We start from the raw sequence: 62947 nt of genomic DNA, 5'->3' as shown, positions 1-62947 counted from the left end.
TCTGATTCCTCTCTCCATTTATTCTTGTTGTCCATGTGTATCGGCGTCTCTTGTAGGCTTGGAATAGCGTATTACCAATTACCAAAGAATTCTCCTTACAGAAATCCTTCTTGCATTTCTTATACCTAACCCAAAGTCTCCCACAACATTTCCCTCTGATCCTTTCCCTACCACCACATCTCAATTTCCCATCACTATAATGCAAACTCCTCTCCTTTCCCCATCAATCAATTTTTGAATCTTATAGCATTGTTCAATCTCCTCATCTTGATGTTGGCTTATTGGCATATACACTTGTATTATCACTACATCTTTTCCTTTGCCCTTCCATTTCAATAACAATATTCTTTCTATACTATCTCCCATCTGTGGGCTCAGCAAAATTCCTACTACATATTCACCACTCTTTTCTCCGCTTGAATACAAGATTTTATACCCTCCACTCTGTAACTCCCCCTTCATTCCCACCTCACCTTACTCAAACCCAGTACATCTAACCTAATCTTTTTTTGCATTCTCTAGCTTTCCTGCTTTAAGTAACGTCAAAACATTCCAAGTTCCAATTCTTATTTTATCTGCATGTGACCTCAATGTTTTCCCCTCCCAGAGAACTGATTGAGCAGAAGCTTTAACTCTGACTTTAACATTTAGGATCATCATGTGTGTTCCTGGGGAATAATATAAGGTGGTAGTTTCCTGTTGCTTTCCACCTAGGTATATGGTTGCCCAACCATATTAATAGGCTGCCCCTAATTTGGAGAACAGACACTGCCTTATCAGTGAGCAAATAGCAATCACTGGAGACTCTCACTATGTTTAGCTCACGGACCAACATGGTTTACCAGGGTGTGGCCAGTTACAATCCTTTAGTCTTCTTGGAGCCAAAAGTGAGAGTTGGCTGTATGTGCGAACCAGTCTTGCATGACCATCTTGAGATGTGGTCATCATGCATTGGAAAGGTGCTATCCCTCTATGCAACCCAGGCACCCCTTTAGCATATTTGGTAGTTGTTAATATACAAAATTTTAAATAAGCTTCATTTACAATGAGAGTTGCCTGTAAACTCTTGTTAAAAAATAAAATTACGTAGAAAATTATAATGTACCATATTTATAGGCACTAAGTCATCAATATTCTAAAATTGTTGGTTTTGAATAAAATGAACGGTCAAGAAGATCTACAAGACTAAACTGTATGAATAGGGTACAGAAGGTAATCTCCCTACATTTATCAGGGGTTTCCTCGGTAGTTCGTCCTTTCGAATTTGAGGTGGAAAGACGATATCCAAAGGTTTTACATTAGAAAACGGAGTACTCAGGGAATTGTTCTAAGTGTTACCTTGTTTATCATAGCCATGAATAATATAACAAACTGCGTGCGAAAACCGGTTATGTGTTCTTTATTTGTAGATGATTTTTTTATTTACGTAGCATATAGAACTTTAGCTACAGGCTGTTTCAAAACACAATAACCCGCTTAGGATCGTGGTGTAAATCTACTGGACATCTTGAATTTTTATGAACTAGTAAAATAAAATTTTTCTTTATTTATAATGCCAGATGTTCTGATATTTGATGGTGAAATAGACAGATAATACTACTCATACTACAATACTACTAATAGACAGATAATAGATAATACTACTCATGGATATCAGTTCTGTTTCATACGGTAAATTTAAAATAAATTTTAATAAAAATAAATTTCACAAAATTTATTTTAACCTTCATTAAGTACCCATGATACCAGAAAAAAGTATTTTAAAGATTCTATCAATTTTGATTAATTAAAAGTACTATTGTAGTTTAAAAATTTATATGAAGTTCTGACCATAAAACTCTGAAATCTTTAAATAAAGTACAGGCCAGTCTATGAAAATCCTGAAAGTAAAAATGATTAAATTAACATTACTACTACTACTACTACTACTTAAATGACTTCCTGGGCACTCTTCATTAAATTTTAAGCTTAACTGATAAATGAAACTATTTTCCTTTCTTTTAAAAGGTTAAAAAAGTAGCTTTTATTGAATACATTTTTATGTTAATACGTATTTTTTAAATTACATGATAAAGCAAATATTTTTAAATAAAATGAATTATAATTTTATTTATTATATAACCGATATATTGTATAACTGAGCATCTAAAAATGGCTACCTTAACATTAACAAACATTTATCATGGGATTTTTATTTTTAATGTTCTGTATAGCTCATATTAGAAAATATTTTTATCATAATAAAAAGTTTAATTTTTTCATTCAGTGTTTTTATTTTTTCATTAACTTTACAAAGATGAGTAAAAATTTAGTTTTCTTATTAAAAATGTTTTACCACATTTTTCCACTCATTTTGCATTAGTGTGGTTGACAATATTTACTCAACCGCATCAATACACAAATTTAGAATTTTTTTCACAGTTTATTGAAAATTTGTTAAATGAGATCATTCTATGTAGAACAGCTATTGTCTGAGCAATGAATTACAAATTACTTTCTTACATGTGTTTAGAATATGTATTTGTTTATAAATATCTTGGGGTTTTTAAAAACTGTGTAATTCACTACTGATGTTTTTCATATCAATATGAGTTGATTTTAAATTCTAATTTAAATTTGTTTTAAATACAATTTCCTTATTTTGATACTATAAAATTTATTTTATCCTACAATATCTAATAAAAGATTTGTATTATTAAAACATAATATTTTTTAACAACCTGTGGACATGATGTTTTTGTGTTTGTGATGACTGATACATTTCGTAATGTTTCAAACACAGTTATTTCTCGTTCAGCAAATAGTTGACTTTGTATGTTACCTAAGAAAAATACATTTTTTTTGTGTTACTAGTTGCCTAAAACAGTCAGACACTACAAGCAATTTGCATTACAGGTAATATAAACAATTTTATTACTTTGATAATAGGAAAATTTTGTTTTTATGTGGTGGTTGACAAATTATAATTCATTAATACTGTGGATTGTTCTTATGTGTACATCTTGTTTTTGTTTGAAGCTGCATTCTGTTTATTAGGTGTAGAATTCTGTGCTGTCAGAATGATTTGGTTTATGTATTTCTGTTGGGTTATCTTTTTTGGCAAGCATACTTTGTATGCGAGTTAATTTTTGTTGAATCTTTTTTTATATTATTTATTATATGTCTGTGTGATTTTTGTTTTGTGCAGGCCAGAGTCAATAATTGTGGTGATTTCTTTATCTTCAAGCAATTTTTAAGTGGCATTGACTGATATGTACATATATTAGCCAATGATAAATGTTAACAGAATGGAGTAAAACTCCACCTAATATTGTTTAACTTATGATTTGGGAGGCCAATTTACTACAGCTGGCTTTGGCCATCAGAATTATAATCTTACTTTGCATCTTTCAGTTACTAGGATATTAGTCTCTAAGATGTTTGGATGATAAGAACCATGAGGTTGTAAGGGGACATTTTTTACTGTAATTCTCTGGACTGTAAGATGTGTTATAGCCACTTGATGAAAATAAAAATGTGTTTAGCCTTTACATCAGTAATATTTGTCATTCTGAAAAACAAACTCAATTACAACAGAACACCAAAAAGACATTTTCAGAGGTAGTAAACATGTTAAAAATAATCACAAAACAAAAATGACTTATATTCCAAAATAAATATTAGTCATGTAACTTTTCTGTGGCTCCTGTATTTACAGCTTCCTATGAGGATGATCCTTGAACTGATACTCATACTTAACAAGTCTATGAAAAAATAAAGTATTAAAATGGATACGATGGCAATGACACCATCTTAGTGTGTTAAAATAATTCATGTCACTGTAAATAATCTTTGAAGTACTCAAAGTGCACTACAAATAGAAATTTCACAGCTGAATATGAACAAACAAAGAAATTTTCTTGACTTTACCATTGCAACAAAACAAGAAGAATTTTAAAATATACAAAAAATAAACAATCGTAGACTTCCTTTTTTCCTAGGTGAATAACCCTAGGGTTATTATTATCTACAATTGAAAGTAATAAAAAATAAATAATACAAAAAACACAATATATAAACATGTATAACACACAAAAGATAGGATTTAAAAACTAAACCCTACTAAATAGAGTGTATAAAACCTGATTTAATTAAAGCTGACTGTTAGAAACAAATACATGTCTTCTGAAGATTTCATTGAACAATCTAACACTGTAAAATTTTGTGATACATAAGTGAATATAACAATTCACTCACTGACTCACTCATCTGAGTATATGGAAAATAAAAAGATCACAAAAACAAGAATTCTTTTTTATTAAGATATATAACAAAGATTATTTAAAACTTTTAAAATGACAAACTGAATCAAATGTAAATGTGTGAAGATGCATGCTAAACCAAATTTGTTTTAGTTTTAAAAGTTTGTAGTTTTAAATTTTCATTAACTGTTATGGGGAAAAAATAACAAACATTAAAAAAATAGTTTGAAAGTTAAAAAAAGCTGGTTACAATGCTGGTTACAAAAAGCTACAATGTTGTCTTGCAGGACAGAAATCAAAATAAAACAAAACCCAGTTTGTTCATACCCAGAACAAACTCACTAACAAAAAATGTATATTACATAATTGGAGTATATAAATTATATGCAATAAAAATAATTATGTCCTCAATGTATAAACAAAACTGCTCTGGCAACTCTGCACTTGATAAACAAAATGCAGCTTCAGCCCACTTGCAGCATGTAGCTGATATTTGCCAACCATGTCATAGAAAAAAATTTCAAATACACTAACATTAACAATTACTTACTTTTTTAAATATAATGGAGGTAGAACCATGTTATGCAAAATTTGAACATACATAAATAAATATTTATGTATGTCAATAAATATTTAACACTGTCAATAAATATTTCAGAATAATTGAAAAATAAATAAATTAATCAAATTAATTCAGGAAAATTAAACAAAATTAAATAGAGAAATCAAAATAGAATTTAAAAAGAAAATCTATTCAAATTACAATCCATCACTGTTAAATATCTGATGGCATTAAAAAATATTTATTCTAAAAATTGTTCAGGTCTAAGTCATCCCTGACAAATTGGGATATAAGAAAGTTTAAAGTACCACCATAGCTAGGCTTACCATATTTTTTTGGGTTCAACCCAGGACATATTTTTGAATTACTTAAGTCTAGTAATAGTTTACTGAAACATTAAACATTTTTTATTCAGTTGTATTTTTCACTAGACATGACTTTTTTCAGAAATGGTTTGTTTGTTTTAATTAAATCATAAAATTTACAACAAGAAAGTTCTGAATTAATTTTAACATTTAACAGATGTTTAAAAGTAGATACTGAAAGCCCACCCCTTTCTGCAGACCAAATGTTCCCCGTAATTGAAAAAATTCTCTCAACTGGAGCAGATGTCCCAGGCAAACTCAACCATTTTAGAAATATTGCAACATGAAATATCAGTCTTTTGAAACACCTTAAAAATTACTTTCCACTTCTCTTCAATAGTATCTGGTACTTTTTCAGAAGTTGAACCACTACCTATGCTTTGGTTTTGAATTACCTGGTTCAACAATGTACATTCATCAAATAGGAATTCACCAATATTTAAAATAATATTTACAATATTTAAAATAGGACATTCATCAATATTTATGGAATCTTTTGTAATTTCATTAACAACTTGTGCACTCTGATCTAAATCAGACCAGGCAATTTCAGTTAGTAAATTTATCCACTGAAACTTACTAAATTTATCAAAACTGGTTCTCCACAACTCCAACAAAGTATTGGATTCTAGAAATAAAAATTGTCTACGCTTGAGAGAAGAATTTTTTGTTGCTGAACATCATTATTTTTTTTTAGAGTGCATAGCAATTCTTTGGTAGAAGATGGTATAAATTTGTGGGTTTTTGTTTCCTGAAGTTGTCAGATTAATTCAGAATATGTCTGAAATGCTTCTGTTGTTGTGATTGAATTAGCTTCCAATTTCAAAACCACATTATTAAATAACTGTAGAGTACCATATAAAAATGTCAAAAACAGTTCACTTTCTAGAATTTCAAAAAATCAAATAATAATTTTGGACATTTGTCAAAAGATAAGAAGTATGATTTTAGGCCATCAAAAATGGAAAGAATTCTTTCCATTGCAGGTAACAAAATAAGGACCTTGTGCTGCTATGAGATAATACTTTTTTGTAATCTGTTTCCACAAATTTACAGAACTCTTTAAGTTTTGTTACTCTTACTATCTATATGTGAAAATATTTATAAATCTTTATAACAATAACTTCTATGTTCAGGGGTAGAGATTGCATGCTGTTTGTACTGAATTGTGTACAATGTGGGCTGAACAACCAATTCCTAAAACAGGTCTATCTAAATCACTTTGAACTTTCTCAACATATTTCATTTCCCTTTCTCTTCACACCACCAAAATTACTGTTAATGTTATCAACAGTATAACGAACTTAATTTTTTCTTCAGGTTTGTATTTTTTCACATACTGCAAAAAAAACTGAGTCAAAATTTGAGCAATTTCATCAACACTTCATCAAAATTTAAAAGTTTAACTTGAATTCCCTCCTCCAGTCTGAAATATCTTATAACAATCGGAACGAGTTTTACTTGACTTCTGTTTGAACTAACCATCATTACTGTTATATAATTAATGTTTTCCAAAGAACGCAACGTGTTAGCAAATATAAATGGTGAAATAATGTTAACAAAAATTGCCTCGGCTTTGGTTCTAGCAGATGAAAATTTTGGGTCATATAACTTCATAACCAGTTTAGATGTGCAATCTGATGTTTTGAAACTGAGTTAGGGTCTAGCAGTGTGGTATGAAAATGTAGCTTCTTTAGCAGTACACTCCATCCACGTCACTGTTATTGTTATTACCATCTTTGGCTTTAAAAAAATCTTTTATGTTTGCTGAAGCAGTAGCATTAATAGCACTCCTATGTTTAACTGTTTTCATGTGGTCTTCAATATTACTCTTTTCTTTATGTGCAACAGAAAATTCTCCAGTATGTAGTGTGCAATAAACACATTCATTGTTACTGTCATTACACAAATTCAAAAATTTGTATTCCTGTTGCAGGCTAATATTAAACACACATTTTCTCTTGTCCATTGCTAAACAATGAGACAAAAAATGAATAGAGATAAAATGATCAAAAACATGTAGACGAGTTACTTCACACACGAAAACAACATAAACATATTGCTTCTATTGTGTTGACAAACGACTTAATAATTGTGGTAAGACAGGTAGCCACACCTCTGTCAAAATTGACATCAGCGCTTGCTCCAAGGTAGGCTGAGAGATGTACAGCCGTAAGAGAATGTTTAAAAACGCGATGTTAAACATATAGGTCTAAAATTAAAATCAATTCTTGCTAGTCATAAAATTCTCAAATCCTGGACTTTTTTGCAACCCCGAACAGCATTAAAAATCCAGGACTGTCCAGGTTAATCCTGGACATATGGTAAGCCTACCAATAGTTTTTGATGCCAGTAATTTGGCAGAGATGGTAGGATTATATTGAAGGAGCTCATTAAAATGATTAAAGTCTTAGTTACTAAAGATGACATATCAACTCTACAAGTCTAATGGTACTGAGGTCTTTCCTATTACTTCTTGTCTGAATTAGCTTCATGTACTTTAAAATACTTACACAACAGAATGAAAATATAAAGTATAAAAAATAAGGGGATAATTATCATACTGGTACCACCATACTAATGATAACACATTCAAATAAAATAGAGAAATTTTGTGAACATGTCACTTTTAGGTTCTCTGTATATTATGGAAGTATGTTTACTATCTGTTTTGGATATGATATGAAGCTTTGAGTACTGAGTAATTTGAAATGATTATTGTGAAATTTAAGTTAAGATGTTCTTTGATCAGTATGATGAATGGGATATTGTTTTGAGTAGCCTTATGATGTTTTGATTTAATTAATTTTTTCCTGATTGGTATAATATAAATTCTAACTCTTATTCTTTAGAATTCTGAAATTCTACTTAAATTAAAAAAAAGTCATGTGTGAAAACTAAAAATTGATATTTACATTATATATTAGATGTTCAACCCAAAGTAAGTCAGAATTAACTTAAGATAATTTAGCTAAAATTAATTTTAAAAACTATTGAAAGTATATATATTAAATTATTGACTGTATATTAATAAAATAACATTAACTTACCTATAAAAGAGTGTAAAGTGAATAACAAAAATAACAAAAATATTCCTAACATAGTGTAATTAACAGTTATGTTCCAAAAAACTTGTTACAATGTTATGAAAAATGTTTCAAATTATTTCTTGATAGAAAAGGATTTAATCTTATCTAATGATCATTTTATGTTGAGTGATTAAATATTTTTTTTTTGTATATCAATTATTTAATTAATTACCAAACTGGGTTTTTTATTTTAAACAGTAAAAATTCATTTAAAAAAAAAAAAATTATACTCCTATTCAACTACAAAATCTTTTTCATGTATCTTGATTTAATTTTTGATCAAACTAATTTTTGAATGTTGAATTCAAAATTGCTATTAGAATTACTATCATGTCACTTTTGTTAGATTCAAAGCTTACCATCTGTTTGTCAGTAATGCATAATATAAATAATATCAAAAAGATTAATTAATTAATATTATAAAACTGATGTTTGTATGTATTGATTTTAAATTTGGCTTAAATCACTAAATTTATATTTATTAAAAATAGACCAATTAAACTATTTAAATACAATTTTAAAAATAAGAGTCTTTGCAGCATAATTCATGGAGAATGTTTTATCTGTATCTGCTGAAAAAAGTCAACTGATTTTTTCACTTGTAAGGAGGTGTTTGATCACTTACTCCAAAAAAAACCAGCAGAAGTCAGTCAACACATCAGGATTCCATTTTCCTTGCATTTAATATGCTGCATGTACAGAATATCTTGATGAAAGCATGCGATTTGCCTATCGTCGAGAGTTAACATTTTTTAGAAAAAAGTCTCAAAGTGTAGGAAAGGAATTTTTAATGTTATCTTACATCCTAAATATTTAAAATCTTTTTAACATTTATTTACCAATTAAACATAATTTTTATGTTTTCTATTGCCTAGAAAACCACTACTAATGTCTTTTTTTTGGTTTACCAGTGTTAAGACACTGGTAGTTAAGTTCCGTACACTAATTCATATTTTGGCAAGTTTATAGTTGAAAATTATCTCAGCAGTGGTTTTTTTTCTATTCCTCCTACTCCTTGAGACAATCTGATGTTTTGACAATTAAGAAAGTGCTAAACTAAGGGTACAATACCCAGTCCCCAAACACAAATCTATTCTATCTATCAGTGAACCAATATCTTGCTGAGAACGATTAGTCAATCTAGCACTTGGTTAAGTGCAAGCCTCTTGTAGGTTAAAAGTGTTGGGACTTTGAGAGAAGCTGAGAATGTTCTTTTATATAAACTCTTATTTTGTATAATACAGGTAGCATCAGTATATATCATCTTGTCTTTTTCTATTTAGCCTCCAGAACCACTGGAGGATATTACTTCAGAGGATGAATGAGGATTATATGTATGAATGCAAATAAATGTAGTCTTGTACAGTCTCAGGTCAACCATTTCTGAGATGTGTAGTTAATTGAAAGCGAATCACCAAAGAACACTGGTATCCATGATCTAGTGTTCAAATCCTATATATCATCTGCTTAGAGCAATTGAGCCTTTTGTGTGAAATCACCAGAGCCAAAGAAAGGTCTCCCTGTGTAAGTTCCTAGGCTCCAGATGTAAAGCTGAGTTAGCCTGTATATATACATATATATCCAATATTAACTGAAAATTTAACCACCAAAACACAGAAACAGATAAGTAAACTTAAAAAACTAACACCAATAATCAAATTTTACAGGATCCTGCAGGATTCCCTGAGATAAGTACACTTTTTTTAGCTTTCAAATTAGAAATCAATAAATAATTTTTTTTATATGGCTACATGGCTACACTGTTAATACTGTCTTTGCTTGTAGTATTTTTTTTTTTTGGTGTAATTATATAAAAAGAATCAGTAGAAGGAGCTTATGTTCTGATACTCCTTCCTCACTGACATTCCTCTTAATTGTTTTAAATGTAGTAAATTACTATAAATATTCTTTATTATAATGTAAAATTTTTTATATAATATACAAAGAAAGTATGTAACTAAAAAAAATAAATCAATTGTAATTTCAAAAACATTTAATTTTATTATTAAAAGCTAGACATTTCTTATTTTAAAAGTATTAAACCATGAAAACAAAATATATACATATTTAACTTTATTGTTTAGTTTTTAATCTCAATCATTTTAAATCCCATAATTTAATAATAAAAATAAAAGCATTAAATTTAACTCAGTATATTTATAAAAATTGTATAAATCAGTTAATTTAGAAAGTAATTATTGTGTATTAATACAAAACAATTAATTTATTATGCATACTAATTGATTCATGTAAAATTTAAAGTTCCTCTTTAAGATCAGCATCACTTAATTTAGGAAGTTGTTTTTAAATGATTAAATACTGCTCCATCTCTAATGACTACAAATTTTTTCATGAGATCAAATTTTATGTAAAGCAATGACAGTATGATTAGTAAGTAGACTTAGTTGATAGTAAATGCTTTACATTTTTCCTTTTAACAGCCACCAGTATAATAACAATATAATATTTTATACATATATATACTAGCAGACCCAACAGACGTTGTTCTGTTCAAACGTTGTAAATCCAAAAATTGAAAATTTTTTCAAATAAGCTATAATTATTTGGACCATTTTGATGAAAAAATATGTAAAAGAAAAAATTATTTTTAAAATACCTGACGCGACCACGCGTATAGTTACCACAACTTGACTTGACATTGAGACATCTATTGTCTCTTAGCAACTGTGGATAATGAGACACTAATTGATGTCTTAGAATTTTTTACATATTTTAATTGAATTATATCTTTTACTTACTAATAACTGATGCTATTTATTTTTAATTTTATAACTCCAGAATTGCTTGAATAGCGTTGTGTTTTGACTATTGCCCAAACATTTTCAATTGAGTGTAAGTGTGGTTAGTTTCTTGAATACAATTTACTTAGATTTTATATTTAATTCTTCAAAAACATTTTCCACTTTTTGGCAGTATGACATGGTGCCAAATCTTGGTGGAACACTTCATTGCCTTGTGGGAATTTGTTTTGAAGCTGTCACAATTCTTTCCTTCAGAATCATTCATCACGTTTCAACATACATTTACTGGAACAAGGTCCTTCAAATGTAACATAATCCTAAAACATTTTTTTTGGGAATGGTTAAGTGGTTGCTGGATATGAGCTGGTGAAGTATTTTCATCTGATGTTTTTCTAACGTATGGAACCCTTTGCCTCTGAACAAAAAAATATGACCCATCAGAAAACATAACATTTTTACAGTCTTCTTTGGTCGAGTTAGTATGTACTTTGACTCGCAAGAGTCTTTTTTTGCACATTGCTGGTGTAAAAAGCTGCTGTTTAGCTGGCCTAAGCATTCTGTCCAGCTCCAAGAAGTCTGCATTTAACAGTTAACATGTGTAAATCTGTTCCACTGAACAGATTTAAATTTTCAATTTAAGTCCACACCACATAATTTTGGATAAAGTTTACGTTTTACCACTAATAACCTATCTGTGTTGGAGTAGTTTTTCTTTTACAACTATATTTGCCTTTCCTTTTCCTGGGTATAAGGTGAAAAGGAACCAGTTTCTTTAAATTGTGTTAATATAGTGTTCACTATCCCTAGTCCAATATCACCCTCAGAAACTATTTGTCATTGAGTCATACTGGTATGCTCAGAAAGAGAAATAATTTTTGAATTCTTTTTTAGAAATAGAGTTATAGTAATACAGATATAGTAATAGAAATAGTAATAGCGTTATCTCTATTACTATACATATTATTGTATCATATTATTATATATTCAAAACAACACAGAACAAAAAATATGAAAATATGATTTTGTAATAAAAATTAAATAGGCTTCTACAAAATACTATTGACAAATGAAAATGACTGAATAACGTAATAATAATATCCTTACATTACGTAGACAACTTAAAGAATGTGTGTGGTCAAGTAGTGTAGCCACAACATAGAAATAAAAAGTTCATTATGTTAGGATTAATTTGCATACTACTGTATATATATATATATATATAAACAAGCATGAGTTATATATCAAAGCAATCACAGATCACTGTATGAAGATTGAATGATGAAAGGGTTGTGGAGAATTGAAAACTGGGAAAAATGTAAAGTAAAATTACTTTAGGAGTATAAAGACAAATAATGAAAATGGTTAATTATTATACCCATTATTAGTGATGATAGCAAGGTTCTGTTTCTGCAGTTTATTGATCAAATCCTCAATGGAGCTGGTATGTTTATTTCTATGGACAAAAGAGACTAACTAATCTGTGATCAAATTCTAAAAGTATTGGAAGTTGGTACAACTTCTGAATTAATATAGGTTAAAGAAAATCACTTAACAGTTGTGTGGAATAGAATAACAAAATTTGCTAACTGGGTATAGGGTAAAACTCACTGAATAATCAATGTAGAATAAAAAACAATTTTTTTTTTTTACATATTTATACATAATAATTTGAATCACATAAGATTTAATGAACACATTAAATGTCAGAACATTCCTTTTCTGAGTTTATTTCAGTAAAAACATTCCCAAACATAGTTAAAAGTTTATATAAAGAATTGTTTTTATGATTTCGGTTAAAAATCATTGAAAACAGATTTATTTTTATGATATAGTAAGTAAGACGTGCATGCACTTTTCTCTCTTTGAAATGTTACAGTATTTACTTGTATATTGCATAAATGTTTTTTCCTGTCAGTTTTTCATATAAAAATATTTATGAATTCATGATGCTATTAAGCCAACATTTTCAACATTGCAATTAAGAAATAATTATTTTTTTAAATTCATTTTATGTAATGTAAATATTCTATTTTAATTTCTTTTTAGACATTTATGTTAAATAAAAATTAGTAATGGACCTGCATGCCTTTTTTTACATTAAGTTTATATGAGTTTATTTTTTTTTAATGTATTGTATAAATTTACACTTCTGAATTCATGAATATGTAGTTGTGGATATAACAATTCTTCTTGTAAGTACCTGAAATTTTGGAAAAATAAATTTATTTCCATTAACGATAAAATTAATTATTGATTATACATCAGTTAGACTAATAATTTACTTCTGTTCATAATTTTTTATATTGCCCAATTAACTATACTTTACTATTCATAACAAAAAAAAGAAAGAAAAAAATTAGCAATATGAAATTTATTTTGGTTATTATCCTTTGTTTATTTAATTAATTACTCCTTTGCAAGAACTTCTGTTTAGTTGTTTACAACATTGGTAAATGCAAATTGTTGCATAAACCAAATGCAAAGCCTAAACCAAAAAAATTTCTCATTTGTTTACAATGATTGTAGACAGCAGTAAACACATTGCTGTATTTAGACAATGTGTGTGATTTTTGAACAATAGTCTGGGTGTACTAATGCTGTAGTTGACTTCTATGAACAGCTAGCCATGTATCGGTTCTTATTAGACCTTTTTTAATGTAATATTAATGTTAATTGAGGTTTTTTCTACTTTTATCTGAGTAATTCATTTTTCCTTTTACTTTTAACTGTAAGGTGATTCATAATTTTTAATTTTTTTAGTACTTCTTGTTCTATTTACTTTTAAGTTGTTTTAAAGCTTATTGTGATTAAACTTCAAGATCCATCTAAACTCTTACATTTTAATGTTATATATCCTTAATTCTTTCTCCTAGTCACCATTCTGTTATAGAGTTGTCAAAAACACGTCTTGGCTTAGTCATCCAGGGATGTAACAAGTTACAAGTACACTGAAATACTTGTTCAAGAGATGCAGCTTCTAATGTTTGCAACAATTTATTAGGGCTACTTGTACTAATACAATAGAATACTATACAGATTATTGATTTATTATGCAGCCTTACTCCTTCAGTTTTATTATTAGGTTATAATATTGAATGAATAGCTTTTTTATTATTTAAATGTTAATAGTTATTATTTTAGTATAAAAAGAATTTAACATTCTCTTTCACATTTTTTCTTGGTTTATAAGTTTGAAATATTTTTTTAAATTACTTCCTATTTAATTTGGATAGTAATAAAACTACGGTAGTTTATTCAGGATAAAATTTAACAAATGAAGATTATTTATTATAATGGTTGGTTTTTCAAAGTATTATGATTGGAAAGGTGCTGCAGTGTTATTGTATTTTTATTGATATTAAATAGTTGATCTGAATGTATGATTATTATTTAATAATAATTATATATAAATTTGAAATTGCATGTTTCTTAGAAAATAAATAAATAAATAAAAGAGAGTAGAGTATTTCAAAACACATAGCAATAGAATCATTGTAATAAGGATAAAATCAAAACCTAAACCGACAACGATTGTTAACGTCTATATGCCTACAAGCGCCCATGATGATGATGAGGTAGAGTGTGTATACGAAGAGATTGATGAAGCAATTAAACACGTAAAAGGAGATGAAAATTTAATAATAGTTGGAGATTGGAATGCAAGCATTGGAAAAGGCAAAGAAAGAAATATAGTGGGCTAACACGGGCTGGGCAAAAGGAATGAAAGAGGGGACCGACTTATAGAGTTTTGCACGAAGTATAATTTAGTAATTGCCAACACCCAATTTTTTTTTTTTTTTTGTCTTCAGTCATTTGACTGGTTTGATGCAGCTCTCCAAGATTCCCTATCTAGTGCTAGTCGTTTCATTTCAGTATACCCTCTACATCCTACATCCCCAACAATTTGTTTTACATACTCCAAACGTGGCCTGCCTACACAATTTTTCCCTTCTACCTGTCCTTCCAATATTAAAGCGACTATTCCAGGATGCCTTAGTATGTGGCCTATAAGTCTGTCTCTTCTTTTAACTATATTCTTCCAAATGCTTCTTTCTTCATCTATTTGCCGCAATACCTCTTCATTTGTCACTTTATCCACCCATCTGATTTTTAACATTCTCCTATAGCACCACATTTCAAAAGCTTCTAATCTTTTCTTCTCAGATACTCCGATTGTCCAAGTTTCACTTCCATATAAAGCGACACTCCAAACATACACTTTCAAAAATCTTTTCCTGAGATTTAAATTAATTTTTGATGTAAACAAATTATATTTCTTACTGAAGGCTCGTTTAGCTTGTGCTATTCGGCATTTTATATCGCTCCTGCTTCGTCCATCTTTAGTAATTTTACTTCCCAAATAACAAAATTCTTCTACCTCCATAATCTTTTCTCCTCCTATTTTCACATTCAGTGGTCCATCTTTGTTATTTCTACTACATTTCATTACTTTTGTTTTGTTCTTGTTTATTTTCATGCGATAGTTCTTGCGTAGGACTTCATCTATGCCGTTCATTGTTTCTTCTAAATCCTTTTTACTCTCGGCTAGAATTACTATATCATCAGCAAATCGTAGCATCTTTATCTTTTCACCTTGTACTGTTACTCCGAATCTAAATTGTTCTTTAACATCATTAACTGCTAGTTCCATGTAAAGATTAAAAAGTAACGGAGATAGGGAACATCCTTGTCGGACTCCCTTTCTTATTAGGGCTTCTTTCTTATGTTCTTCAATTGTTATTGTTGCTGTTTGGTTCCTGTACATGTTAGCAATTGTTCTTCTATCTCTGTATTTGAACCCTAATTTTTTTAAAATGCTGAACATTTTATTCCAATCTACGTTATCGAAAGCCTTTTCTAGGTCTATAAACGCCAAGTATGTTGGTTTGTTTTTCTTTAATCTTCCTTCTACTATTAATCTGAGGCCTAAAATTGCTTCCCTTGTCCCTATACTTTTCCTGAAACCAAATTGGTCTTCTCCTAACACTTCTTCCACTCTCCTCTCAATTCTTCTGTATAAAATTCTAGTTAAGATTTTTGATGCATGACTAGTTAAACTAATTGTTCTGTATTCTTCACATTTATCTGCCCCTGCTTTCTTTGGTATCATAACTATAACACTTTTTTTGAAGTCTGACGGAAATTCCCCTTTTTCATAAATATTACACACCAGTTTGTATAATCTATCAATCGCTTCCTCACCTGCACTGCGCAGTAATTCTACAGGTATTCCGTCTATTCCAGGAGCCTTTCTGCCATTTAAATCTTTTAATGCTCTCTTAAATTCAGATCTCAGTATTGTTTCTCCCATTTCATCCTCCTCAACTTCCTCTTCTTCCTCTATAACACCATTTTCTAATTCATTTCCTCCGTATAACTCTTCAATATATTCCACCCATCTATCGACTTTACCTTTCGTATTATATATTGGTGTACCATCTTTGTTTAACACATTATTAGATTTTAATTTATTTACCCCAAAATTTTCCTTAACTTTCCTGTATGCTCCGTCAATTTTACCAATGTTCATTTCTCTTTCCACTTCTGAACACTTTTCTTTAATCCACTCTTCTTTCGCCAGTTTGCATTTCCTATTTATAGCATTTCTTAATTGCCGATAGTTCCTTTTACTTTCTTCATCATTAGCATTCTTATATTTTCTACGTTCATCCATCAGCTGCAATATATCGTCTGAAACCCAAGGTTTTCTACCAGTTCTCTTTATTCCGCCTAAGTTTGCTTCTGCTGATTTAAGAATTTCCTTTTTAACATTCTCCCATTCTTCTTCTACATTTTCTACCATATCTTTTTTACTCAGACCTCTTGCGATGTCCTCCTCAAAAATCTTCTTTACCTCCTCTTCCTCAAGCTTCTCTAAATTCCACCGATTCATCTGACAACTTTTCTTCAGGTTTTTAAACCCCAATCTACATTTCATTATCACCAAATTATGGTCGCTATCAATGTCTGCTCCAGGGTAAGTTTTGCAGTCAACGAGTTGATTTCTAAATCTTTGCTTAACCATGATATAATCTATCTGATACCTTCCAGTATCGCCTGGCTTTTTCCAAGTGTATATTCTTCTATTATGATTTTTAAATTGGGTGTTGGCAATTACTAAATTATACTTCGTGCAAAACTCTATAAGTCGGTCCCCTCTTTCATTCCTTTTGCCCAGCCCGTATTCACCCACTATATTTCCTTCCTTGCCTTTTCCAATGCTTGCATTCCAATCTCCAACTATTATTAAATTTTCATCTCCCTTTACGTGTTTAATTGCTTCATCAATCTCTTCGTATACACACTCTACCTCATCATCATCATGGGCGCTTGTAGGCATATAAACGTTAACAATCGTTGTCGGTTTAGGTTTTGATTTTATCCTTATTACAATGATTCTATCGCTATGCGTTTTGAAATACTCCACTCTCCTCCCTATCTTCTTGTTCATCACGAAACCTACTCCTGCCTGCCCATTATTTGACGCTGAGTTAATTACTCTAAAATCACCTGACCAAAAGTCGCCTTCCTCTTCCCACCGAACCTCACTAATTCCTACTATATCCACATTCACCCTATCCATTTCCCTTTTTAAATTTTCTAGCCTACCAACCTTTTTTAAGCTTCTAACATTCCACGCTCCGACTCGTAGAATGTTATTTTTTAATTTTCTGGTGACCCCTTCCTTAGTAGTCCCCACCCGGAGATCCGAACGGGGGACTATTTTACCTCCGGAATATTTTACCAAGGAAGGCGCCTCCATTGTTGCTATGTGAAAATGCAGAGAGCCACATTTTCTTGGAAAAAAAGCAGCTGTAGTTTTCCATTGCTTTCAGCTGCGCAGTACTCAGAGGACTGAGTGATGTTGATACGGCCGTTTAAGTCATTGTGACTCACGCCCCTAACAACTACTGAAAGAGCTGCTGCCCTCTTTCAGGAATCATTCCTTAGTCTGGCTCTCAACAGATACCTCTCCGATATGGTTGCACCTTCGGTCCAGCTACTCTGTATCCCTAAGCACTCAAGCCCCCTCACCAACGGCAAGGTCTCATGATTCATAGAGGAGGACACCCAATTTAAAAATCATAATAGAAGAATATACACTTGGAAAAAGCCAGGTGATACTGCAAGGTATCAGATAGATTATATCATGGTTAAGCAAAGATTTAGAAATCAACTCGTTGACTGCAAAACTTACCCTGGAGCAGATATTGATAGCAACCATAATTTGGTGATAATGAAATGTAGATTGGGGTTTAAAAACCTGAAGAAAAGGTGTCAGATAAATCAGTGGAATTTAGAGAAGCTTGAGGAAGAGGAGGTAAAAAGATTTTTGAGGAGGACATCACAAGAGGTCTGAGTAAAAAAGAAAAGGTAGAAAATGTAGAAGAAGAATGGGAGATTGTTAAAAAGGAAATTCTTAAATCAGCAGAAGCAAACTTAGGCGGAATAAAGAGAACTGGTAGAAAAACTTGGGTTTCAGATGATATATTGCAGCTGATGGATGAACGTAGAAAATATAAGAATGCTAGTGATGAAGAAAGTAAAAGGAACTATTGGCAATTAAGAAATGCTATAAACAGGAAGTGCAAACTAGCAAAAGAAGAGTGGATTAAAGAAAAGTGTTCAGAAGTGGAAAGAGAAATGAACATTGGTAAAATAGACGGAGCATACAGGAAAGTTAAGGGTACATAAAGTAAAATCTAATAATGTGTTAAAGAAAGATGGTACACCAATATATAATACGAAAGGTAAAGTCGATAGATGGGTGGAATATATTGAAGAGTTATACGGAGGAAATGAATTAGAAAATGGTGTTATAGAGGAAGAAGAGGAAGTTGAGGAGGATGAAATGGGAGAAACAATACTGAGATCTGAATTTAAGAGAGCATTAAAAGATCTGAATGGCAGAAAGGCTCCTGGAATAGACGGAATACCTGTAGAATTACTGCGCAGTGCAGGTGAGGAAGCGATTGATAGATTATACAAACTGGTGTGTAATATTTATGAAAAAGAGGAATTTGCGTCAGACTTCAAAAAAAGTGTTATAGTAATGATACCAAAGAAAGCAGGGGCAGATAAATGTGAATAATACGGAACAATTAGCTTAACTAGTCATGCATAAAAAATCTTAACTAGAATTCTGTACAGAAGAATTGAGAGGAGAGTAGAAGAAGTGTTAGAAGACCAATTTGGTTTCAGGAAAAGTATAGGGACAATGGAAGCAATTTTAGGCCTCAGATTAATAGTGGAAGGAAGATTAAAGAAAAACAAACAAACCAACATACTTGGCATTTATAGACCTAGAAAAGGCATTCGATAACGTAGACTGGAATAAAATGTGCAGCATTTTAAAAAATTAGGGTTCAAATACAGAGATAGAAGAACAATTGCTAACATGTACAGGAACCAAACAACAACAGTAACAATTGAAGAACATAAGAAAGAAGCCGTAATAAGAAAGGGAGTCTGACAAGGATGTTCCCTATCTCCGTTACTTTTTAATTTTTACATGGAACTAGCAGTTAATGATGTTAAATAACAATTTATATTCGGAGTAACAGTACAGGGTGAAAAGATAAAGACGCTACGATTTGCTGATGATATAGTAATTCTAGCCGAGAGTAAAAAGGATTTAGAAGAAACAATGAATGGCATAGATGAAGTCCTACGCACGAACTATCGCATGAAAATAAACAAGAACAAAACAAAAGTAATGAAATGTAGTAGAAATAACAAAGATGGACCGCTGAATGTGAAAATAGGAGGAGAAAAGATTATGGAGGTAGAAGAATTTTGTTATTTGGGAAGTAGAATTACTAAAGATGGACGAAGCAGGAGCGATATAAAATGCCGAATAGCACAAGCTAAACGAACCTTCAGTAAGAAATATAATTTGTTTACATCAAAAATTAATTTAAATGTCAGGAAAAGATTTTTGAAAGTGTATGTTTGGAGTGTCGCTTTATATGGAAGTGAAACTTGGACGATCGGAGTATCTGAGAAGAAAAGATTAGAAGCTTTTGAAATGCGGTGCTATAGGAGAATATTAAAAATCAGATGGGTGGATAAAGTGACAAATGAAGAGGTATTGCGGGAAATAGATGAAGAAAGAAACATTTGGAAAAATATAGTTAAAAGAAGAGACAGACTTATAGGCCACATACTAAGGCATCCTGGAATAGTCGCTTTAATATTGGAAGGACAGGTAGAAGGAAAAAATTGTGTAGACAGGCCACGTTTGGAATATGTAAAACAAATTGTTAGGGATGTAGGATGTAGAGGCTATACTGAAATGAAACGACTATACTAGATAAGGAATCTTTGAGAGCTGCATCAAACCAGTCAAATGACTGAAGGCAAAAAAAAAAATGTTTCTTAGAAACTAATAATTTTATTAATTTGTAAGTGAATAATAAGATGGATTAAATATTATTATTGATATTCATGTACAGAAAGGAGTGTTCATCTGTTTTTTTAAAGATTTCTTTCTCTTGGTTAATTGGCATCATGAAATGTACTCAACATAATCACATTTTCTTAAAAACCTTTTTCCTTTCCTCTCTAAAAATCATGTTTAGGTCCTTATAATTTGTGTTTCCAATCAATCTTAGTTCCTCTCCCATTGTTTTATCACACATCAATTATATGCTAAGGGGTATATTTCTGTTTGATTCAGATTACTAAGTAAAGGTAATCTGCCTTTTATATTTAAGTAATTTATTAGTTTGCTTTGGCTTAAATTTTTTTAATAATCATTAGTTTGTAATTTTTCCTATCTATTTATTTATAAACACAATAAATTTTCTATATATTTATTCATGTACATTGCTAAATGAAAGTTAATTGTATGTATCCTCTACATAACCACACAAAATCTCTAATAATGCAATGGTCATTCAGATAGCTAATCTATATTTGTATTTATGACGCAAAAATGTTCAAATCACCTATTTTAAGTTTTCATATATTTGACCTTATAACATATTTATGCTTATTATACCTATATGTAGTGTTTGAGATATAATCATATCTTTATTTTTTTTACTGAAAGAATTAAAATCTTGCTGTTAACTAATTGAATGATTTACTCACCTTTCAACTTTTTTTGTGAATTTAGAGTAGCCACAGATACCACAGTAATGTGTTTTAGTAATATTATTGTCATACTCTGGAATAAAGGTCTTTATTATACGACGTGATACTGTTCCTCTTAGGCCTCTCCAGAAAACTGTTGGCCGAGCTACAAATTGTCTCACTGTTAGTCTAAAAAAAAAAAAAATAATGATATAATTATTATACTTTATTATAAGATTTGTTATCATGATTTAGTCATATCAGTCATAAGGTATTTCTGTGTTAAAGTGTATAAAATATCAGTTAATGAAAATTTTTAATTATTTAAAATTCATAATTGCCATTTAACACAAAAGATACATGACAATAACAAGAATTTAAATCAAAGTTAAAGTAAGATAAATAATTTCTGTGTAATTACGTTTGTCATAAAAAAAAAATGAAATTTCTTTTGTTAAAAATACATTAATTCTTTTATTAGTTTTGTCAAATACTGAAAATGTTAAGTTGAGGGAGTTTAATAATCTGATTAATTGAAAGTATGTGGATTTCATTGTTTTTTATTCTAAGAAACTATATATTTTATCAAAACATAGCAAGAGAATTGATTTTAGAGCTTATAGAAATTGTGTTTTTAGTGAGTTGCTTTGCAATGAAAATTGAAAAAAGTAAAAATATTTCACTAGAATTATTTCTCCCCCTGGAATTGGTGGTCACTGGGTATACTGAGTTATATCAATTTTCCAAATTACGAATTGACTTATAACAAAATCTGCGATAAAATAAATTATTGGATTTTTTTTGTATCACTGGTTTCTTTCTATATAAATGAGATGAGGCCATTGTAGTTCCTGTATTATATTGTGGTAAACACAAGTTGTACAACTCCAGATATGGCATTACATTGCTTACTACTGCTTTGTACAAGATTCTAGAGGGTATGCTTAAGCTGCATACTGGTGAAATATCTTCCGCAATCTTATAATTTTAGAAGAGAGTGGATTTTAACAAGGCAGATCTTACATTGATCACTTAATCTATCTTAAAACTGGTGTGCCAGTGACTTTTGGTTCTTTTCTTTGACGTGGGGAAGACACAAATTGGTCAAACATGACAAGATTTGACATGTATTAGTAAAGGATTACTTTAATAATAAGATGGTGTGCGATGTAGAGAGTCATATGTTGGTTTTGTAGCAGAATTTTCAAATCACTGAAATTTTTGTATTTAAGTTGAAAATAAGTTTCTGAACTACATTCATTCAACATGCTGCCCTTCAAGAGACTATTTGAAATATTGTGTTAGTAAACAAGTTACTAAATGTGCTTGTAATTTTATAATATCCATCAGTTGTTATATTAAATCCTTTTTTTTCTACATTTAGTTGTCTATCTTCTAACTTTTTGGTCCGCCACCAGTTACCACTAGATGCCATTGAATTTTTGGAACTGGCTTACTTAATCATTTTAGATATACAAGGGTGATAAGTTTCCAGCCTCATAAAGAAAATAACATTTTTCGGGATTTGGTTTTTTTGGTTTTGGAAAAACCAAAAAAAAATCCAAAAATTTAATTCTTGGGATTTAATTTAAACTCCAAAATTTAATTTTTGGGGTTAAATTTAATTATGTTTTTAACATAATCTTCTTAAATTCTTTTAATCAAGATTCGTTGAACTCCTCAAAATACCCATTTACTGCATCAATAACTTCCTCGTTGCTCTTAAATCATTGTCCACTAAGCCATTTTTAGTGATTAGGAAATAGGTGATAGTCATTCAGTACTAAATCTGGTGAATAATGCAGATGAGCAAGCAATTCAAAATTTAGTTCATTGATTTTAGCCATAGATTTTTTTTTCATTGTTGAATATGATGAAGAGTCTTTCAAACAATGTTAAAACTTTCAGATGAAAGTATTTTATAACTGCACATTTTTTCAATTTTTCCATTTTCATGAGAATAACAAAGGCATCTTGCTCAAAATGTTGTCAAACATGTACTAACCAAGCTATTGACCTGAAATTATATATATAAGATAGTAAAGGATAGTGTTATAGAATGCCAGTAAGATATTAGAACTGTTGGCACCTACTCTATGTCAGGCCAGACATATCAGCCCACTCTCCTATTCTGATCAAAGCTGTCCCATGTAATATTTAAGTCCACAACTAAGAACTATATTGTTTTTTGTTGTGGACCTCTGCTGGGGAACTTCCTCTTTCTCAACTTTGGGTTGTTTCAAGTTCTGAAGAATTAATACTCGTATGTTTCTTTTAAGTCAGCCTTGATAAATTAATTTCTTATGACTCTTCTCTTTCTCTTTTGTTTTAATCAAATACGTAGAATGTGTTATTCCTAGTTACAAACACCTTGTTGGCAGTCCGATAATCTCTAATATAATAAATCACATTGACACCTCAGTTCCTAAAAATTTAATAAAATTATTATTATTATTATTTACAAACATTTTACAGTCAAGATTATACTAATCCTTATAAAATATTTCACTGATTCCTCACACTCAAAAAAAGAATGTAAAACTACATGACTTCCACATTAATATTAATCCTAAGAAAATAAACTGAAGGGTTAAAATATTTATTTTCAGTGAGTTTACATGTTTTGAGAACATTGGATAATTGTCAAAAAATTTATTTCAGGACTATTATAAAGCTGCAAGTTACAATAGTATATTTTCAGAAAAATAATTTTGAGCTTGCGTCAAATATCTCCGTTCATGAACTCTGTTTGTCCACGTCAAAGGAATCCCCACTCTTTGCCACTCACCAATACAGTATAGTTCATTGACCCTATTAATAACATAATTATGATGACTTATTTATTAGAAAAAAAACAAAAAAAAACTGTGGTTTTCATTATCCTTACAAATTTATTATTTTTTCATTAGTATGTAGTTTATTAATTTGTGATTATCTACCTAATCCCCATACCTATTTATTTATGGTTTTTTCTTTTACTGTTCTAATAGTAGTTCTTTTGTGGAGCACATGTGTGCATATCTCATGTTCATTTATTATTTTATTAAGTTTTATGAAAACATACTGCTAAATTATTGAATGATTTTTTAAAAATTTAATGCCTTAATTATTATCATTATTATTACTATTTGATAGTGTATCGCCTAGGGTAGTGCTCAGAAATTAAAAAATTATTTTGTAGGTAGATCATAAGAATTTGCTTAATATGTAATTCACAGATGTTTAACTATAATTTTTACAAATGAATGAGCAGGCATTTGACAGAAACAATAGAAGTGATTAATTTTAAGATTGAAATTTCTGATAGATTCCAAAAAGTATCTTAGTGTGAGTTTCTTAAACCACAAAAATGTGTGTTAGCACATTCAAAATAATTAAAAATGCTATGAAAAAACACAATTTCTTTCAGTTACCCTTGCAAAAATACTTAATTTGCCCATAAATTTTACATGTACAGATGTCTAGGCCAGGCTATTAGGCAGATACTTTTCAATTTTTACATCACTTCTTCATATCAGTTCCTACACTCTTGAAACGGGAGGAAAATTTATTTTTAGCAGAAAAATATAAATTAAGTTACATTTTAAAATCAATGGGATTTAAGAAGAAAAAACTCAAACAAACAAGTCGGTTCTATTAGAAGACTCCAACATATACATACAGTTATGATAGAAGAGCATACAGTACAAAAGATTTTAATTTCTTTGACAAATTGAAAAATTAAGGTGCTATCATACTTAAAGGGGGTAATCCAGTTGGCCAAGGAAGCTTCATAGGAACTACACTTACAGTAAAGGTTGGTCACAAAAAATAAGAAGTTGGGAGAAATGAAAGTTTTTTATTCAAAAGAACAGATTTTAACTTCATGCAGGAGGTTACAGTTTTTATTCCATCTTGATTCATGAAACAAAATTATTTGAAATGGAATCAAAAAAACTAATACCCAATTTTTCAGATAAAAGTATATTTGTAATATACAGTGCACCAATCACAACATGCATGTAGGTAAAGCACCAACTTCATCTTCTAAAGATAGATATCCAAGATTGATAAAGAAATCACAACCTTTCTTTCAGAGACGAGTAGTCAAAACTTGAATTTTATGAATTAATAAAACAGAATAAAGCCTAATATGTTCTCTGTGCTATTGATAAAATATTAGCTGTGAAAGAACATACATTTATCTGTCTTCCTCAGTATTTAACAATTAAACTACTCTTACTTTGAGCTGAACCGAAAAGCTGGATAGCATCTCAAAATATGATGAGCATCTTGAAATCTGGAAGATGTCATGCATCTGTGTGAGCATAAAATATCAAAACTTGAATAAAGGTGAGTCAAAAGAGAATGCAGCACACCAAAAGAAAATACAGAAATGATGTGGAGGAACAATAAAGGAACGATTGAAGTTGTCATTGAATCCTTTATCATTAATGTTGCTGCTAGTGATTTCAGAAAATTTGTCTGACTGTACAGAAAACAGCAATGTAGAACTGGTAACTGTCTGATGCTAAATTTACACTAATTATAAGCGTATAATAATAATAAAAACTTAAGAATTTGCTAAGTATGTACTTTACAACTTCTGCAATTGCGGATGTAATATGTTGATCTTCCCATTTTAATAGACATTATTAAAAATAATGTAAATAATATTTTTATTTTTTTAAGTAATATAAAATTAATTAAAATTTTAGAATATTAAAAAATGTGAACCCAAAAAATTACATTCACATACTTAATAAAGAATGTAAGAATATATATGTTTTTATAATGAGTATTTTTCATTATGGAAAACCATCATTGTTACACTTGACAGACAACTCAAGGTAATATCATTTTTATTATCTGGATATATTTCTTACAAGTTCTTTAAGAGAGGCCTTTTACATTGTTTAAATGGAGACATTGTGTTCTAGATATTTCTGTTTAAACAAATAAGTTTCATATTCAAGATTCTCGTAATCTGGTAATTAAAGCTTGCCTGAAACTGCTTTTATTTCAATATTACTTCTAGGCAAGGCCTTTTTGGTAATTTCAGCTTTTTAAAGATATAATAGTGTTCATTTGCTTGGATTATGTTTTAATTTTACAAGTACTGCTTTAATTCTATCAAAATAATAATCTTCTTTAGGCTTAGAAAGTGTGTAATATCTTGTACAAGTGTTACTAGAATTAGGACCTGTTTGGTTTGAAGCAAGCTCTAACAAGTACTTTAATGTATTTTATCTACCCTTAATTTGCATTTTGGAATACATAACAGTTAATTCAACATAGGCTAATGCACTATTGAAAATTCAAATAATCACAACTCCAGTCACAGGGATATTACAAATTACAGTATAATCTCAAAACATATAAAAATTATTAATATTACAGTATTGTGTATCAGCTATTTTTTTCTGTTAAATATAATTTGACTGCATTTCACTAAGAAAGAGTACGGTATATCCGGTCACTACTGCAGTTTTACCAATTCAGTACACTTAACGGCATTTATGCTCATCAATTAAGTTTTCAATGTATGTATGGAAACTACATCTGTAATAAGTTAATAACATTACATAATTATGTAGCTTTCTTACCTAGTCCAATAAATTCCATAAAGTTGAAAATTCCAGATTTACTATAAGCTGAAAATATGCTTTTTTGCAGATATGCCACTTTTCCTCACCCAAGCAGAATAATTCTTACTACAACTAGCCCTAACCTATTCATTCCTTATTTCAAATTATCTAACTTACCACTATTCAATTTTTAAAATTAATTTTATCTTCCTATTTAAAGATGCTGTATTTCTTCTGGTGACCTTTTTATCCCCACCTAGTTGATTGGGATATTATCCCAAGAGGATGCTATCATATTTTATCAAAAGCAGGTAGAATGAAGAAAACGTTTCCTTCAGAAATATTTTCTTCATGTTTAAAACACAATGTCATCATTTTTAAACCACTGTTGTTTGCAGCATTGCATTTAGTCATTCCATTTTTTAGTATTTAAAGCTTAAAGTCTCACGACTGAATAATGAAAAGAGTAAAATAAATGACTAAAACAAGCTTAGATTGTTTTAGAATAAATTTTCTTTCTTAAGACCAGATCAACAGCCAACTAGTCAGTGCTGTCAACAGCTACTGAAAGGAGGGGGGCCTTATTCCTTAGTCTCAACATATAATTATCACTTAATTAGGATAGCACTTTTCTATGGCTAGCAGTTTCTTAGCCACTCAAGCTCCCTAACCATTAACAGAAAGTCATATTCCTAGATTGAATTAAATAATCTACTCTAGGTGCTAAATAATCTACTCTGCTCTCCTTTACGTATGATTCAGTAAATATAGAATTTTAACTGGAATGCAATTAATGAAATTAATCAGTCAGTATGTAGATTTAAATAACTGACTATGAAGATGTATCTTGCAGAGCTGAAAAATCTCTCTTGTTTGGAACTATAACATTCTATAATGTTTGTATTAGTCTAAATATGTTATATACTATATTCTCTAAGTAGGCTAATTTTAATGAAGTGTAAACAGACACTGCTTACCTTTTGTCAAATCGTGTAAGATTAGTTAAAGCATCTCTAAATACAACCTCTTTTTCAACTGTGTTAAAGACCAAGAGTTGTATGCCTTTAATCCTGAAAAAAAAAATTAAATTATATTATATTATTAAATTATAAAAAATTATATTATCCAAGGACTGGATAAAAATTCACTGTATAATTATATAAAATTATAATAATGTTGGAGTAGTGCAGTGCACCACAGTTTTTAAGAATGACTACAGATTTTTTTCCCCAATCTGTAGCATTTAAAAAGAATTTTACAAATTGATTTCTACAACTGTACTAAATAAAAGTCAGTTCTTTTTTTTTCTTGATGATATCGCCATCGCCATATAGGCTTGAAGCTTGTGCATGAGATATGAAATGGAATTTCCCTGAGCAGGATTGAACCCAGGACCTATGGTTGAAAAGATGAGACGGTACCACTCCGCCATGGAGTTCTTAAGTGAATAAATCCATTTAGCCATTTAACATTTTTATATGCTTTATTATTTTAATGTTTTACCAAACAAACCAGAATCTTTCCCAGAAACAATAAAATAGCAAACAATTTGTGTTATCAGAATTATTAACAATACATTAATGAAGTTTTTGTCACCAAAATTGAAAATCATCTCGGGATAGAAAGACCAACAAATGGAGGTGAATAAACTCAATTCATTTTATTTTTTTACTGGCCTTGTATGCTATACATTAAATGTCTAAATAAATAAGTAAATTAGTAGTGTACTTACTAACTTTTTAAGTACTCTCTCACATCATTCTAAGCATTATTTTTCAATTATTTCTGTTTTACATTTTTAAATATTAAAAATGCCAAGCAAGTATTATTTCAAGCTAGTTATGAATTTAAAGATAAAATAAAATTATCCAGATTACTTGAATTAGATAAATAAAATAAAAATGAAAATGTAATCTTCATAACATATTATACACATGTTTTTGTATACTAGTGATATGAAAAATTATAATGAAACATACTATATATGGTATACAATTGCTATGTATTATCATTGATTAATACTGGTATATCTTGTATACTGTTATTACACTAATGCTTCACAAGCACTGTAAGACTTGATCATATCCACAGTTTCTGATAAATAAAAAGTTATTTGTGAAGATAATTTCATACTAGTTAATAAAACTGTAGTTTACCAGTTGTTATTTCATGGAATGTATGTATGTTGTTCAATGCTAATGGAGTCATTTAGGTTTCATGAGTGGAAAAAGTTGTGTAAAAATAAATGTAAGTATCACATAGTTTGCTGAAAACTAGGATAATAAATGATCAGATGAAACCAAAAGAAAGAAGTAGGTGTATGTCCAACAACAGCTAGAGTACATCCTGAAAGAAAAAAATTTGGATTATAGTTTTTTTTATAATAATTATTAAACTAAACATACAATTCAGTGTTTAGGGCTTCATGGACATGCTAGAGACTATAAGTGGTATGTGCTGGTATGTAAGTGGTGGTGTAAGGTAATGTGTATGTGCTGAGTAAGGTGTATCTGCACTGGCAGATACAGCACATTACCTGATGGAAAGGAAGTCATCATACTAGCATTTAAACTGTTGAGTTATATAAATGTTATATGACGTCAAATTGATTGTGGTGCATGGGACAATTGTTGAATAGAAAACAAAGCTGTCAAACATTTGGTGTTAGCTGTGATTATTAAAGTGTAGCGAAAGATCAAGACAAGAAGCAGAAGTGAATTACAGAATTGAATTAATTCAGGTTTTTAACTACGTACATACTCAAATAACAGCGAAGCTAACATCAAAATTTACATGTAATTGCTACATTTAATTATATTATATTACTGAAGAAGAAGAAGTTTCTATTTGTGTATCAGAAATTATTCAGGAGTAGATTACTGTATTAATTGCTCAAAGGCGTGCTCAATTGAAAATCATTAAGCAACAACCATAACCATAGCAGAAGAATTAGTGAAAACTTCTTTTTTTTAAATTTGGATTTTAACTCAAGTTACATTCTTCTATAAAGAAAAGTTAGAAGAATGAAAACAAGTCATTCAGAGACTGTTGTAAAGTTCATCTTTACAAAATAATATTAACAAGATACTTTCATATGGTATCTGTAAAGTATCAAGAAATATTACAATTATTAGTGATGCCTTGTAAAACAAGATGAATGAAACAAAAATAAATTACTATACACTGTAACAGGTTGCTCACTCTATGATATAATTTTCAGAGCATTAATTTCCCGAGCGACAAAAATTAAGTCGATTTTGTTGTAGAGCTAGAAGATAATTTATTGATAATTTTGTTGTAGAATAGCGATTGACAAGAAATGCCTAAATTTAAACATTTTTATAGTAAAAACAAGATGTAACAGAATGTTTATAATATCAAAAATGTTTTATGAAAAAAATTAGCTTATATAGTATTTTCTGATAAGTATTTGCAATTACAAATTATTACTCAAACATAATATTTTACTGTGTATCATGATTGATAATTGTAATACTGATGTGAATAATCACTTTTATTTTGTAAAACTACTTTTACATAAGATTTTGTACCTTGACATCTGCAATAAATAAATTAAAATTTCAAATACTGCAGTAACTGCAGTTCCTGATGTAACTAAATGCAAATGTCCAACATCACTGAACATCGGAAGAAACACTGTTCCATATGGATAAGTAACATTCAAATCTGCTCCATCTGGCAAAGAATTGAGCCAATATCCAAAACTTCTTTTTGGTGTTATCCGTACAGCTATGTTCAAATTCATGTTCATACTCTTGAATGCTCCTGGAGGAGGGTTAGGGTCGTGAAGTGATACTAAAGGAAGATTTGGAATTGGAGAATATTGATGAATTAGAGTGTGTTCTAAAAAGACATAAATTATATTAATTTTTTTAATAATCTCATTTTTATTATACTAATATAATGAAACTTATCTAAAATGTCAATGCTTAAAATAATTAGATTATCACACGTTCCTAGGAAAACTGCCATAACTCAAAAAGTCATTTTTCGGATTATTGCAAAAGAACATACCAAATGCGATGCTTTATGTTCCAGGAAAAGTGTATTAAGATAAGATTACTGTTGGCTGCCAGAGTCGACTTTAAGTCTCTTTTCTCCCCACACCATCTCTGTCTCCTAGCAAGAGAGCATTACTGCAATGTTGAAATGAGTAAGCTGATATTGTTTGTGAAGAAAACTGTAGTATTTCGACTTGTCACTATTTCTCTGGTGAGTACTCATCATTTTATTTCTTTTCCACAGTAAGTGTAACACTTCATGTTATTATATTATTCTTAGGAATCATAGTATAAACTGATGAAAAGTGTGTTATTTTTAGTTATTATATTATTCATCAAAATGTATTTTTATCTTCTAACAGAGTGTAATATTTTGAGTTATTACTATGTTCAATGGAACGGTAATAATGAATTTTATGTTTTCTTTGGAAAAACAGTGTATTATTTTGGGTTACAACAGTGTTCACTGGAATGTTTATAGCAACTTTGATAATACCTTTAGCTATACAGTAAACTAATTCAAGTTACTGCAGGATTTATAAAAATTGCAGTATTTATGAAAATACTTTAGACCTATTTTGATCATTTTTATCAAAAATAAATTGGATTTTATCCAAATTCCTATTTTTTTTTCTAATTTACATGAAGCAAGGATTTATTTTAATTAGTATTATTTTCATCGCAATTATGTATCAATATTGCATTAATATAATCTTGAAGATTATTGAAAACACAATATCAACGACAATTATGATGCTGATGTGCTTTTTAAAGTTAATTAAAAATATTGATGTCTGAATTAGCACTGAAGAAAAATGATTAAAATTGATTTATGGTAAAAACGTATGGGTTGTATATGTATATTATTTATTTCAGGTAATGGGGTCAAGAGGTAAGCAGCTATTGAAATTGGTTATCGGTGAACATGTAATAAGTCCCAAAAAATATGATTCAAACATTAGTGTGGATCATAATATTATAACTGAAGCCAATACCACCAAGGATTGTCACAAGGTAATTGAAGAAACAGAGCACAAAACTGAAGAAGAGAGTATTATCGAGAGTGATACTAAAAATAATAATTCTGAATTTGATAATGAGACACCAACAAAAATCGAGATTACTCCTCTCTAACATCATCATTATCATTGTAGTGTTCTTTATGTTGGAGTTGTTCAGAATCTTCTTCTAATGATGATAATGATTTACAAACCAGCCCTCAGCGGATGAGGTCTGTACTTCTCAGCAAGAATTGCAAATCATTACTGTGAAACCTGAGATCTCTGCTTCTCTGCAAAACAGATCAAAGAACCCTCTGGGGATACGTGTAAATTCAAGTGTAGTAATAAAATAAGTGGACCTGCATGACAAAGCATTTTCAATGAATATTATATAATTTAAATGGCATAGATTGGAAAAGAGATTTCATTTGTCACCATTTAGAGAGTATTAAGCTAAAGTACAGGTACTCAATAAGTGAATGCTGAAAATTAAATAATGCTTTCTATTTTACTTGGCAGGGACAAAAGGTAAGAGTATGCAAATGCTTTTTAAAAAGTAAACTTGATGTAAATGACAGGGTAATTAGCATGGCATTGAAAAAAAAAGTAAAAAACTTCAGTTGAAGAAGACAAACTTGAAGAAGACGCTTAATTATAAGCATAATTCACATTGTAAAGTAAGTGATGATATAAAGAATGATGTACAACAGCATATAAATTCAATGCTGCGAATTGAGAACCACTATTTACGAAAGTAAATCTCCTAGGAGTTTGTTGAGGGAGGCAAAACCATTGCTCAACTTCACAGACACTATGAGCAGCAGTGTAAAGAGTAGGGAAAAGAAGCAGCAACATACCATATGTGATATTTTCAACAAACAATTTAATATTTCATTTTTTATACCATGTAAAGATCAATGGAATTTATGTTTCAAGTACGACTATAGCAACAATAAAGGAGAAGATAAATTACAACTAGAATATGACAATTACCAAACTGAAAAAGATTTGTGTTGAACTGAAAAAGATGAAGATAAAGATAGAAGTGTAAAAGACAAAAAAATAAGTGTACGACTTGCAAGAACTTTTGCAGTTTTGAAAGGAAATTCATTTATTTTCTATTATAAATAAAAAGCTTAACACCATGAATTTCACAAGAACAGACATTAACAACGATGATAAACAGTGTTATGTGTGGCACGAGGGAGATGGTAACAAAGGACCTACAGAAATGTGTACTTGTCTTTTGCTGTATCTACAAGAAAAATCGTCAGGTTGCAATTCAGAAGATCTAGAAATAACTTTCTACAGTGATGGTAGTCAGCAGAAGAAGAGGTACGTTAAAGCTTTGCAGAGGGTAATTTTCTGGGGGAAAACTTGCACCTCTTGGGAAACACAAAAAATTTGTTCTTTGACTTCAGCTACCTGATTGGGAAATTTTTATATGCAATTCAAAATTTAAAGATAAAAAAAATAAACCAAAAATTTTTCATTGTAGGACATTCTCAGAGTGAAGGGGATGCCACTCATTCCACAATTGAAAAAGAGATAGGTAGAAAAGTAAATGGTTTTTTTTTTTATGTTGAAGATTATAATTTTTGTTTGCTAGTGACTTAAATTACAGGATTCTCCTTTGTTTTAGGTGAAGTGGACACTATGGTAAGGACCCCTTTATGTACCACATCAGTATCTAGCCCTTATCAGAACCACAAAAAAGGAGCATTTCTACAAAGTTTGTGAATTAAAATACAACAATATTTTGAATGTCAAGGAGATAGACACACTGTGGACAACACTACCTAAAGAGTGATGGTGAAAAGGTTTTGTTTAATGAAATGCAAGTACTGAAATTCTGTAAAAATAAACAGTTTTATTATAAAAATTCTTTTGCAGAAAAAATATTTAAAATGGTTCCAATTACTAACAATTCACGAAGAAGTGATTGACAGTAAGCTTTACCAACAACTATTGGTAAAGCTTACTGCGTAAACAAAAATTAAAAAATAACCAAATAAAAGACCATAAATATTTTATAAACAAGGGTTTATCCTGAAATATTACAGCAATTCCTATAATTCTTTGTTTTGAATATAAGCTTTTTCAATTTTTTTTTTTTTTAAGTTTTAGGGGCATTGACTATTGTGGTCATTTGCCCCTTCCACAACAAAAGGAAAAAAGAAAAACATAATATTCCTTCCCAGTAATAAAACACTAGGGACATAGTCAATAGACTTGTCTTGTGAATAAAAATCATATAAAACACTGACTCATCAGAGGACTAAAACCCAAAAGTACACAAAATGGCAAGGGTGTAAATTATCCTGCCACTTAAAAACAAGAAACCATTTCTCTCAAAACGTTGTCAATCAATTCAAATTTTACATCTAGTAAAAACTCCCTTATAATCATTCCAAAATATGTTTAAATATAGATATATAATTGTATATAAGTTATGACAAGAGGGTAAAGGGCTCTTCTCACTTAATATCTCGCATAAAAATAGACATATCTAAAAAATTATTAGATAATACATAGCTATAACTTATCCACAGAAATAAAAAATCAATTTTCCTTTAATTTTATCGTCTCGGTTTTTCTTTCAGACATCATTTTTGGTCCTTTTCTCCATCCTGCGAAGAGCCTCGATATTGACATCCACTGTGTCAGAGTCCTCCGAGATTGAGTCTTCAGTTCCCCCGCCGTATGTCTTGGAGAATCTCCTACTCCCGGTGTCATCCGACGCCGGGAGTAGGAGATATATTGTCTGCTGGCGCAGACAAAAGTACATCGCAGCCATACTGAATGCACTTACAGCCAAAGTTTGTGGGGCGGTCGATTGTCTCGCCTTTCCTCTAACGGCCTCTGTGTTTTCGGATGTTGAACTACCGGTTTTTAAAATCCTCCTTTTCCAAACTCATAACTTCTATTATTACTGATCCCTTGGTGGGGGTTTTTAATTCCTGTACCTTTACTTTAGTTTGTTCAGTTTTCTTTTCACTTAAAGCTTTAATTGTAGAAACAGATTTCGGCTTTAATATTTCGATAGATCTACCAGCTTTCTTCTGCATAGGCTTCGGACTACTTTCTCCTGATGGACGACTCTTCATTTTGTCCTCGATGATACGTTCGATCATCGTAGCTAAAGCTAGTGCCAATTCTGCAAGCACAACCTTTGACTTTATAGAAGCTGTAGAAGCCGCAGGAGCAGCCGCAACTTGCGCATCCGAAGCTGCTTTAGGTGTCCTGGCAAGCACAATTTTTCTTGCGCCAAAGTAGGTCGCTTTCTGTGCTGTCTTAATTTCTTGGGTTGCTACTTCCTGTTTATATATAGAACAATTCCTAGACCTTGCAGAATGGTGTCCATGGCAGTTGACAGAGGCAGGAGGATCCCTGCACGGGACATCTGGTTGTAACGGCTCACCACACACGCAAATTTGTTTCCCTTTGCACTTTGCCGCCGTATGTTCGAATCGCAGATACCCAAAGCAACGCAGAGGTGTTGGTATAAACGGACGTAAATCCAACCTGTGAAATCCAACCTGTGAAATCCAGCTTTAATTTTCTCTGGACACTTTGGCTTTTTAAAAGTTAGCACATGTGATGTGGAGGGTTGAATTTACCCGTTCCGACGCATGTTTAAGCTCCGGCATGCAACAACACCTTGATCATGCAATTCATCTACGATCTCCTCTTCTGTGCAGTTTACAAATTCCTGCGCACAACTTCCTTTGAATGTTCAATGTACTGTGAGAAGATACCTCAATGTCCACGATTCCGATTTTCTTAGCTTTAAATAGTCGCAATGATTGATAGTCGTTAACTGTTTTTACGAAAAGCCCTACAGTAGTTTTTCGTGTCTCCTTTACCGGTCCTCCAGCAGCTTCCGTGATGCCACGACCTATCACGAAAGGACTTGTTTATGAAAAATCACCGTCTACCCTCTTGATAACCAAGTATTTTGATACTGAACCGATATTCCTTAGTTTAACCTATACGTTTCTCTTTTCTTCGTCTAAAATTCTATAATCTCTTCCTTGCCACTGAATTCGACGCTCTTCTTTCACTTCGGTTGTGAAGACAAAGGCTCTCCAGAACGATGGTTTTTACGCGGACCCTCTGCCACGTTAGGCGTGGATGGAAATTTGTCCATAAATATAAATTGTGCCAGTCATGATGTCACAAGGTCCAGGCGGAGAGACGGTTGGACATGCCCCGGATCATTTATCCTGCCTGGGTTCCCCCAGTCAGCCGCCTTCCACAAATTTATCCCAGTATCTGACTCCCGATACCGATATTCCAGGGCTCGCACGTACCAGTAAGGGCTCCGAAATTTAATCAAAAACTCTCAAATAAAACTTGTCAGTGATGTAGACTGAAATACACATCAATAACATTTATTAAACGAAAATATGATAAGGGTGTAAAGAGCCCTTACCATTTAATATCACTCGAAAAATACCTATATTCAATCTCAATTATCTATTTTAATTAAAAATCTCAATTAAGATATTTTACCTTATTCTTTTAATTTCGCCTAGGTTTTCCTTTAGGCCATCCTTTCTTCTTGCTGTTCTCCATTTTCCTGAAGTCCTCGATGTCAAATTCTGCTGTGTCTGATACATCCGACATCGATCCCTCAGTTCCTTCGGTGGAAAACGCGGAGGATCTCCTGCTAACGGTATCGGATATGATACCGGCTCCATTGGCAAAGCAAGAAGCACGTCACAGTCAAGACTGGATGTGTTCACTGCAAGAGTGCGTGGGGCGACCGGATGTATCGGCCCTTTCAGCTAACGGCCTCTGCGATTTCGGAGGCTTCATTTTATTTTTCCCTAAATCTTCCTTTTTTAAATTAGTTATATCTATTTTCGCGGGTCCCGGAGTTGGGATTTGTTCAATCTGAACTTTCGTTTCAGGTTCCTTCATTTGTTTTGGTCTTTGCGATGCCTTAAAAGTATTTGTAGGCTCATTTTTCAATGAACTAGACGCTGTTGCTTTGGCAGGTCTACTTTCGTTTTATACGACTTTGGGCTGTTATCCCTAAAAGATCGATTCTTTAGTTTCTGGTTAATAATTTTTCAACCAATGTTGTTAAGACTGGTGTGAGTTCTGTTACTATGTCCATAGGTTTGACGGTGACTGCAGGAGCAGCAGCAGCAACAGCAACCTGTACATAAGTCGTGGTCTTTGGCGTTCTGCAATGCACGATTTTCCTGGCTTCGAAATAACTGACCTTTTGTACGGTCTTTACTTCCTGTATTGCAATTCTCTCCTTATATTTTGGACAATTCCTTGATCGTGCGCTATCTTGTCCATTACAATTTACACAAATCGATGGGTCCCTCCACGGATAATCCGGGTGCAAGGGGTTGCCACACTTACAGATCTGTTTCCTCGTGCATCTCGCAGCAGTGTGTCCGAATTTTAGACATCCGAAACACCGCAGTGGTGTTGGGATAAACGACGCACATCGAGCCTATGAAATCTTGCCTTTATTTTCTCTGGACATTTAGGTCTGTTAAAGGTTAACACGTGTGACGCGGTGGGTAAAACTTCTCCGTTTCGTCGAGTGTTTAGCCGTCGACACGCAATGACTCCTTGTCCGTTAAGTTACTCAACAATTTCATCCTCCGAGCAGTTAAGCAAATCTCTGCACACAACTAATTTAGAGGTATTTAGAGTACCGTGTGGTACAGCCTCAACGTCGATAAGTCCAATCTTCTTTGCTTTTAATAACCGAGAAGGCTGTACGTCGTTAACGGTTACTACAAATAATCCCATCGCAGTTTTCCTTGTACCTTTAACCCGTCCTCCAGCTGCTTCGGTGATGCTACGAGCTATCACGAAGAGGCTGATTTTAGAAAAGTCACCATCCTTTTTCTTTATTATTAAATACTTAAGAGTAGGTCCTCCGCTCTTAGGTCGAAATATGGTTCGATTCTTCCTTTCTAGAACTATAAACTCCTCCTTATCGCTAAACTCAACGCTTTTCCTCCTCTTTCCTACCGAAAAAAGAGGATCTCCAGAACGAGGGTTTTTACGTGGACCTTCTGCCACGGAAGTTGTAGAAGCCGTTGTTTCCATAATCCTATAAGTCGTCAGTCAATATGTCACAAGCTGTGGGCTGAGAGATGGTTGGGCGTGACCCGGATTAATGATCCAGCCCGGGCTCCCCCACTCAGCCGCCTCCCACAAATTTAACCCGGCTTGGGGAGTCAGGTACTGCCTGACCCACGATACCGACATTCCAGGACACGCACGTAGGAGTAAGGGCTCCGACATCCTTACCCATGGGCAATCCCTGCCAAAGGTCGAAGGACTGACTCACGCTAGACGGTGCAAGACATCGGCAGAGCAAGCTTACAGCAGCCCACCCTCAACCCGGCCCCACAGCTGAGAAAAGGGATGGGCACTCCCCGTCCGCACTCCGACCAACGACGGCAAACAGCGAAACCGAGAAGCACAACCGCAACCAGCTCCGATAGATCGGGACCGCCAATTCCGTACTCCAAAAGGAATTTCTGAACAAAACCATTTCCCTGTTAGCCGACATAAATGGAGGTACCGAAGTACCATGTCGTTGCCCGCCCCGGACGTGTGCTTGGATGTTGTTGCACGGACGTGGAGTTTGATTTATATGGGGCATTATTATTGTTAATTCGTAAGTGTTTTTTTTTTGTACTTCATAACTGTGGCTTGTTTTACATAAGTCAAATAATTATTCTTGCTTGCAATTTACGTAAAATTATATATTTTAGTAATTTTTTATTTATTTTAAAGAAAAGCTTTTTTAGAGACAAAAGGAATAGTAAAAACGTATTGTGAGTTAGAGCTAATTAAGTTATCAATTTCTCGAACACGGTTACCGCTGATATATTAATAAATTATTAAACGTTACTAAAAAGTGCAAATCCATCTTACCAGCAATTAATTTTGACTTCTTGAGATCTTTCGGTTTCTAGACCATCATCGGAAGATTAAAGAATTAAAATATTAAGCAATCGTGACTAATAGCTAATCATCGGTCTACTGATGACTGTTCAATCAGAAGTTTAAATTAATTGCTGGTAAGGTGGATTTGCACTCTTTAATAATTAACTAAGTTATGTTTAATAATTAAGTTAAAAATTATTACAGTTCTAAGTGACCTATTTTATGAAAAATTAAGGCTACCAATACTTTTATTATTGGGCTAATGTTCTAAAATTAAAACTGAGTATTATTGCATAGGTTTTCTTTGTTTGTATCAGACGCATTATTATAATAGAAGTAATTATTTTTCAATTTTAGCACAAAGATTTATAATAATATTTTTTACCCTTATTTACAAATTAAGGATGTTATTGTGAATCAAATTTCAGTGCAGTTATAATTATTTTTAAAAAAAACCAGGCTTTTCCTGTTAAGATTGTGAACAGCCTTGCCTTTTTAACAATTTATCATAAGTTTTAGTCCTTATTACATTATTCTCTACAGGGTCTTTCATAGTAGTAACTACTTCACTTATATAAAGACACTCAGGTAAATTACATAGAAAAGTATCACTTAAATGAATAAAGAGTGTAGTAAATAAACAACTTTTAAAATATTTTCCATAGAAAACTGTAACGAGTGGAATTAGGGGGAGGTTAACCCCTTGTAGCAAATACATTGGCAAATACTTATATGTTAATGCAATGTCATTAAATAGATATGCAAAAATTTTCATAATTTATAGCTTAGAGCTAAATTTATATGCATCAAGAATCTTGTTTTTGCTCTCCTGAATAATTCACTACTTTTGAATTATGACAGTCTTCCTAGGAACGTGCGATATTGTTATAACTATATGTTTTATTTGTCAATTCCTTGATCTGATTAATGAGTTTATTTGAAATGAATGTGGTTGCCAACTGTTCTGAGTTAGAATTTTATTATTTTTAGACTATTACATTTTGTACAAAATGTGTTTCTTACACAGAGCAAACATAAATTTAATGAAAAAGTTTAATTTAATCTCATACCTAATCTACATCTTAATTTAAACGCAATAAATACTTAATTATAATAATTTTAGACCATTAAAATTAACTTAATTAGAGTAATATAATTATTAGAATTAATAAAACCGCTAGGCTGTAGTTTAAGTAGCTGTAATGAGGAGTAATTTAGGTGAAAAGCTTGTTCATTCACTTCAAAATATACACGCTTACTCAACTTCAATTTAACAATGTATTTAAGTGGTTAAATAATCGAGTTGAATGTTTTCTTTGAATCGTGATAAAATAGTCGACTTAAAAAATTTCCTTCCTACTTCTATGCTGCTATCCTTCCTACGGACCTCATGTTTTGAGACCACGAGAAATACTGACCTTATGACTATAATCTAGATGTAGTCTTTTATTTCACTATATTTTTTTTGTCTTCAGTCATTTGACTGGTTTGATGCAGCTCTCCAAGATTCCCTACCTAGTGCTAGTCGTTTCATTTCGGTATACTCCCTAACAATTTGTTTTACATACTACAAATGTTGTCTGCCTGCACAATTTTTTCCTTCTACCTGTCCCTCCAATATTAAAGCGATTATTCCAGGATGCCTTAATATGTGGCCTATAAGTCTGTCTCTTCTTTTAACTATATTTTTCCAAATGCTTCTTTCTTCATCTATTTGCCGCAATACCTCTTCATTTGTCACTTTATCCACCCATCTGATTTTTAACATTCTCCTATAGCATCGCATTTCAAAAGCTTTGAATCTTTTTTTCACTACATACTAGCTACATCCTACCCATAATAAACACATAAATTAGATACAAAAAATAAAATTCTTTAATGAAGTTTGAATGTCGGAAGGAGGTTATAACTGCTGGGAGAAGCAGCATAACATTAATATGATAAGCAAAATTAAACATATATTGCTTAGATGATAAAGTTAGAGTTAGAGATTATCAACAACAATGGATGAATATGTCAATTGGGTGAGTTCAGGGAGAATGCCCATAAGCTTTTATAAGTTTTATTTGAATGGAAAAACAAAATTTAGGACACCAAAATGAGATGTGTTGACTGGTTAAAAATATTTGTGGTTTAGCCCTCAATGTAAGGGAAGAAAGTAAAAGACATAACACATACACCTAACAATAACAGTGGTACAGCGGTGCTAACTTCTTTTCTTTTTGGCTGTTGTAATATATTATAAATTGCAGCTCTAATCTGTGATATGATTAGTTACTCTAACTAGGTAGTTATTTTAAATGTTAGGGTTAATTCTCAGAAGGCTTTACTGTCATTTAACATTTCTCCTGCTCATCCCAAATCAGTCTTTAAAGGATGTAAGTTCAGTGGATTTATTACTCGGTTCTTGAAAGCAACAGATAAAAAGAAAGTAAAACAAGTGCATCGCAATCGATAAATGATATTATGAATATTCAAGGTTTATGTTCTTATAAAGAAAACAACAAAAAAGCAGTTGGGTTTACAATCCATTATTTCTTTGTTTGTAAGAAGCTCACCTCAGAAGACGTGAGAAATTTACTATTACAAATTTTGGTGTGTTAGTTACACTTTACTGGTAACAAATAGAAGCTATGAAGGTCCAGCTGCCTTAAGTTAAGCCTTGCTTGCTACAGGCTTTTAGACCCTGATAAGAACAGATATTTTCCGTGTATTTTTGTGTATTTCTATTAATACCATAACTTGGGGCCGATGAGTAAAAACGTAAAGTGAAATGTTCACCAAGGACAACTTTATTTTCATAACTCTAAGCATAAGAAGAATTAATCTACCTATCTTTTTAAATAAACTAAGGAGAATAAAATGATTATGTAAAGAATTTTACCACTTAAAGGCTCTGGATCAGAAAATGTAATGGCTGAGGATGAGGATGCTGATCTTTTATCATATTTGGAAATGCTGATGTAAAACTATAATTATCAAAGAACAGGAACTAATCTTAAAGATTAGTTCCTGTTAATTAAAGTTCGATCTTTTATTAATTTCATCTTAATATTTGAGATATACAAAATGAAATCTGTTGTAATTGATATATTATTATCTTAATTTTCCTTTTTTACAGGGAATTCTTCTGATTATGAAATAGCAGAACATACTGGAAGCAATGTATGTCAAGGTGAGTCCACACCTACATCTGACTATTTATGATCTCCTGTTTCAAAAATTATTAAAATTCTTCCCAGACTTACATCATGTAGCATAATCATACCAAGTCTCCGCTCTTTACTATCCTATCATTTACAGCGATCCATCTATATGATTTACTGAAAGGATCAAGATAAAATGTTGATCGGATAAAAGTCTGCATTTCTTTGTTACATTAAAGAGATAATATGATCATTCATAAATTATGTAGGAACATGTAAAATTCTGGGTTTTTAGATTCTTCTTTGTGTGATTACGTGTATTTTAAAACACCTATTTTTCTCTGTTGTAATATAATATTTAGTTTCTAAAATAAAATTACAAAAGTAAGGGCAAAAAAAATTTAATTAACTCAACATTTTCAACTATAAAGTAAGAATGGATTTTTGTTAAAATTATGAAAATTGTTTGGTAATTATATAGTAAGACGATGCACATTCAAAGATCTATCTTGGCATAGATTATTTTCGCCGCGATGATTGTAAATATACAAAAAAATTGTAAAATATACAAAATTATTTATAACTAATATATATATATATATATACGAGGTGCGACAATAAAGTAATGAGACTGATGTGAAAAAAAATGTTGCTTACCGTTTTAGTCATGTTTAGTGGTGTCTCCTTCAAAGTAGTTCCCCTCTGATTGCACACACTTATTCCAGCGCTTCTGCCATTGATGGTAACATTTCTGGAACTATCTTCTATAATATCCTCCAAGACCCTCGTCACAGCTTTTTGGACATCTTGTGTTGTTTGAAAATGGTGGCCCTTGACCGCCGTTTTGACCCTTGGAAATAGAAAAAAGGTCGCACGGAGCGATATCTGGTGAATAAGGTGGCTGTGGTAGTACTGAAATTTGTTTTGAGGTTAAAAATTGCTGTACTCGCAGAGCAGTATGGGATGGCGCATTGTCGTGATGCAGAATCCAATTATCAGCAATGTTGGCGCGGACACGAAGAACTCGTTTACGAAGTCTTTCTAAAATTTCTTTGTAGAAATATCGGTTAACTGTTTGTCCAGGAGGCACCCACTCTTTATGAACAATTCCCTTGGAATCGAAGAAGCACACAAGCATGCATTTCACTTTTGACTTTGACATGCAACCTTCATCACCAGTGATAACACGGCTCAACAAATCTGGATTTCCGTTTGCTCTAACAGATCGGCTGCCACATTTTTCCGTGTTTCTCGCTGTTGTTGTGTGAGATTTTTGGGGACCATTTTTGCACAAATCTTTCTCAGTTAATATTAGATGAACCGTTTCTCGATCGATGTTGAGTTCTTCTGCAATCATTTTCACGGATAATCTTCGATCAGATCGTACGATTTCACGCACCCTGGTCAAGTTGATATCTGTCCGTGAGGTTGATGGTCGTCCACTGCGGTCTTCATCTTCAACATTCGTTCTGCCTTCACTAAAAATTTTATGCCACCGAAAAACTTGAGCTCTTGACATAACCTCCTCTCCAAAAGCCTTCTGAAGCTTACCGTAAGTTGTCGTCGCGTTTTCACCCGATTTAACGCAAGAAATGGCATACCGTTGCGCAATATTTTGCGGTTTCATTTCTGTGAAGAGAGACACAAACACGTGTTCATTTATTACAGCACAACTCACGACTGAGCAGTTTCATCAATGTGCCGTTTGGACTAGAAGTAGCTTATAGACCAAGGTCAAAGATGGTGTGCCTACGCAAGCCGCAGGGTTGCCACATCTTGCAAAGAAAAATCAGTCTCATTACTTTATTGTCGCACCTCGTATATATAATTATAACTAAAATATAATCATTTATAACTAATATAAATGTCTCATTTCAGTTATCTCAGTTAATAATAACTGAAATATGTCAACACCAAAAAAGTTTATTTAATAAGAATAATAAACATTAATAATTGATTACATGAAAGAAACACTGGAATACAACTTAATATAAATAAAACAAATTTGTATTTTATAAATACAAATTCAAAACATTATTCTCGCCTCTACGGGAATATGTAATTAAAAAAAAAGATTAATGTAATTACGACATCGGCAAACAACGTAACGCTCGCTAACCTCGACTACTTTAAAAACTACTGTAAACCAACGACTTTCTTTGTATATTTCCAGTCAGCGCGGTGAAAATAATAATATATGATAAGATTATTGACTTTTAAATGTAATATTTGTAATATCTATGTGAAATTTTATGTTTATAATTACCAAACGTTTAATTATCTCTTTTATTGCGGGTATCACATCTTGTAATGATTTTCTTACATTAGATCATCTTGTTTGGACACGGCTATTAAGCTATTGGACTCAGAAAAGCCATAAGCGCCTTAATGTTAAAGTATTTTATATATACATATATTTACAACGAAGAGTTTAACGAATTTATTTTTAAAAATTGTTTATTTAAAAATAAGTTAATTTTTATATATTAATTATTTTACTTTAAATCTTTTTCTTAATTTTATTTTGAAATTCATAAAAGTTGACAAAGGCTGCAATAATTTTTTCCTGTTTAACCAGGATGGTCTTTATCTTGGAAGATAGCCAAGAGATTTAGTAATAATTAAGAGATAAGACATCGAATAATTTTTTATGATTGCTTTAGATTAAAAATGTTTGATTTTATAGAAATAATTCACTATTAAGAATTTTTCAATCGAAACATTATGAATAGAATTTAATGATCGTGTATTATGATTGAAACTATTAAAATAAAACTCATTTTATTTTCTCACTTATAAGTCTGGTTCTATTTTTTTTTTGTCTTCAGTCATTTGACTGGTTTGATTTGGCTCTCCAAGATTTCCTATCTAGCACTAGTCGTTTCATTTCAGTATACCCTCTACATCCTACATCCCTAACAATTTCTTTTACATATTCCAAACGTGGCCTGCCTACACAATTTTTTCCTTCTACCTGTCCTTCCAATATTAAAGCGACTATTCCAGGATGCAAGGCGATTCGTTATCGAATGCCTTTTCTAGGTCTATAAACGCCAAGTATGTCGGTTTGTTTTTCTTTAATCTTCCTTCTACTATTAATCTGAGGCCTAAAATTGCTTCCTTTGTCCCTATACTTTTCCTGAAACCAAATTGGTCTTCTCCTAACACTTCCTCCACTCTCCTCTCAATTCTTCTGTGTAGAATTCTAGTTAAAATTTTTGATGCACGACTAGTTAAACTAATTGTTCTGTATTCTTCACATTTATCTGGCCCTGCTTTCTTTGGTATCATGACTGTAACACTTTTTTTGAAGTCTGACGGAACTTCCTCTCTTTCATAAATATTACACACCAGCTTGTATAATCTATCAATCGCTTCCTCACCTGCACTGCGCAGTAATTCTACAGGTATTCCGTCTATTCCAGGAGCCTTTCTGCCATTTAAATCTTTTAATGCTCTCTTAAATTCAGATCTCAGTATTGTTTCTCCCATTTCATCCTCCTCAACTTCCTCTTCTTCCTCTATAACCCCATTTTCTAATTCATTTCCTCCGTATAACTCTTCAATATATTCCACCCATCTTTACCTTTCGTATTATATATTGGTGTACCATCTTTGTTTAACACATTATTAGATTTTAATTTATGTACCCCAAAATTTTCCTTAACTTTCCTGTATGCTCCGTCTATTTTAAGTCTGGTTCTAAAAACGTTTATTTATAAATAATTTATTAAACATATTTTATAGTTTTTACTGCAAAATGCTTATTAAATAAAACATAATAATGTACTTAGTATCCGTGCCTTTGCTGAGGAGTTTCAAACTCATATTTCGACAATGAGACATTAGTTTGACAGTGCCCTTTTTCGCAAAAAAGGGCACATTAACATTTTTTCATGCTTTAAAAAGACTTAAAGTTATAATTAAAAGTTGTAAATCGGCTACTTTTCTTTATTTTCTTTACAATTTGCAATAAAAATTTCGCTAAAATAAATGATGAAAGTGGATCGTTAAAACGAGAAAGTAAAATTAAACCACCCACGAGTTTTTTAATTATGTAAATTAAATTGATTAAAAAATTATTCAATAACGTAAATAAAAATACATATTATTTAGTAAAATAGAATTATGTTTTGAAATCCATCAACCCTTTCGTTTCATTAATTTTTATTTTTTTAATATCGTCCTACTTTAAATTAAAACAAAAAAATCTTATATTTGATTTGTTAATAAACCATAATCAAACAAAAATTATTTTCAAAATTTCATTTTACACGCATCATTACATTATCATTTACACGCAATTTGATTACACGCATCATTACTGTACGATTGTACAGTAATGATGCGTGTAACTAGGGTGAAGGAAAAAACTAATTTCCATAGAGAGATACATCAAATACTATCTATGTAAAACAAGATAGCTACTCGGGAAGATACGCAAAATAAGGTTTCTGTTACTATTTTAACTAGCATACTAAAATCAATTTAGCATAAATATTAATTAAAAAAAAAAAAAAAAGAATTACTTATATGATGAAATCCTTTGTATACTATTTTGATTATTCCAATATAGTGGCCAATATTGAGGTGAAAGTACATTCTTTTACTAGGTCTTAAAGTAAAAATGTAACAACTTCTACTTTCTTTCACTTTTTTAATGATTCTGTAATTCCAAACTTGAGGTACATTGGCATTTGTATAATTAACATTCATCGGAGCAAGTGGAACTGTCCAGTTCTCTGGTACCCTCTTTTTAAATACCATAGTGACCAATCCTTGTTTAGTAACCGATATATTTCCTGGCCATACCACTGGACCTCCAAATTGATGGAACTGGACGCGTTTATTTATCCATGTATGCAGAACTGTCTCATTGATTAATTCCAAATGAATCTGTGGAAAAAAATAATTATCGTATAGTAAAAATAAATTCAACCAATTTATTATAATTGTTATTTTTTGGTAATTATTCATCACGCGTTTTCCATTCTTTTTTTTCTTTAGATATAAATAGAAAAAAAATCTGATGTGGTTTCACGTGACTTCCTTGTAAGCCTATTAAATTTCATATACAATTTTTTTTAAATGAAAAGTGCACAAAATTTTATTTCATTAATAACTTCTGATAGTTAAAAAATCAATTATTATTATTTATCGTAAACATTATTTTAAAATCATGCATTAATAATTATTAATGAATCAATATATTTAAATTAAAAAAAAAAGAGATGAAGTCTGATTCGAACCGATGTGCTTCCCCGTGTAAGATCCAAATATTTCATTAGAATTATATTTGGCTATAACTCTGGAACCAATGAAAATAATTACTATTTATGATATTCATTGAAAAGCTCTCGATGAGGGCTTATTACTGCAATTAAGAAAAAGTTTAAAATCCAAATGTTTTTTTTGAATTTGGGCTCTTTTGAACACTTTTGATTTGGTCGATTGCAATCAAAAGGGGAGGTACACAAGTAGATGTTACAACAGTCCTAAATCCAAAATTTCAACATCCTACGGCTAATCGTTTTTGAGTTATGCGAGATACATACGTTCAGACGTCACACCGAAACAGTCAAATTGGATTCAGGGATAGTCAAAATGAATATTTCCGATGAAATATAAAAACCGAAATTTTTCGTGGAAGTAAAAATTTTCTATATAAATAAAGATTTTTTCAAGGAAGCAAAAATTAAATTATTCAATTTTTACTTCCTTGTATGAAGTAAAGGAAGTATTCCGATCGCGAAAAATTTCAGATTTCAACAGAAATAGCCGTTTTTGATATGCCCAATCCTTAAGGCAAGGTATGACCATAATTGTTGCTGGAATTGTAAGAAGATGGGACTTGTCGTATGCTAAACATGTGAAGATTTTTTTCACATGTAACCATTGTCGTATTGAGTAAATTTGAAGTTTTTCTTAACTTAAAGGTGGAAATCATTTTTATCCTCTACCTATTACCGGTGAAATTTACCTCCGACTTCCGGCGTGCCAAAAGAGATTTCTTTGTATTCCTACTAACTAATGTTTATTACACTTTTGTTACACCTAATGCGGGTGAGACGTCTTTAGATCCTTCTTAACATTATGATATTTATTTTTTACTGCTATGTCTGGACTCTTTTTTTGTTGTTGTATATAACAGCGCTCACGCACACGCAAACTCACACACACACACACACACACACAGAGAGAGAGAGAGAGAGAGAGAGAGAGAGAGAGAGAGAGAGAGAGAGAGAGAGAGAGAGAGAGAGAGAGAGAGAGAGAGAGAGAGAGAGAGAGGCGCGCGCGCGCGTGTAAATTAATTTGTTTATTTTATGCCAGAATAATTACATATATACTATTATTATTATTATTATGGAGTTTATAATTTTCGTCAAACGTATTTTATTCGTTTTATACGTTGTTTATTTATTTAATCTCTCTAGCCAAGTGTACCCAGAACGGAAGGGTCAGTCATTGCTTTCACGAGTCAATCTTAAATTAAAAACACTATTAATTTATAATTATTCACATACGTAAAATTACATATACCATATTTTGTAGTTAACTAGATGAACAAAACATCGCTTCTCCAGTGTAATCAGCTAATATTTAACCCTTCTAAAATTATTTGTTACTTTATGTTAACGGCCCATAGTTAAAATGTCTTACTGTTAAGTTTGTTATAAAAACTAGAAAAAACGATTCTAGATTGAAAAAGATTAATGAGCAAAAGAAAATGTTACTGATAAATATGAGTCAATGAATGCTACGTTAGTTAGTTTACCGTATTATTTGGTTTCCGATACTTTTATAAATATACACAATTATTTCATATTTTAATCGGAGGAAGCGATAAGTTGTACAAACTGATCATGTAAAAAGCCAGGTGGGGTTCGATCCTTCCCAAAAATAACTTACCTCAGTTTGAAATGGCCTAAAAATTAAAAGGAAAGAAAATTTTTTTTTTTGGTTTAATCACTTATGTATAAACATCTTGTAGAATTATAATTCTTTATAGGCTTACTTAAAAATGTAAATTATTATTAAGGAGTCTACCTATTGTAAATAATTAAAATTAAGTTAAAACGACAAAACAAAACCACCAGACAAATAAGAAAAATATTCAAACATAATCAAAAACAACAACCTGGTTTTGGACAGACAAAACTGAGTGTTTGTTTTTTTTATTATTTTCTGTTTCTTTATCTTTTATTGATACTGACCTTAGGGGTCATCATTGTTGTTGGATAATAGACTGTTATAGCTGTTAAAATTTGAACTGCTTCCATTCCCATGATTGCAGGATTTTACATTCAGTTTCACACCTAAAATAAAACAACAGTCATTAAAAGTGCATTTTACTTTATAAATAACAATATAAATATTGTTAGATAAAGTTATTCGTTGAACCGTTCTGAACAGCGCACAGGTATTTTGGATGAATAAATGACCAAAACTGATTTTTTTCAGTTGAACTAGAACGAGTTAACATTCCTCCAAGTTTTCTCTATTCTTAAATTTTGTCTCAGATAGGTGATTTAGTTCTCAGCTTTTAATATGCCTCTTATCTTTAATTTGACCATTTTATTTCGTATTGTCGATCTGATGTAATAAAAAAAAATTGTCACTTACCTGGAATTACCTCATAGAAAATAGCTATCGATTATAAAAACTCACTAAATTCTTAAAGTGGTCCCATGTTCAATAAGCAATATTAACTGATCCTTAAAGTATTCAGAGAAAAAGGTGAATATTGGTGTTCTTAGATAAATATACATTCTGAAAAAATTCTAAAACAAGTGTGGAAAATGAGGTGGTGAATAAATAAGTAGCCCAAGGCGCGAGAAAAACATTCGAAGATATAGAAAAACCCACAAAACTTACTAAATTAAAACATCGTCAGCTGCTGCTGCGAGTTTAAAAAACCATCTTAACATGTATTGATTTTGTAAAATGTTTTGGAGAACTAAAGAAAAAGTCTGCCTCTTCTTTCATAATAGAGAAAGAGAATTTTTTGAAGTAAATAATTTGAAAATAGAATATCCAACTGTTAAAATATACCGTAAGTCAATTTGGAAAATAACATAATCTTCAGAACAAAGAATGTTTTGGAAGATTTGACAGTTACTGGAGGGTAATTTTTCACACTGTTCTTTAGAGCCCAGACAAAGAAAAATAAAATTTTATTTTGCTATACGATAAGAAGAAAAAAGGTATCGATTCAAAAATCTTCCCGCTTCTACAAAACAAAAGTGAAGAAATGAACGTAAAATAAAATCGAAGAAAATATTAAATTGTGTTTTGAAATCGACATTCACAATGCCGTTCGATCGTTGGCGCAACAACGATTATAGGAACCAGATGAAGTTGATGACCGTATTTATTTAAGACTTAGTGTCTTTAATCCGAGCTCCGTTGAATCGTTCGCTGATTATTTTGTGTAACCGAGGGTCCTGAATCTGAATTCCTCTTAAAAAGAAAAAAATAATTATTAAAAAATTAAATAAGAAATCCAATCGATAAGGCACCATAACCGCTTTGATATTGACTTGGCTGATTTGAAAAGATTTAATTTTTAGTATTTATCAATCAATTTAATATTTTAGATTACTCATTGACGAAACTTTGTTGCAGCAGGTGTGAGCAATACAATTTAAATAAATCTGTTGAGAAAGAAATAAAAATGATTAAGTAACTTTGCGAAGGAAATAAAATGCATTATAATCATGGCAACAGTAATTTTGTAACTTCATCGGTACAAAATATCTAATTAGTTTTATGAAATTTTTAAAGTGTGTGTTATTACTCAATAAACAACTCGCACTTGCCCTTGTAAAATAACTGATAATCCAATTTCGACCAGAATATTACTCGGCTTTCAGCCGCGCTTGATCAAAAGGGTGTAATAGCAACTTTTGGCCTCATACACTTAAGAATTTAAGCTGTTATTATTTTTGTGTTTGTATAGAACAACCATATTCTCAGTGTGCATTTTTATTTCCAAAAACCGGTAACAGATTGTTGCTAGTTTATTAAAAATTACATCTAGTAAACTGATTTTTTTCTTTTCTTTGTGCGATCATAAATGGAAAATGGTAATGATGTTATCATGCCGCAAAATACGTTAAATTTTATTGTAATATTTAAATTGAATCTTACAATAACATTTATATAAAATATTAATAACAGTTTGTAACATAAAGGAAACAAACGCTTAAATTAAAACTTTCAAACCCTTATTGTTGCTATAACACTAATAATATTGTTGCATGTTATTGATTCGACGAACGTCTCAACATCACGGACTGGAGTCTGGAACAGAGCCCAGCAGAGATGCGTCCTGAAGGGCAGCCAAAGCAGAAGCGGATGAAGAGCTTCTACATAACCCTTCCTCTAAAACTTACAATAAAAATTAACACAAATCACAGCAATGGCGACTCCTCCGGAAAAGGGGACGCATTGCTCCCTCCATAAAGTTAGTGCCCCGTTGTGGCGTATTCCTGCTAGCCTATAAGCGTTAGCACCGAAAGGACTTCAGTGGACGGTCTGAAGGGGAATTACGTCGGAAGGAAAGGTTTCATAAGCCCAGCCTTCCGCGGTCGGCCCAAAAAAAAAAAAAAATGGGTTCGATAACGCACTAGCGTTATCGAACCCAACTAAATCCGTCTTAAAAATACTAAATAATAATCAAAACTTGAAAAATTAGACCCGCCATTTAAAATAAACCTTTTAAAACACGCCCGATTAGAATCATCCAACAGCAAGGGACTCTGTCCAAGTTCTGCGATAAGTAGGGAGAAATAAACTCCCGCCAACTTTGCATTCCATTCCATTCCATTCCGATTCGACGAAGGGTTTTGAGAGATTGTGCACATTAAAATTCAAACAATTTTTTATTAAATAACTTAATATTATCAATTATAAGCTTTACTTTAAGTGATTTAATAAGTAAATAAAATAAAGAAGTCTTATTCGGAACATAATAATATATATTGATCATATCAATATAAAAACTAACTATTTAAGTTAAAAAATAGGTGTATTTAAAGTCCATATTAATTATTTAAGTTAAACAAATGAAATAATGTTAAAGTTCGTACACTAAATTCAAAAGATTAATTAAATGTGCACGACTGCAATATGCAGATAAATAGTTTTTTTGTTTTATTTTTATTTCTGTTATTAGTATTATTTAAAAATTTATTAATAAAGAATTCTTGTTTTGAAAGAAACCCTTTTAATTGTATTTCAAAAATTGGTGGGAAGATTTTTCAAATGGTTCGGCAGTTTATTAAAAATTATATCGAAAGCAGATACTTTTAATCCAGTATTCCGGAAATAACCCACCGGGTTGGTCTAGTGGTTAACGCGTCTTCCCAAATCAGCTGATTTGGAAGTCGAGAGTTACAGCGTTCAAGTCCTAGTAAAGCCAGATATTTTTACATGGATTTGAATAAAAGATCGTGGATACCGGTGTTCTTTGGTGGTTGGGTTTCAATTAACCACACATCTCGGGAATGGTCGAACTGAGAATGTACAAGACTAACACTTCATTTACACTCATACATATCATCCTCATTCATCCTCAGAAGAATTATCTAAACGGTAGTTACCGGAGGCTAAACAGGAATAAGAAAGAAAGAAAAAGTATTCCGGAAATGGTGGCTTCGCGACAAAAACTAATAAAATTACAGTACTTTGGTCACGGTACACTGGTTCCCACCGCTCCACCATCTTTTATTTTCCCTTTTTCCTCTGAGAAATTCTCTGTTTTCTAGCAATGTTTCCAGCCTAACCTAAGTATTTTGTTAATTTTAAAATGCAGAGTGTCCCATATAAAACGCAATCCAACCTATTGGTAGGTAATGAAATAGTAAAAAGGCATGTGTAAATGTAAATGTAATTTTTATTATTACCATCCATTACCTTACATTTAGAGTAAATGTTGGAAGTGGCCTCCATCTTCTTGAATGCAAGCTTCAATTCTTTTTACAGCGTTTCTTGCAACTTTTGTCAAAGTTTGTGGCCGGATATTTAATACAGCTTGTTCAATCTTGACTTTTAATCGTTCAAGTGTTCGTGGTTTGTCGCAGTAGACATTTTCTTTGAGGTAACCCCGTAGAAAAAAATCCGCCGCAGTTAAATCTGGAGATCTTGGTGGCCACAAGCCTCGACCGATAACACGATTACCAAAGAATTCCTCGACGAAGAATTCCTCAGAAGTTGAACCTGCATAGTGCGATGTCGCACCGTCATGTTGTAGCCAGCAGTGTCTGTCTTCCTCTTCCAAGAGTACGATGAACCGAAACAAAATATCATGATATCGTTTTGAATTAATGGTGTACTCGAAAAAAATAGGACCGATTATTTTCTTCCGCGATTACGCGCACCACATACCCAACTTCTGCGGGTGTAATTGTTTTTCGTGATAAACGTGGGGATTTTCAGCGCTCCAAATTCTACTATTTTGGCTGTTTACGTAGCCATCCAAATGAAACCGTGCTTCATCTGTGAAAAATAACGAATCCATAACATTAATTCCCTCGCGCAGAAATCGACGGAACCGTTGACAATATTGTAGCCGTTTTTCTTTGTAGGGCTCTAGAAGTCGATGAACCGTTTGAATGCGATAAGGTCGTAATTGTAATCGTTTGGTCGCCCGATGAACGGTCGATTTAGACAAATTAATTTCAGCAGACAAATGTCTGATCGATTTATTTGGCGAGGCGAGTAATCGGTTTTTGATTTCAGTGACTGTATCTGTATTCAACACTGACGCAGATCTTTTGTGTTCCTTGTTATTAACAGAACCTTTCTCTCTCTAAATTTTGCGACTAACCTTAATACTGATGTTTTGTTAGGAGCTGGTTTATCTGGGTACTTATGGCAAAACAAATCTTGCACTGCAACCACTGATTTCGTACTGAAGTACGACTCAACAATGAAAACACGTTCATCTGGCGAAAACACCATCTTGTCTCTAGCAATACACTGAACGTTATGGTTGCATTGTTGTTACTATCGGTAGTGTTCTACTGCGTCGCCGCGATGTTCAGATGTTGGATGAATCCATTTCAGTAACGAGTAGGGGAGTAAGCTTGACTTTTGAAATTTCATGGATGAGTGATTGATGGGTTGTGTTTTATATGGGACACTCTGTATTTCAACGGCTAGTAGAACAAGAGCGAGCTGTTGTTTTAATCTGCTTGATGCCGCCTTATTGTGTCGTCACAGATTGCTGCTAGATGATTCTGCCAATATCCTCTGGAGACTGTTGCTTATGGCGGATCTAGTTATCCGTGTGTTCCAGCCCGACACTACCACCCGTGGAAGAGATTTCTCCTCTGACGGAAAAGGAGATTGGTGCTAGAATTTAAATAAATAATATTTTGTGCAAAAAAGCAACTGTCTGGGTGGGACCCGAACTTGGTCACCTGATAAGTCAGCAGAATACGGCGTTATCCATATCCGACCATCTTCCGCGAATCGCATCTTCCGAACCATCGATGCAAATTTCGGACTACATAAGCCGTGAGAAAACGTATTGTAACCGCTATATTAAATTAAAAAATATTAAATGCGTAAAAAAATTAAGCGCATGGTTGTGTGCGCGCGTGTAAAAGAATATGATAAACCTAATGCACCGGGAGGCTACAATTGATGGACGAGGTGTTCGTCGAGGCCCGTGCACCGGGAGTTCACAGAGGGGAGGGAGATGTACTGATTCTAGGAATGCTGCCGGGCGAATGAGGGCTCAAAAAAGATATTGTACTAGTTAAGCCGAAGTTAACAAAATTTTTATCGCTATGATCGCTACTCGACTTTACTTTTAAAAAAAATGATGAGTTCGTAAAATAAATATCCAAAAAAGATCCCAAATTTTAAGATGATTCCGATATCAAACATATCGATTAGGCGTAACGTGATGGGACAAAATCCATTATGAATAGGATAATGTAATCTTTATCAAGAGGGAACAAAGATTTCATGCCGTGCGAAAAAGGTGTACACGAGATTGATGATATTGCATATACTCATTTACACGTATATTTATTAACTGTTTTCAGAGATTTGCGTCAATTGAAGCTTTTTTTTTCTGAATGAAAGTGCCGATAAATTGTTACGGAATCATCGTATTTTCTGCCGTCTGGAACTACTGTTGCTGAGTAACAATCTTTTTGCTAATTACTTCATCTGCTTTTAGATATCTAGTAATATTAACGAAGCAAGCTTCTAGTATTAGTTCTCTTCGGCTTGTGGATACTTAGCGGTGATAACTAAACGAGTCTAAAATAGAGACTATTAAAAATATTTATTTAAAAATTATTTTAAATAAAGAGAGGCTATTTTTTAAACGGTTTATTTATTTTTATTTTTTTTTTGTCTTCAGTCATTTGACTGGTTTGATGCAGCTCTCCAAGATTCCCTATCTAGTGGTAGTCGTTTCATTTCAGTATACCCTCTACATCCTACATCCCTAACAATTTGTTTTACATATTCCAAACGTGGCCTGCCTACACAATTTTTCCCCTTCTACCTGTCCTTCCAATATTAAAGCGACTACTCCAGGATGCCTTAGTATGTGGCCTATAAGTCTGTCTCTTCTTTTAACTATATTTTTCCAAATGCTTCTTTCTTCATCTATTTGCCGCAATACCTCTTCGTTTGTCACTTTATCCACCCGTCTGATTTTTAACATTCTCCTATAGCACCGCATTTCAAAAGCTTCTAATCTTTTCTTCTCAGATACTCCGATCGTCCAAGTTTCACTTCCGTATAAAGCGACACTCCAAACATATACTTTCAAAAATCTTTTCCTGACATTTAAATTAATTTTTGATGTAAACAAATTATATTTCTTACTGAAGGCTCGTTTAGCTTGTGCTATTCGGCATTTTATATCGCTCCTGCTTCGTCCATCTTTAGTAATTCTACTTCCCAAATAACAAAATTCTTCTACCTCCATAATCTTTTCTCCTCCTATTTTCACATTCAGTATTCCATCTTTGTTATTTCTACTACATTTCATTACTTTTGTTTTGTTCTTGTTTATTTTCATGCTGTAGTTCTTGCGTAGGACTTCATCTATGCCGTTCATTGTTTCTTCTAAATCCTTTTTACTGTCGGCTAGAATTACTAGATCATCAGCAAATCATAGCATCTTTATCTTTTCACCTTGTACTGTTACTCCGAATCTAAATTGTTTTTAACATCATTAACTTCTAGTTCCATTTTTTTAACAAATGGGCAGAAATTACCACGCTTCCGCTTACACAATTCATGAGAGGTCGGTGAATGTGGCAGGTATTGAATATATGTGGCAGGTAAATGATATCAATCGTTTTGAGTAATAGAACACAGAAATGAACATCGATGTTTATGGATACGAAGAGGAAAACGATCAGACTTAGCCAATTTGTGTAATCAAACTCCATAATCGTACACATTCAATTCACCTACTTCTGTTAACAGGCGAGATAAGAAAGAACTGCCACTATTTTTTTATAAACATAAAAACTGGTAAGACGGGTTTTCTCGTCTAAAAAATACGAGAGTGCTTGTCATTACTACTTTTATTACCGCCACTTTTTCAGATCATCTGATCATCCACTGGCCGCCAAACAAAATTAAGAAAATCATTTAATCGAGTGCCAGCGTCATGGCACGCAAAGAGTTAAAATGCCTGACCCCGGTAAGGGAAGGAAATGCGTGATGAGATTTAAGGACTATTCGTCCACATTCCGCGTTCCCTATGTCGTTCACGCTGACTTTGAGTCGTTTATCGTTCCGATGGACATGGCTACCTGAACACCAGTTTCATTGTCATGGTTGCCTAACGTGTACCATCTGGTTGCTGCTGTGTAATTGTGGACGAGAAGGAGGAAATTGTATCGGTGTTGTAGTATAGCGAGGCTATTACTAGCCCAACATATTCAAGAAATTTTACTGAAATGATGTTTAAAATTTTAAACCTGTTGCTGCATTATATATTTTTGAAAACGTTGTAGAAAACTGCACGGTATGTTTTATTAGTAACTGTAATGTGATTAACAGAAACCATTTTAGTGTTTAGGAAGGGAAAGACACAGAACGAGTATTGACGGAAATTAATTAAACTAATTAGCCAAATATATAACGGTATAAGGGCAATAGTGATTTTCATATTTACAAAAGTCCTGCCCAAATTCTGGCTTGCTGCAAAATTTGGAAGATGAGAAATCTTGACTGGTCGAAAATAACCTTTTTAGAGCCACGAATTACAAAGTTAACACCTCCACTCCAGTATGAATGGCAAAATTGACAACAAAAAATATTCCTATTGCAAGGAATTAAGTAATTTATAAAAGTATTTATTGAATTTTGCTTGTTAACAATTTTTCAAAAACTAATCCAAAGAATGAGGCAACTTGATAATGGGTTATAACACATCCTGTGTTGTCCAATTCAGTTGGAAATTCCCTCTGCATAATAGCTTTTTAATGGTTTCATAAATCTGACATCTAAAGGTGCATTCTATCATTGAAAAAATCATGTAAAAGTGTTATTTTGATGGAAGGTATCCTTCTAACACTAAAATAATTGGCTCTGTTTCTTCAGCTTAGCTTATTTGATGAAGTGATCTAGAAAAGAATATTTTATCAATCTAGAAAAAATATTGGACTGAATCCAATCAGAAACATAATACTCTGCAATTGAACTAGGAGGTGAACCAAAGGTGTCCATGAGCTCAGGAAAATAAACACGATTGAAATATAATTTCTGGTTGTATTCATATAATTCATATCCTGACCATGATTGAGGCATCTCGTTTTGCTGATTATTTCAAATTACCAATTAGCAAGGTAAAATTAGAAAGGTAAAAACCTTTCCAGGCAGTTTTTATGTAATATCTCTGTGTTCCCTAAAAACTATTATTTATAAAATATTTAACTTAACCTTAAATATATGTACAACATAAGATCATAAAGAATGTAATGAATTATAAACAAAAAAAGAACATTATTCTCAAAAAAAAAAATATATATATATGTAATAATATATAATATGTAATATATATATATATAATATATAATATATAATATATAATATATAATATATAATATATAATATATAATATATAATATATAATATATAATATATAATATATAATATATATAATATGTAATATATAATATATATGTAATATATATATATATATATATATATATATGTAAACAATTATTGTAATAAATATATAATAGGATTATAATAAAAGATATATAATAGAAACAGAATACTTGAATATATCCAATAATCTAATTTTTACAGTAACTACTGCTAATTTTGTTCTTGTACTATCAGAAATTATTAAATCACATACCAAGAGATGTGCTAGAAAATTAAATAATTTTCATTTGAAAATTGTTTGCCTTGAGTTCTACAATGTGAATTAGGAAGCTTAAAATCGGATAGTTGCATTACAAGTCAAAAGTAACTCTTAATTTGGATAGTAATAAAAAGTATTATCTTTAGAAATATTATAAAACATTACAAGATTTGAATCTCTTTGAGTTTCTAATGACTTCATATTAAATGGATTTCATAGAATATTTGATTAAGTCAAGTGAAACTTTTATAACTCCAATTCTTGGGTTCTGTAGGAATCTATTCTGATTACCATCCAAATCAAGTATATAAAAAAATGTGAGAATTACGGATCTCTCTTCTATGTTCAAACAAACTTTAAAATGAGGATTTACAAATGAGAACTTTTTAGGATACTGCTGTATCCTAAGTTACACCAGTAAAAACATCCTAAAAGTTAATACAGCAGTATCCTAAAAAGTATTTTCATCTACTAATAGAAAGCAGACAGAGCATGCAGGAATAAATACTGGGTATGCTCTCTTTATGTGTATTTAAAATAAAATAAAGTAAGGATTACTATTAATAAATAAATCACAAACAGAGTTTCGACAATGTTTTAATTTTACACAGACACTAACCAGGTTGTCGGTTTTAATTTTATCAAACACTAACCAACTAAACAATATAATTTTCACATACCGGAATAATGACAATATAACTTGTAACACAAAATCTGCACCTATTAAAAAAATACTTTTAATAACATTTTCTTTAATTTATTATCAAATCTAAATATACACTATTACTACTGGCAGAAAAAACACAGTATCAACTCATTAACAAAATAATAACATTATTACAAAAAGTGTAAAAAAATAATGAATAAAACAGGAAGTTATGTCCATTCTGAGAAAGATAAAATAAATATATTGCTCCTAGGCAGATATATAAAAAACAACTTGAAAAACTAATTTTTTCAGCAAGTAAGAAACACATTTCAGAAATTCTATTTAAATACTAATTTTAATCTGTTTTTTTTCTAACTGCTCAATTTATTTTATAGATTCTTTTCTATTATCAAAAGAACTACTATTATTTATGAAAATTAAGATGTGATACGTTAGTCCAGTTACTAGGCATTCGCCATGTTGGATTTTGTACATTGTCATTTTTGTCAGGGCCTGAAAAATACACCTGCCAGACTAAATTTAACATTGTTTCTTTTGCTAGACTAAACAAGTATTCTAAATTTTCTATAGATTAAACATCCACTATTTCTTTTATTCAAAAAAGAATTTCTATTAATCAAAAAATTTGGCATACACAAAATATTCTCATTTTAATAGGAAGGTTGTTAATACAGATCAGTTTTCTCATTGGTTATTTATTATGACAAAAAATGCAAATAACTAATGAGAAAATATATTAATATTAAAATATAATTAACAAACATAACAATCAAAATTAAGATAAGAAAAAAATGTATACTTTATTCAAACATTATCATTTATTTTACATTTCTGTAATAATGTTCAAGTGAAAGTGAAAAAAAAATACTCCTATACAACTGTTAAAAAAATAATAGGCCTTTTGTATTAAAAAAATATATGGCTTATTAATTAAGATCTTCAAAAATATAAATAATTATCACGGTATAGTATTAATATTAAAACACAACTACATTACTTAAAAAATAATCAAAACTAAAAGTGTCCTTTTTTCCTTAATAATTAATTCCACATAATTTTATTTTCAATATCAGTTTCTTACAGTGTATCAATCAGGTTCTTCAGGTTTCATTGGAAGCAGTAGATACTGTATTTAAATCACAAAATCACATAACTTGTTCACATCCTTATATTTTTCTGAAGCAACTGGAAAACGAGCACTATACAAATCTTTAAAATTCATAGATCTCTTGCTTTGCTGTTTTGGAGTGATTGAAGCTAGTATTGTTTTTTTTCTTAATTCTGAAGAAAGGGAAACCTAGTAGTAATAAAGTCTAAACCCTGTTGAAGTGAAACTCTTCTCTGGTTGGTTATTGGCAATTTTCTCATCTGTACTTTTAATTATTTAATTTCCAGTAAATGTCTTTCAGACTTAGAAATCCTTTGAAGTAAGAATATGAACACTACAACCAAATGGTTTGTTTGGATGGGCCATTCAATAGGAGCCCAGTTTTATCTTTACATAGAGTTTCTATCGCTGAATTTACAGAATCAACTGGCATATTTGGGTATCCTGGAGTCTGATATGTAATTTGAATACTTTTAATAGTTTGAGATTCTCATAGAAACATCTTTAGGGCATAAAGTACTTGATGGTTTTTTTTTTGCTCAGAGCATGAATCCCAGTTGACTTTTATGTGCTTAACATTATTTCAACTTCAATTTTTTTTAAGTGCATCATTAGCATAAAACAAATTTCATTTGCATCACACATTCTACATGTCGACATTCACATGTCGGCTTCCCAGACATAACAGTATATTTGTGTTCTATTCTTGTACTTTGTAAATTTATACTGTGTTATACTTAATGTGAATAATACAGAACCATGTTCTTAGGATTACAGGGATTATTAACTACTTTCTATGCAAGTTTTAAATGTGCACAGTTCCTCATTAGTCGCTTTTAAAACCCTCTGAACTTGCGAAAAAAATTTCTGAAGTTGATTCAGCTAGCATTATTTTTACACTGCAAACATTTATCCTTTTTTGGAAACATTTTTAAAGATACACTTGGAGTACTTGATGTATGATGTTCCTTATCGTACAGTCTGTGTAGAGAAGAAATATTCATCTTGTAGATTACTCAACATAGGTACTTGATACTATTGTCTTGTAGATTGTACACTTTCTTGTAAATTTAGTTTGATGTAGTGTGATGGAACTGCAGGTAGTTTAGGCTCCCAGTGAACTTTTCTGATAATTTAAGGATATCAGGGGTTTTATTTTTTGGTGGTTATTTTCTTTTTATATAAAATTTGAACGTACTTGCCCTGTGATTTTTTTTTTTTCATTATACTGATTAAATTTTCAGATGAATCAACTGACAATAAATATAGTCTTAAAAGCTACTTTTATTATTTTTAATCTGCCGTACAAAAACACGTTAAATAGGTACGTCCAAGTTATACGAGCTAATTTCACAGCTCATATAAATTGTATGAGGTGATGACTTGTGATTTGTCAAGTTGGCTAATATCTCATTCAAATCCTCATACTTATATCCAAGAGGAAATTTATTTTTAACGCATACTAAAACAAAAGTAGAAGAATGATAACGATTTAACTTACCTTTGTTGCTTTTTCTTCTCTTTATTCAGTTCATGGTGTTTCCGAAGTCTAATGGAGATTAGGGACCGACTGATGCTAAGAAATGTTATTGCAGTTTAGTACTAATTACATTACTGCAAGCGTATACGAAGTAAAAACCTTCCTTTAATAAAACTTGCAAAATAAATTTTCAAACAAAAACAGCGGAAGAAACATTAAAAACTAATAACGTATTCGTAACGAGTGACAAATCAATTATTCCCATAATACTTTCTATGGGTATCGTCCCTTTTGTTCGTAGACTTTTCACTTCAGTCCTAAAACCAGATCATTATTTTTTTATACACGGCTTAATTAAGCTTTACATCAGACATTTTGGCAGTATTTTTAAAATAGTTTAGAAATAATTAAGCAAAAAAAATAAATTTTTACGAAATACGTTATACCGACCCTTTTGCCATTCTATATAATTTCATAAAAACACGTTTAATGATTATTAGGGATTATAAAAAACAGCGATTAATAGCTTTTAATTTTATTTCTGATAAGAACAGTTCATTTATTAATTTTATTCTATCATATTAACCGAATTAAATCTTTTATTTATTCCCATCATTATCTGAAGTTACAGGTAAATGGTAGTTAATTTTCATTATTATCGGTTGAATACAAAATCCGAAAAACAGGCATTAAAATTAATACGAATTTATCGTCCGCTAACTGAAAACGAATTGCAACGAAAAGAAAAACTTAGTTTAAAAAAGCAATTAATACACGAATTTAACCTATTTGTTACAATACCGTTATGTTTAATTCAAATAATATTTCGCTTTAAAATTTATAGATAAAAACTGAAATTTTTAAAATGGAAATTAGTGAAGCATTCTACCACTGATAAAACTACTACTTTTTTTGGTCATTTATTAATTATTTTACTTACTGGAATTTAGAGGAAGCACAGTTATATTATCGTTTTTTTTATCATCCAATTTACAATCTTCATTCCATCGCTCGCACTAATTCAACTGTAATCTTATCAAGAACAGGGGACTAAATCTAATCAATGTTATTTGATTATTAGTGTTAGCGAAGAAGGTGTATCATAATATCGTGTAATAACAGACTGTACTGAAATTCTTGAAATAATTTATTAAATTTTAAAAGTAATATACAAATGTATATTATTACAATAATATCAAATAAATGTTTATATAATTATTCTGGACTGTAAATTACTTTATCAATATTTAAAATTTACTGAATTTAATTTATCAACATGCTATCCCATGAGAATTTGACATATTAGAAAAAAAACCAACAAAAATTATGTTAGCTTGAAGAATAGTGAAGCTTTTTAGAAAAGTAGTCACCTAATAGGAAATTTATTTATTTATTTTTTTTTTGTCTTCAGTCATTTGACTGGTTTGATGCAGCTCTCCAAGATTCCCTATCTGGTGCTAGTCGTTTACTTTTCTGGTGACCCCTTCCTTAGTAGTTCCCACCCGGAGATCCGAACGGGGGACTATTTTACCTCCGGAATATTTTACCAAGGAAGGCGCCTCCATTA

At 31.3% G+C, this 62947-nt stretch overlaps 1 protein-coding gene across 1 annotated transcript; it reads right to left on the bottom strand.

Annotated features, from left to right (window-relative positions):
* Positions 1-13892: 13892 nt before the first annotated feature.
* LOC142317469 (cytochrome b5 reductase 4-like) lies at positions 13893-62387 on the bottom strand. The gene is made up of 7 exons (XM_075354036.1): positions 62321-62387; positions 48980-49081; positions 46295-46661; positions 30215-30527; positions 27641-27733; positions 21115-21285; positions 13893-14031 (listed from the first exon to the last, which is right to left on the bottom strand). Exons 2-7 carry the CDS (start codon positions 49049-49051, stop codon positions 13893-13895), a joined length of 1155 nt encoding a protein of 384 aa, XP_075210151.1. The 5' UTR covers positions 49052-49081; positions 62321-62387.
* Positions 62388-62947: the final 560 nt, after the last annotated feature.

Source organism: Lycorma delicatula, chromosome 1 (genome assembly GCF_047948215.1).
Source record: "Lycorma delicatula isolate Av1 chromosome 1, ASM4794821v1, whole genome shotgun sequence".
Taxonomy (NCBI): domain Eukaryota; kingdom Metazoa; phylum Arthropoda; class Insecta; order Hemiptera; family Fulgoridae; genus Lycorma; species Lycorma delicatula.
Note: the sequence above shows the minus strand (reverse complement) of the source record. Positions and strands in the feature narration are given on the sequence as shown.

Bases quoted from the DNA above. Each gene is read 5' to 3' on its own strand.
- LOC142317469 (XM_075354036.1), bottom strand. From the start codon at position 49,051: ATGGGAATGGAAGCAGTTCAAATTTTAACAGCTATAACAGTCTATTAT. The intron at 46,662-48,979 runs GTCAGTATCAAT...TTTTTTCCACAG, and splicing joins CAACAATGATGACCCCTAAG to ATTCATTTGGAATTAATCAA. The intron at 21,286-27,640 runs GTAAGCAGTGTC...TTTTTTTTTTAG, and splicing joins CTTACACGATTTGACAAAAG to ACTAACAGTGAGACAATTTG.